We start from the raw sequence: 72,089 nt of genomic DNA, 5'->3' as shown, positions 1-72,089 counted from the left end.
TTGTGTAACCTGACTAACTACAAAGCTGCTTGAGCGTCACCGACGCTCAAGTGAACACTTAAAACTATAGGAAATACACAGATACTGGTTTAGGGTCCAAAGCCTATTATCTGTATTATAACTATTATACTTGCAAAAAGAATCACAGTACAAATGATACACTACAATATAACAGAGACTTCCTAACCGCATAACTATACAAGAAATACAATACAATACTATGCTGATCTAATACCATACAATACTAGTCAATGGGAGATACGAGAGAAAGAGAAGGGAGAGAGAGAGAGAGAGAGAGAGACGGAGAGAGAGAGATTGGCTCACAGTAAGACAATATGATTACGGAGAAAAACTTACGCACAAAGGGTATGATCGCATGCGCCTCTGGACATCCAGCTTCCCGATTATCAGCAATGAGAACCGTTTGATGAGAAGTGAAAGCTGGATGCCACAGGCCCGTCTTTTATGCTACTCACACAATGCAATCTAATGGTCCCTACAACCTCATTGTCCATTGGACGCAGGAATTCGGCTTCGCATTATAACAAAAGGTCATAGGGTGATTCATACAGGTGGGCTGTGACGATTTCAAACAGCTCAGGTGGGTGGGAAACTAGGTTTCCCGCCGCATACCTGAGTATGCGTAAATAATAGAAATGGACATAAACTTCTTATGTCCATAACTATCCGCACGAGCGATTAATACGCTCCAAACCAACACCGGAATATTGTTAATTAAATACTCTTCCGATGGGTACCAAACACTGCTGTATGATTCCTGTTAGACCCTTCGCACAATACAAAGAGGGATTCCTCCGTTCAGGGACATTCTATATTAACCAAACTTTCAGAATCTATCAAAGGGACCATGGTCTACAAACTACATTAATTGTGAAAATATGTAACGATTGGGTCGCACGCTACGATTACATACTCCTTACCGTAAATACGCATACCGATGCGAGCGGGTGCACGCATCAGCGGGTATGCGCTATCACGGGAAAGCGCACGCATGCGCAGCGCGGACCAGCGTGAGGTGCAAATATGGCAGCGTGTATGGGGATATTTTTCTGACTTTGACAGTCCACCCTTTGGCAGTCAATAATAACTGCCACCTTCAAAACATTTCAAAAAGGAGAAAAATATAAGTCAGGGGTTAATTCATTTCCATGGTTGGGTAAGGAAGAAGAGAGGAGTAGGTGTGAAGAGGGTATGACCTAGTGAGATAGCAGAAGTATGTGTGTATGAGTCCATGTTTGGAGGGTCATGTATCATCGTGCCGTACGTGTGGTAAATCAAGCTTCGAGGTATTGCGAAGTATACATTTGAATTCCTTCTTATCCCGTGGTACAGGTCTGTGGATGGGCTGTCAAACTTTACCGAGCTCTTTTCGGCTTTTGAACAAAAATGGGGAGCACATTTTAGTTGATGATACATGAATGGGGGAATATGTGATTGCTGATATCTGTGCCTGTATTTCCTATACTATGTGTGTTATTACCTGAGGGTTGTAGAGATGAAGATAAAGAACACTTATGGAAAATGCAATGATATTCTATGTCAGGGAAATGTACATCTGTTGTTGAAGTTTTGTTCGGTATCTGTTGAGAGTCGTCTTCTTTGCGCTGTATTGCTCCTTGGGCATGAGCAAATAGCTTTGTCAGTGCCATCAGATTTACAAAAATGTTGGGCTAGCGTGAGTTTAAAAATACTAGGGAAACTGGGGATCCATGGCAAAGTTCATCAAGTGTCCATATCATAGGTTGTCAAAACTTCATCTTTGGTGCTTGTCCGTTGTCTGTATAGCGTCTCGTCAACTTCCTCGTCCAAGGGGGTCTTTGTATCTTGGAGAAAAGCAGAAAAACAGGTGAAAGAAACGGACCGTATAATCGCATTTTTCATCACATCCGGGTTTCTATCATTGGGTCATAAATCAAATCCAGGTTAATTACAGTTTCCTCACTCCTCAAGCTCATCACTTTTGTACTTTGTTTGCACCTCATTAAAGCCTGCCCGCATCTAAATATCAATCCAATAGATATAACAACACCTAAGATACATAGGAGAAACTTTCCAACATCCATTATGACTCCTTGAGCCCAGTCTCCTAAACCGGAGAACCAATTTCGCGGGTTCAACCATGACACCCAACTAGTCAGCTCATTACCTACAGCGGCAAGGGTGAGATTGTGTTTTCGGCGAAATTCCCATTTTAATTGGAGAATATCGTCCATCTTTTGGTCTATGACCTCTACCGGATCCTCGGTGCTATTTGTGATATACGTGCAACACTTTATGCCGTACTGTGTTGCCAATGTAACACAATATCCGCCTGTTACTGCTGTAAGATAATTAAGAACCATCCTATGCTGAACTAGTTCTGTTTTATAAGCTTGAAGTTCTCTTCCAGTGTATCTGAACGTGTCATCATACATTTCAGTGATATTATCTAACAAATTGGCGAGTGCGGAAATGTATCTATAATTCATCACTCCTCGAGCGGTGCGAGTGAAATCTAACGCTACCAGAACCTGAATCCCGGTGGATTCATGGATAAGATCAGAGGCCGGATGCTCTAACCTTTCTGACAGTTGTCTTTTAACTCGGTGCTCGTAATGAGTGTGAGTATAAGGAGCTTGGGCACCACGGTGTATGTCCTTCATTTTGTCATGTGTTATAGTCATCACTTCAGGCAATACTTTTCCAATATAACACAATCCTTCAGAGTTTGGGGCAAGCCACTTGTACGCCTTTCTCCCACATATGAAATATGCATCATCGGGGAGAACATATGGGACAGAGAAGGACATTACCATATTACACACCTTCCAGGTGAACTCTCCTGACCCTAATTCTTCCATCTGCTTAATGCATGTATCAGTTTGTACGATATGTGCACAGTATCCTGGTGATACTTCTCCAACTCTCGTAATCCTATTTCCTAAGGTATATCGGTACCGGAAAGATTTTCCTCTACTGGCTATGTGGCGTACAAGCTCTGTATCTGTAGGCATTCTATCTGCTCTGTGTGAAAAGGTCATGGTAAGGTTGCTCCATGACACTTCCCAATTTCCCGGCTTACGGGGATTGGAGATATTGAAACATAAGAGGGACCTATCCACATGGTATTGGTGGAGCTTCAAACTAGGAGGGCTGGAGATGTTAAACCTCCGGTCCACCGGTCTCCCACCACTTAGCTCAAGTACCTCCCCTAACGTTAAAGGAAATGGTACTAGCCCTGATTTGCTATGACCCTGAGGTACTTGAGAGCATACCCAACAATCTGTTTGGTTTAATACGTTACCCACTAAGGAGTGATAGTCACTCAATGGATGCCGGTCCATATGGATATTAAAACTGGATTGGCATTTCTTTATGCACCCATCCTCAATCAAATTGTCACAGAGCCTACAGATACAGTTTTCTTCAGCTAACAATCCATCACAATTTCTTCTATCGGATCGTTTTCTGATACTCGCCTTTGCTTGTTGGTTTGGTTGATCTTGGAAAACTACGCCTCCATCATCATAATCGGAACCCATTCCAGAACCTCTCTCGACCTCTATGGTACTCTCGCCGGAACAGACTGCTCTGGTCAACATCATGGTTAACATCAAAATCCGGATCACAGTCTCTTGGGGCAAGTCCATCTTTGAGGAAGAAATAGAGAAGAATGAGAAGGGGGAAAAAGAAATTTTAAGGGAGAGGGGATGGGAAGTGGAGAAAAACAATAAAAGGGGGAAGGGAGTCAACAACTGCTTTCGGTCTTCAAGGCTCAGGTGCCGCCTCAGTCCTCCTGGAACAGACACTCCAGTGATACAACCTCTACCGTCTGTTCCTTATCACGGGACTTCTCTGGATCAGCAACCTTTTTGCAGTGGGATGAATGGACCCAAGTCTCTCTCTCAGCAACCTTCAATGCTGTGGTGCTAGTCAATAAGACCTGGTATGGTCCTTCCCATCTATCAATAAGACAACCTGAGCGTAGAAAATTTCGTATCATTACGTAATCCCCAGGTTCAATGTCATGACAATTACTATCTGGTAAATCAGGAATCACCAACTTCAGATTATCATTTTGATTCCTCAACTGCTTACTCATGTTAATCAAGTATTTTACAGTTACTTCATTGTTACATTTCAAATCATCCTGAGGGTTAATCATGACATGCGGTTGTCGACCAAACAGAATTTCAAAAGGGGACAGGTTAAGAGGGGACCTGGGAGTGGTTCTGATGCTATACAAAACAATGGGTAAAGCTTCTGGCCACGTCAATCCTGTCTCTGCCATTACTTTACTCAATTTATTTTTAATAGTGCTGTTCACTCTTTCGACCTTCGCACTCGCCTGTGGACGGTACGGAGTGTGCAGCTTGCTATCAATACCCATTAATTTATACATTCCTTGAAAGACATCACCGGTAAAATGGGTACCCCTATCACTTTCAATGAATCTAGGGATACCATATCTACATACAAATTCCTGTACAATTTTTTTAGCTGTAAACATAGCGGTATTTGTAGCTGCTGGAAATGCTTCGACCCAATTCGAGAAAACATCTATACAAACAAGTACATATTTCAAATTTCGACATGGGGGTAATTGAATGAAGTCAATTTGTATTACCTGGAAAGGGCCGCCGGCAGGTGGGATATGGGATGGTTCTGTAGGTATTGCTTTTCCAATATTCTTTCTCAGACAGGTAAGGCATGACATTGCTCTTTTACCCGCATGAGAGGAGAATCCTGGGGCGCACCAGTATGCTCTTACCAATTTGCACATCCCCTCCCTGCCTAGATGAGTCAACCCATGAGCTGCTTCAGCCAGACATGGAAGATATGCTCTGGGGGCCACTGGTTTACCATGTCCATCCGTCCAGAGCCCTGAGGACTCCTGGCCATATCCCTTTGCCTTCCAGACTGCTCTTTCCTGTGTGGAACACAAATTCTGCATCTCACACAACTTCTGTGTGTTGATGGTATTAAATACCATCAGTTGTGTGGTGTCTGTCTGTATGGGGGTAGCAGCTGCAAGCTTAGCTGCTTCGTCTGCTCGGCTGTTACCAAGTGACACTGGGTCTTGACTATATGTATGTGCTTTACATTTGATAACAGCCACTCTGTCGGGTTCCTGTATCGCTGTTAGAAGCCTTTTTATATAAGCTGCATGCGCTATCGGTGTACCAGCTGCCGTCATGAAATTTCTGAGGCGCCATAGGGCTCCGAAATCATGTACTACCCCGAAGGCGTATCTAGAATCGGTGTAGATATTGGCTGACTTACCCTTAGCCAATTCACATGCTCTGGTTAGGGCGACCAGTTCAGCAACCTGGGCTGAGTGAGGTGGACCTAGCGGTTCCGCTTCTATGGTGTCTTGGTCATCTACGACTGCGTATCCAGTACACAAGTCTCCCGAGTCTGACTGTCTATGACAACTACCGTCAGTGTAGAACGTGAGTTCTGCATCTTCCAGTGGATTGTCACTGATGTCAGGCCTTGCGGTAAAATTTTGGGTCAAATATTCCATACAATCATGTGCATCTTCCTTTGTATTAAATCCTCCTTCCCCATCACTCTCACCTTCCACCCTTTGTGTCTGACCAGGCACACCTGGGAGAAATGTTGCAGGATTTAATGCGCTGCATCTCCTTATGGTGATGTTTACTGGGGCCATTAATGCCAATTCCCATCTTGTAAACCTTGCTGATGAGACGTGTCTGGTTTGGGCAGAATTCAATAAGGCAGATACTGCATGTGGTGTATGGATTGTGAGGTTGTGGCCTAGCACGACATCTTCGCTTTTTGTCACTAGCAATGCTATCGCCGCAACGCTACGCAAGCATGTGGGAAGGGATCGCGCTACCGTGTCTAGCTGAGCGCTGTAGTATGCAACTGGCCTGCTGGCATCACCGTGTTTTTGGGTTAGTACACCTGCTGCGCAACCAGCACTTTCTGTTCCGTATAGTTCAAAGGGTTTCCCATAGTCTGGCATACCTAGTGCTGGCGCCTGCGTTAGGCACTGTTTGAGTCTCTCAAATGCTGTTTCGGATTCGTCTGTATGCGAGATCCTATCAGGTTTGTTTGAGGAGACCATTTCCTGCAAAGGTAACGCCAATATGGAAAACCCTGGGATCCAATTACGGCAATACCCACACATTCCTAAAAACGTCCTGATCTGTTGCTGGGTTTGTGGCAGTGTCATGTCTCTAATGGCTTGGATTCTATCAGCGGTCAGGTGTCTCAGTCCTTGTGTTAGACAGTGTCCCAAATATTTTACCTTAGGTTGGCATAATTGCAACTTGTCTTTGGAAACCTTATGTCCTGTGTCTGAAAGATGAAACAGGAGCTGTTTCGTATCCTTCAGGGAAGCTTCCAGCGAATCTGAACACAGTAGTAAATCATCTACATACTGTATCAATACTGATCCACTCTCCGGTTGGAAAGACTGTAAACAATCATGCAAAGCCTGAGAAAATATACTTGGACTATCTATGAAACCTTGGGGTAACCGAGTCCACGTGTATTGGACTCCTCTGTATGTGAATGCAAACAAATATTGGCTGTCAGGGTGCAGAGGTACCGAAAAGAATGCGGAGCAGAGGTCAATAACAGTGAAAAATTTGGCAGTGGGAGGAATTTGCATTAGGATGACAGCTGGATTAGGCACTACGGGGAACTGACTCTCAACTATTTTATTAATCCCCCTTAGATCCTGCACTAGCCTGTAACCCCTCCCCCCACTCTTTTTAACAGGGAAGATGGGACTATTTGCTGTGCTGGACGTTCTTACTAGAATGCCCTGTTGTAGCAAGCGCTCTATTACTGGGAAAACTCCTAACTCCACCTCTGGCTTCAGAGGATACTGTGGGATTTTTTTGGAGCTATCCTACCATCTTTTACTTGTACAACTACTGGAGCTACGTTTGCCATTAATCCAGTGTCCTGTCCATCTTTTGTCCAAAGTGACTCTGGTATCTGAGATGTCATCTCTTCTATTTGGGATGGATTCCTATTTGTCATAATGGGATGTGACATTCATTTTGATGGGGAGTCTAACATGTCTCGTACTTCCTGAGCGTGATTCTCAGGAATGTCCAAGAATACACCTTCAGGAGTACAATAAATGACGCAACCCATTTTACATAGTAAGTCTCTTCCCAGGAGATTGGTTGGTGCCGATGCAGCTAGCAAAAACGAATGCTTGGTATGCAAAGGCCCTATTGTAATCTCGGCTGGTTTGCTAACAGGGTAGTGCTGGACTACTCCTGTTACTCCCATGGCTGGAACTGTCCTACCAGTGGTTCTCATGCCCACTGTCGAATTTATCACTGACTTGGCCGCCCCTGTGTCTACAAGAAAGTTTAAGGTTTTACCAGCTACATCGATTGCAATCTCTGGTTCATTTCCAAGACTGGCAATCAATTTCACTGGCTGCAGATTACAGGTATGGCCACACCCCTATTGGGTATGCTGACCTCCCTGAATCCCGTTGGCAGCAACTACTTGTGGGGGAGTTAGCTGGGAACTACCAGAGGCATGCCAATCTCTGTTCGGGGGGTATCTTTTTGTTTCCCCTGTATGTGGCTCAAAACTCCGCCTCTGTGGACCCTGCTCCCAATGTCGTGTGTCGTGTCGTTGTCTAGGGGGTTGAAAAGATCTTTGTACACTCTTTGTTCTACAGTCTCGTGCATAGTGTCCCTGTTTGTTACAAGAAAAACATGTTATTACACTTGACTTACCCACAGGATTCGGTGGTACATACGCAGGCTGCCTTGTGGTCAGCGCCTGTATACTTACTGACATCAACTTATCACTTTGCGACTCCCTGTGTCTAGTGATGTTTCTGTCGTGATCAATAGCAGCCTCTCTTAATGTGGACACCGACAGACCTCGCCAACATGGTTGCGTGGTCTGAACCCTAGTCTTTAATGTTTCCTTTAAACCATCCATCAGTACAGATACTGCTACTTCTTGGTGGTTTGGGTTGGTCCTAATGTCTTCTATTCCAGTGTACTTTGCCATTTCTAATAGTGCCCGATGAAAATATTCTGTTGCCGTTTCGGACTCTTTTTGTCTAATGGAGAATATTTTGTTCCATTTAACAACGGCTGGGAAATACTCCTTTAGCTGTAAATTTATCCTTTTTACATTATCCTTGTTGTACACGTCTGTAAGCGGTACATCTTTATCTAGTCCACAATCGGCTAAGAATTGAACTGAGACGACATTTGAAGGTAAACAAGCTCTTAGCAGTATCTGCCAATCCTTGTTGTTGGGTTCTACAGTGTTACCTAGATCCCTGATGTATTTTTGGCTAGCAACTAAGTCTTTCCTGGGGTCAGGAAATTCGGACACTATTGTTCTTAATTCCATTCGGGAAAATGGAGTGTACATGGCAATGTTCCTTATGGGAGTGGCTCCTGATACATCTGTTTTCCCATTGGGAACTGCTATTACTCTAACAGGGTTAACTCTAACAACCTCATTCTGTGTAGATTCTACAACTTGTGGTGAAATTGTTTCAGTATAATGCATGGTGCCGTACTTACCCGTTGACACGACCTCACCTATCCCTCCGCTAGGGGCTTTCGCTAATCTCGTGGGTGTTGCTGTGCCTACTGTGGTCTCTGCTATGGTGGCCGCTAGAGAGAGAGCTGAAATTGTTGCTGGATCGTCTTCTTGATCACACTCCTGAGGAAAGTTCAAAACAGGGTACAACTTGCACGGGTTAATACTTGCATGAGTTACTTGGTTAACATCATTAACATTTACAGGGTTACTAAGTGTTTGTGTTTTACAACCCAGTGCGTTTCTCTCCGTAATCAACTTCTCTCCTGCTATGTATGGTGGAGGAGGGGCTGTGGCTATCAGCTTACTGACTGCCCCAGATCCTGCCGCCAGAGCCAAACCTCTCTGTATCTCACCTTCCTGGTGCCATAACTGTAAATAATCATGATGCTGAATTCGTCTCTTTGTTGATTTTATGAGACATATCCTCCTCCTTAAATTTTGTAACACGTCTGGACTGAAGCTACCTATTCTTGGGAATTTCTCCCTGTCTTGTACAGTCATTCTCTCCCATTCATCACATAAAACCTCTGTGTGACTTCCGTATTTTTCACACATGATGTACCTTGCCGACCCGACTGGTCGGTTCTCTGAATCAACCCGAACCGAGGTTGATCGCCCCCTACCTGAACAATTGGCCCCCATAATCTGCAGGTGTTGCTTACTACTCCTTTGATCTTTATATCACGGTCTTCAGCGAACCCTTACAGCAAACCAAATTATTCAAAATAGGCCGGCGGTGGCGGTTTACCGAGTACCCCACTCACTCGCCCACCTCGACCAATACGACCTGATCACACCGATATGGTGCTGGCGTACTCGATACAGGGCCCTACCAGAAACCTTCTGTTTACTGGAACATATGAGGGTTACCCGCAGGACACTTACTCTTTCCAGTAAAGGTGGGGTTGTTAGATAGTTCCTGAGTGACCAGCGAACTTCCCTTTAAAAATAAAAAATTACACAAATCACGTCAGAATGTACAAATAGCGTTTGTGACCACTTTACTCTAATGGTATTAGGTCAGATTACTAACTACTGCACACAATTACGTGCGGTACAATCGTTCAGTACATAAGCACTACCTGTTAGGTACTGAGAGATCAATGGAATCGAAAATTGCGGCTGCGAATTCCTTCAGCCAGAGCTTCCAATGGCCTATATGGGTTTTAGCACCAACCCCCGGGGTTGTGCTTCTTGTACCTTTATAGCGGACCTTCTTTGTCTCCTTATGACCTCCTGGTCTTGTTCTGTACGACCTCCTGGTCTGACCTCCTGGTCTTGTATACTGGTCCGCTATACTCTAATGCTCATATTTTATTTAACCAAGGATGCCTCCTTAGCCACCGTATATGTCACTTACACGTATGTCCTACCCGATTTCTTTTTGGTTCAACCTCTAAGTTATATAAACTTATGTAATAAAAACACACTCACTCAACACATGTACACTTTCGTTTCTATATCTATTTCTGCGCAGAAATTTTCTTTAGCCCAGCTGTGTTACCAATTAGGAGCAGGATCTGTTAAACTAAATTTCAAATTTTCCAAAAATAGATTTGCGTTATTTACCGCGTCGCGTTACTTATCGCCTTTTCACAACTTGAGCTACGTGGGCGTAACCGGACGCTACGTTGCGTAATGTACGCTGCGTGCGTCTGCCTTTGGATTGCGTACGCTAGTCTTTGTTAGAGACACGTGTACGCAAAACAAAAGATCCACCGTAACACAATTTCTTTTATCAATGTAAACGATCCCTGATCATCTACCGCGTACCCCACTGGCTTTGCCTTATCTCCCAGGCAAACCTGTGTGTTTGTCTACACTTTTAACTATTACCTCTATTCTTAAACTATGAAATAACAGCAAGTCTCTTTTAGTACTTTCTATCAACTATAAAAATTGGCAAACAGGAATAGTGATATACGAAATTGAAAAAGAAATGCAGATATATATGTATGCGTGCGTGTATACGCAAGACAGAAGAGAAATAAACAGTTTTAAAAGACACAAGCGTTTTGTTCTTACTTCCGGTTCCCGGATTCCTTCAGCACTCTTTATCTAAGTGAAGCAGACGCTTATCCCGTCAGCACTGCGAGACAACCTCCCACCCTTTGCTGGGGGATAATGTCTGCTAATCTACCTAGTGCAGATATGAGAAGGACAGGACGAGTCCCCCAATTGACAATTCTAGATTCCTTTGTCGTATAAACAACCCTTAATGAAGTCTAAGAACACAGTACGCTGTTTACTTAAGAAGTACCGTAAGGGTACGCTAGTTGTGTAACGATCGCTTAGCCGTAGGCGAGACGCTCAAGCGTCACGTTCGCTCACGGCCCAGTGATCACAGGACAGCACGTTATTGGTGATGACTAGAGTAATGATTCGCTATGGCGTAGCGGACGCTCGAGACCACGAGGAGATCACCAGCGGCGCAGACGCTCACAACGCTATACCTTTATGTCTAAACCTTTTATCAATGAAATACACAGAATACCTTAATGTGAATACAGGGTGTAAGTGCAACCTTGTGTAACCTGACTAACTACAAAGCTGCTTGAGCGTCACCGACGCTCAAGTGAACACTTAAAACTATAGGAAATACACAGATACTGGTTTAGGGTCCAAAGCCTATTATCTGTATTATAACTATTATACTTGCAAAAAGAATCACAGTACAAATGATACACTACAATATAACAGAGACTTCCTAACCGCATAACTATACAAGAAATACAATACAATACTATGCTGATCTAATACCATACAATACTAGTCAATGGGAGATACGAGAGAAAGAGAAGGGAGAGAGAGAGAGAGAGAGAGACGGAGAGAGAGAGATTGGCTCACAGTAAGACAATATGATTACGGAGAAAAACTTACGCACAAAGGGTATGATCGCATGCGCCTCTGGACATCCAGCTTCCCGATTATCAGCAATGAGAACCGTTTGATGAGAAGTGAAAGCTGGATGCCACAGGCCCGTCTTTTATGCTACTCACACAATGCAATCTAATGGTCCCTACAACCTCATTGTCCATTGGACGCAGGAATTCGGCTTCGCATTATAACAAAAGGTCATAGGGTGATTCATACAGGTGGGCTGTGACGATTTCAAACAGCTCAGGTGGGTGGGAAACTAGGTTTCCCGCCGCATACCTGAGTATGCGTAAATAATAGAAATGGACATAAACTTCTTATGTCCATAACTATCCGCACGAGCGATTAATACGCTCCAAACCAACACCGGAATATTGTTAATTAAATACTCTTCCGATGGGTACCAAACACTGCTGTATGATTCCTGTTAGACCCTTCGCACAATACAAAGAGGGATTCCTCCGTTCAGGGACATTCTATATTAACCAAACTTTCAGAATCTATCAAAGGGACCATGGTCTACAAACTACATTAATTGTGAAAATATGTAACGATTGAGTCGCACGCTACGACTACATACTCCTTACCGTAAATACGCATACCGATGCGAGCGGGTGCACGCATCAGCGGGTATGCGCTATCACGGGAAAGCGCACGCATGCGCAGCGCGGACCAGCGTGAGGTGCAAATATGGCAGCGTGTATGGGGATATTTTTCTGACTTTGACACCGAGAATGTACACGGACGTCAGAAAAAGACTCACCAGTCTCCTAAAAAATGCAGTTGTACCCAATGTCCACTTAACCACGGACATGTGGACAAGTGGAGCAGGGCAGGGTCAGGACTATATGACTGTGACAGCCCACTGGGTAGATGTATGGACTCCCGCCGCAAGAACAGCAGCGGCGGCACCAGTAGCAGCATCTCGCAAACGCCAACTCTTTCCTAGGCAGGCTACGCTTTGTATCACCGCTTTCCAGAATACGCACACAGCTGAAAACCTCTTACGGCAACTGAGGAAGATCATCGCGGAATGGCTTACCCCAATTGGACTCTCCTGTGGATTTGTGGCATCGGACAACGCCAGCAATATTGTGTGTGCATTAAATATGGGCAAATTCCAGCACGTCCCATGTTTTGCACATACCTTGAATTTGGTGGTGCAGAATTTTTTAAAAAACGACAGGGGCGTGCAAGAGATGCTGTCGGTGGCCAGAAAAATTGCGGGACACTTTCGGCGTACAGGCACCACGTACAGAAGACTGGAGCACCACCAAAAACTACTGAACCTGCCCTGCCATCATCTGAAGCAAGAAGTGGTAACGAGGTGGAATTCAACCCTCTATATGCTTCAGAGGTTGGAGGAGCAGCAAAAGGCCATTCAAGCCTATACAATTGAGCACGATATAGGAGATGGAATGCACCTGTCTCAAGTGCAGTGGAGAATGATTTCAACGTTGTGCAAGGTTCTGATGCCCTTTGAACTTGCCACACGTGAAGTCAGTTCAGACACTGCCAGCCTGAGTCAGGTCATTCCCCTCATCAGGCTTTTGCAGAAGAAGCTGGAGGCATTGAAGAAGGAGCTAAAAGGGAGCGATTCCGCTAGGCATGTGGGACTTGTGGATGCAGCCCTTAATTCGCTTAACAAGGATTCACGGGTGGTCAATCTGTTGAAATCAGAGCACTACATTTTGGCCACCGTGCTCGATCCTAGATTTAAAGCCTACCTTGGATCTCTCTTTCCGGCAGACACAGGTCTGCTGGGGTTGAAAGACCTGCTGGTGACAAAATTGTCAAGTCAAGCGGAACGCGACCTGTCAACATCTCCTCCTTCACATTCTCCCGCAACTGGGGGTGCGAGGAAAAGGCTCAGAATTCCGAGCCCACCCGCTGGCGGTGATGCAGGGCAGTCTGGAGCGACTGCTGATGCTGACATCTGGTCCGGACTGAAGGACCTGACAACGATTACGGACATGTCGTCTACTGTCACTGCATATGATTCTCTCAACATTGATAGAATGGTGGAGGATTATATGAGTGACCGCATCCAAGTAGGCACGTCACACAGTCCGTACTTATACTGGCAGGAAAAAGAGGCAATTTGGAGGCCCTTGCACAAACTGGCTTTATTCTACCTAAGTTGCCCTCCCACAAGTGTGTACTCCGAAAGAGTGTTTAGTGCCGCCGCTCACCTTGTCAGCAATCGGCGTACGAGGTTACATCCAGAAAATGTGGAGAAGATGATGTTCATTAAAATGAATTATAATCAATTCCTCCGCGGAGACATTGACCAGCAGCAATTGCCTCCACAAAGTACACAGGGAGCTGAGATGGTGGATTCCAGTGGGGACGAATTGATAATCTGTGAGGAGGGGGATGTACACGGTGATATATCGGAGGGTGAAGATGAGGTGGACATCTTGCCTCTGTAGAGCCAGTTTGTGCAAGGAGAGATTAATTGCTTCTTTTTTGGGGGGGGGTCCAAACCAACCCGTCATATCAGTCACAGTCGTGTGGCAGACCCTGTCACTGAAATGATGGGTTGGTTAAAGTGTGCATGTCCTGTTTTGTTTATACAACATAAGGGTGGGTGGGAGGGCCCAAGGACAATTCCATCTTGCACCTCTTTTTTCTTTTCTTTTTCTTTGCATCATGTGCTGATTGGGGAGGTTTTTTTTGGAAGGGACATCCTGCGTGACACTGCAGTGCCACTCCTAGATGGGCCCGGTGTTTGTGTCGGCCACTAGGGTCGCTAATCTTACTCACACAGTCAGCTACCTCATTGCGCCTCTTTTTTTCTTTGCGTCATGTGCTGTTTGGGGAGGGTTTTTTGGAAGGGACATCCTGCGTGACACTGCAGTGCCACTCCTAGATGGGCCCGGTGTTTGTGTCGGCCACTAGGGTCGCTAATCTTACTCACACAGCTACCTCATTGCGCCTCATTTTTTCTTTGCGTCATGTGCTGTTTGGGGAGGGTTTTTTGGAAGGGACATCCTGCGTGACACTGCAGTGCCACTCCTAGATGGGCCCGGTGTTTGTGTCGGCCACTAGGGTCGCTAATCTTACTCACACAGCTACCTCATTGCGCCTCTTTTTTTCTTTGCGTCATGTGCTGTTTGGGGAGGGTTTTTTGGAAGGGACATCCTGCGTGACACTGCAGTGCCACTCCTAGATGGGCCCGGTGTTTGTGTCGGCCACTAGGGTCGCTAATCTTACTCACACAGCTACCTCATTGCGCCTCTTTTTTTCTTTGCGTCATGTGCTGTTTGGGGAGGGTTTTTTGGAAGGGCCATCCTGCGTGACACTGCAGTGCCACTCCTAGATGGGCCCGGTGTTTGTGTCGGCCACTAGGGTCGCTAATCTTACTCACACAGCTACCTCATTGCGCCTCTTTTTTTCTTTGCGTCATGTGCTGTTTGGGGAGGGTTTTTTGGAAGGGACATCCTGCGTGACACTGCAGTGCCACTCCTAGATGGGCCCGGTGTTTGTGTCGGCCACTAGGGTCGCTTATCTTACTCACACAGCGACCTCGGTGCAAATTTTAGGACTAAAAATAATATTGTGAGGTGTGAGGTATTCAGAATAGACTGAAAATGAGTGTATATTATGGTTTTTGAGGTTAATAATACTTTGGGATCAAAATGACCCCCAAATTCTATGATTTAAGCTGTTTTTTAGTGTTTTTTGAAAAAAACACCCGAATCCAAAACACACCCGAATCCGACAAAAAAAATTCGGTGAGGTTTTGCCAAAACGCGTTCGAACCCAAAACACGGCCGCGGAACCGAACCCAAGACCAAAACACAAAACCCGAAAAATTTCAGGCGCTCATCTCTATAGTATACTTGACGACACAGAGGTAGGTAGAGAAGTGGCCTACTGTACCGTACTGCTATATATTATATACTGGTGGTCACAGCAATATTATGCACTGTCCTCCTACTATATATACTGCGCACAACTTAAATGCACCACAGGTATGGATGGATAGTATACTTGATGACACAGAGGTAGGTAGAGCAGTGGACTACTGTACCGTACTGCTATATATTATATACTGGTGGTCAGCAAAATTATGCACTGTCCTCCTACTATATATACTGCGCACAACTTAAATGCACCACAGGTATGGATGGATAGTATACTTGACGACACAGAGGTAGGTAGAGCAGTGGCCTACTGTACCGTACTGCTATATATTATATACTGGTGGTCACAGCAAAATTATGCACTGTCCTCCTACTATATATACTGCGCACAACTTAAATGCACCACAGGTATGGATGGATAGTATACTTGACGACACAAAGATAGGTAGAGCAGTGGACTACTGTACCGTACTGCTATATATTATATACTGGTGGATTCTGCACTGTCCTCCTACTATATATACTGCGCACAACTAAAATGCACCACAGGTATGGATGCATAGTATACTTGACGACACAGAGGTAGAGCAGTGGACTACTGTGCCGTACTGCTATATATATACTGGTGGTCACAGCAAAAATTCTGCACTGTCGGGGTAATTCCAAGTTGATCGCAGCAGGATTTTTGTTAGCAATTGGGCAAAACCATGGTGGTCATTCCGAGTTGTTTGCTCGGTAAATTTTTTCGCATCGCAGCGATTTTCCGCTTAGTGCGCATGCGCAATGTCCGCACTGCAACTGCGCCAAGTAAATTTACTATGCAGTTAGGAATTTTACTCACGGTTTTTTCTTCGTTCTGGTGATCGTAATGTGATTGACAGGAAGTGGGTGTTTCTGGGCGGAAACAGGCCGTTTTATGGGTGTGTGCGAAAAAACGCTACCGTTTCTGGGAAAAACGCGGGAGTGGCTGAAGAAACGGAGGAGTGTCTGGGCGAACGCTGGGTGTGTTTGTGACGTCAAACCAGGAACGACAAGCACTGAACTGATCGCAGATGCCGAGTAAGTCTGGAGCTACTCAGAAACTGCTAAGAGGTGTGTGGTCGCAATTTTGAGAATCTTTCGTTCGCAATTTTAAGAAGCTAAGATTCACTCCCAGTAGGCGGCGGCTTAGCGTGTGTAAAGCTGCTAAAAGCAGCTTGCGAGCGAACAACTCGGAATGAGGGCCCATGTGCACTGCAGGGGAGGCAGATATAACATGTGCAGAGAGAGTTATATTTGGGTGGGGTGTGTTCAATCTGCAATCTAATTTGCAGTGTAAAAATAAAGCAGCCAGTATTTACCCTGCACAGAAATAAAATAACCAACCCAAATCTAACTCTTTCTGCACATGTTATATCGTCCTCCCCTGCAGTGCACATGGTTTTGCCCAATTGCTATCAAAAATCCTGCTGCAATCAACTTGGAATTACCCCCTGTCCTCCTACTATATACTACAATGCAGCACAGACATGGAGCGTTTTTCAAGCAGAGAACTTATAATACTGGTGGTCACTGGTCAGCAAAACTCTGCACTGTCCTCCTCCTATATAATACTGGTGGTCCCCAGTCCCCATAATAAAGCACACTGAGCACAGATATTTGCAGCACACTGAGCACAGATATGGAGCGTTTTTCAGGCAGAGAACGTAGATATTTGCAGCACACTGAGCACAGATATTTGCAGCACACTGAGCACAGATATTTGCAGCACACTGAACACAACTGAGAGAACGCTGCACGTCCTCTCCCTATCATCTCCAATGCACGAGTGAAAATGGCGGTGACGCGCGGCTCCTTATATAGAATACGAATCTCGCGAGAATCCGACAGCGGGATGATGACATTCAGGCGCGCTCGGGTTAACCAAGCAAGGCGGGAAGATCCGAGGTTGCCTCGGAACCGTGTAAAATAAGTGAAGTTCGGGGGGGTTCGGATCTCGAGGAACCGAACCCGCTCATCTCTACTTTTAATGTATCGTATATATATCTATGCAAAAGTTTATTCTTATATGGAAAGAATTCCGCTTAATTCTTAATTATTATTGGCCTGTATGAGGGTTATTCCGAGTAGTTAAGCAAACCAAAAAAGTAAGCAATTGGGCAAAACCATGTTGCACTGCAGGTGGGGCAGATGTAACATGTGCAGAGAGAGTTAGATTTGGGTGGGTTATATTGTTTCTGTGCAGGGTAAATACTGTCCGCTTAATTTTCACTCTGCAATTTAGATTTCAGTTTGAACACACCACACCCAAATCTAACTCTCTCTGCACATGTTACATCTGCCCCACCTGCACTGCACATGGTTGCTAACAAGCCTGTATAAGGCCCTATATAGTATTTATATATAACCAAAATATTACACAGCGCTGTACAGTAGAGAAGTTCCTGATTTAGTGGAGTTTATAATATAATTTCCCACCCAAACAAGGAGCAGTGGAGTAATGTACCTGTATGTTCTCAGGAAACCAGACCCTACAAACCGTGCAGAGGGGACCTTGGTGACACCCAGTACTGCAGTGTTAGCAATGCTAGCCACTGTGCACTGTCCTCCTCAGCTGTGATCACATGAAATAAACCTCCTAACATTTATACACAGAAAATCATCACAAAATAAGGGTCCATTCCCGATTCGCCGCTGATCTAACCAAACTGTGCGCCAATTCAGCAAGAAAAACGGGCAAGGTCGGTGTTACTACCAGGCAAACCTAGACGTCACCTCGGACAGCTGGGTTCAGGGGGCACCTATGGTTGACAGGTCAGTGTATTTATTTTACTAATAGTTCTGCCACATTGATGCGCCAGCTGCTAATATGGCGGAGTAACAGCGGGCGGCTGCTCGCCTGTGAAGCTGCTGGTTGTTACCTCTCATTGCTGGCTGGGAGTGAGATGCTGGGCTGTGACATCACTGGAAGAGGAGCAATGCTAATAACTACCCCATGGTAAGATCCCGGAGGGCAGCCCCTGAAGGGGGAGGATGGTGCAAGAGAAGGGTGTCTGCGTTGACCCGGTAAGCAAAATACAGTCCCTTCTACCAGCGTGCCACAATGGAATAATGGGGGTGGTAAGAGACTATTCTAGTCTGGCTTATTAAGTACAGTGAGCATCCTCGCCATCAATTTACAATACACAGGATAATCTAGTGACTGATGTACAATGCAGAGAGCGTCATAATACCATCTACACAAAACACTGTACTGTATATCAGTCACTAGTATGCTCTCTGTATAGTATATCTGTTATTACAATATGCTTTCTGTCATGTAGTGGACATTAGAGTGCTCTCTGTAAAGTACAGAGGGGAGTTCCATGCTCTTTGTATTGTATACTGTAGAACTAAGGCTATCTGTATTATGCAGATGTTACTATAATGCTCACTGTATTGTAACTCAGTCACTAGGATGCTCTCTGTATAGTATATCTGTTATTACAATATGCTTTATGTCATGTAGTGGACATTAGAGTGCTCTCTGTAAATTACAGAGGGGAGTTCCATACTCTCTGTATTGTATAGAACAAATGCTATCTGTATTGTAACTCAGTCACTAGGATGCTCTCTGTATAGTATATATGTTATTACAATATGCTTTATGTCATTCAGTGGACATTAGAGTGCTCTCTGTAAAGTACAGAGGGGAGTTCCATGTTCTCTGTATTGTATAGAACTAATGCTATCTGTATTGTAACTCAGTCACTAGGATGCTCTCTGTATAGTATATATGTTATTACAATATGCTTTATGTCATGCAGTGGACATTAGAGTGCTCTCTGTAAAGTACAGATGGGAGTTCCATGCTCTCTGTATTGTATAGAACTAATGCTATCTGTATTGTAACTCAGTCACTAGGATGCTCTCTGTATAGTATATATGTTATTACAATATGCTTTATGTCATGCAGTGGACATTAGAGTGCTCTCTGTAAAGTACAGATGGGAGTTCCATGCTCTCTGTATTGTATAGAACTAATGCTATCTGTATTGTAACTCAGTCACTAGGATGCTCTCTGTATAGTATATATGTTATTACAATATGCTTTATGTCATGTAGTGGACATTAGAGTGCTCTCTGTAAATTACAGAGGGGAGTTCCATGCTCTCTGTATTGTATAGAACTAATGCTATCTGTATTGTAACTCAGTCACTAGGATGCTCTCTGTATAGTATATATGTAATTACAATATGCTTTATGTCATGCAGTGGACATTAGAGTGCTCTCTGTAAAGTACAGAGGGGAGTACCATGCTCTCTGTATTGTATAGAACTAATGCTATCTGTATTGTAACTCAGTCACTAGGATGCTCTCTGTATAGTATATATGTTATTACAATATGCTTTATGTCATGCAGTGGACATTAGAGTGCTCTCTGTAAAGTACAGAGGGGAGTTCCATGCTCTCTGTATTGTATAGAACTAATGCTATCTGTATTGTAACTCAGTCACTAGGATGCTCTCTGTATAGTATATATGTTATTACAATATGCTTTATGTCATGCAGTGGACATTAGTGTGCTCTCTGTAAAGTACAGAGGGGAGTTCCATGCTCTCTGTATTGTATAGAACTAATGCTATCTGTATTGTAACTCAGTCACTAGGATGCTCTCTGTATAGTATATATGTAATTACAATATGCTTTATGTCATGCAGTGGACATTAGAGTGCTCTCTGTAAAGTACAGAGGGGAGTACCATGCTCTCTGTATTGTATAGAACTAATGCTATCTGTATTGTAACTCAGTCACTAGGATGCTCTCTGTATAGTATATATGTTATTACAATATGCTTTATGTCATGCAGTGGACATTAGAGTGCTCTCTGTAAAGTACAGAGGGGAGTTCCATGCTCTCTGTATTGTATAGAACTAATGCTATCTGTATTGTAACTCGGTCACTAGGATGCTCTCTGTATAGTATATATGTTATTACAATATGCTTTATGTCATGCAGTGGACATTAGTGTGCTCTCTGTAAAGTACAGAGGGGAGTTCCATGCTCTCTGTATTGTATAGAACTAATGCTATCTGTATTGTAACTCAGTCACTAGGATGCTCTCTGTATAGTATATATGTTATTACAATATGCTTTATGTCATGCAGTGGACATTAGAGTGCTCTCTGTAAAGTACAGAGGGGAGTTCCATGCTCTCTATATTGTATAGAACTAATGCTATCTGTATTGTAGATGTTTCTAGAATGCTCACTGTACTGTATACCAGTCACTATACCTTTTTAGGTGTTGTGAAGAGGTTACTGGGAGTCTCTCGATGTGAGACGGAACTCTGCCTAGCCTGCAATGCCACCTACATGCCCATGACCAGCCCTCTGAACACTTAGCAGATATGCAAATGCCCAGTTGCCAGTTGCGCCCCCATTCAGTCACAAGTAAAGATGCAATTTACATGCCTACGACTGAGATGCATTTGGACTGGTCGCATATACTCAGCTCGGACACATTAAGATCCCTCCACAGAACTTTGCAACTCAATTGGGCCCCATGCGTTCACCAGTTCTCAGTTGCCCCCAAGTCTGGTGTGCTAGAGTGTAGGTATATAGGGCGGGATGTATTAAAATGTATCACTGCCCTTCGCTGCCCACCGCAGCCATGCTAATCGCATATGTACTAACATATGTAACTAACATCACAATACGGTGACAGAGGCCCCCAGTGATACCTGACAGATGATGTGTGGGGGGTCTCTGTGGGGTCCGTCACCTTCCTGCCTCAGGAGGTGACGTGTGCAGGGAGTCCCTGGGCTCCTCCTCCTTCCCCTGCAGCCGGAAGGAGAAATAGCCGTGCTATGGGGGATCGTGCAGCGGCACCTGGACACAGGTGAGGGGGGTCGGTGGGTGTGGCGCTGGGTGGCGCTCTGCGGCGGCAGGTGTGAAAGAAGCCCATAGGCTTCTATAGGGTATCGCCATAAAAAGATGGCGATACCCTTGGCGACGAAAACCCAGCGGCCGGGTCTTAATACATATAAAAATGCTGTAAAACCCCTGAAAACTGAGGTTTTACCGCATTTTCCCTTTAGTACATCCCGCCCATAGACTGGTGCATGCAAACAGAATAGTAGAGACTAGGAGGTTTATTTTCCAAGTGTTGGGTTCTAAAATCCGTCTCTTCCAGTCATGTTTCTGCACAAAGGGGGTGATTCCGAGTTGATCGTATCCCTGCAAAATTTTGCAGGGCTACAATCATGACCATAGACATGCGGGGGGACGCCCAGCACAGGGCTAGTCCGCCGCGCATGTCAGTGCCGGTTCCCCCGCAGAAGTGTAAAAGCATCGCACAGCGGCGATGCTTTTGCACCTTAGGAGTAGCTCCCGGCCAGTGCAGCTTTTTAGCATGCTGGCTGGGAGCTACTTGTCGCTCCCCGGCCCGCAGCGGCTGCATGTGACATCACGCAACCGCTGCGGCTCGCCTCCCACACGGTCCGGCCACGCCTGCGTTGGCCGGACCGCGCCCACAAAACAGCGGCAAAACGCCGCCGTTCCACGCCCCCCGCCCAGCGACCGCCTCTGTCTGTCAATCAGGCAGAAGTGACCGTAGCGCAGCGATGGCCTTTGGTCATCTGGCATGCGCCGGAGCACTGCGGCGCTGGCGCATGCGCAGTTCTGACCCGATCGCACCACTGCAATAAACTGCAGCATGCGATTGGGTCACAATGAACCCCAAAATGCTTTTTCTCGCCGAGTGTTGCTGGTAAAATCATCGCCCTTTTAAATTTCGGGCATAAACACGATTGGAAACACCAGGTTTTAGAACCAGACTATTAGTAAATAATCCCCTAGATCTCTGTGCAGAGACCAGATAAATACTAGGTATGCAAAAACAGAAGAACATAAACTAAACAGAATAAACAGCTGCAATCCAGGCAGTGTCACAGACTGTGGTCAGGGCAGGAAGCAGACAAGGCTACTCACAATAAACCAATATTCATACAGGTGGCAGACAGAGCAGGCGGAGGTCAGGGCAGGAAGCAGACAAGGCTACTCACAATAAACCAATATTCATACAGGTGGCAGACAGAGCAGGCGGAGGTCAGGGCAGGAAGCAGACAAGGCTACTCACAATAATAAACCAATATTCATACAGGTGGCAGACAGAGCAGGCGGAGGTCAGGGCAGGAAGCAGACAAGGCTACTCACAATAATAAACCAATATTCATACAGGTGGCAGACAGAGCAGGCAGAGGTCAGGGCAATTAGCAGACAAGGCTACTCTGAATAATAAACCAATATTCATACAGGTGGCAGACAGAGCAGGCGGAGGTAAGGGCAGGTAGCAGACAAGGCTACTCACAATAATAAACCAATATTCATACAGGTGGCAGACAGAGCAGGCGGAGGTCAGGGCAGGAAGCAGACAAGGCTACTCACAATAATAAACCAATATTCATACAGGTGGCAGACAGAGCAGGCGGAGGTCAGGGCAGGTAGCAGACAAGGCTACTCACAATAATAAACCAATATTCATACAGGTGGCAGACAGAGCAGGCGGAGGTCAGGGCAGGAAGCAGACAAGACTACTCACAATAATAAACCAATATTCATACAGGTAGCAGACAGAGCAGGCGGAGGTCAGGGCAGGAAGCAGATAAGACTACTCACAATTATAAACCAATATTCATACAGGTGGCAGACAGAGCAGGCGGAGGTCAGGGCAGTTAGTAGACAAGGCTACTCTCAATAATAAACCAATATTTATACAGGTGGCAGACAGAGCAGGCGGAGGTCAGGGCAGGTAGCAGACAAGGCTACTCACAATAATAAACCAATATTCATACAGGTGGCAGACAGAGAAGGCGGAGGTCAGGGCAGGAAGCAGACAAGGCTACTCACAATAATAAACCAATATTCATACAGGTGGCAGACAGAGCAGGCGGAGGTCAGGGCAGGTAGCAGACAAGGCTACTCACAATAATAAACCAATATTCATACAGGTGGCAGACAGAGCAGACGGAGGTCAGGGCAGAAAGCAGACAAGGCTACTCACAATAATAAACCAATATTCATACAGGTAGCAGACAGAGCAGGCGGAGGTCAGGGCAGGAAGCAGACAAGACTACTCACAATAATAAACCAATATTCATACAGGTAGCAGACAGAGCAGGCGGAGGTCAGGGCAGGAAGCAGACAAGGCTACTCACCATAAACCAATATTCATACAGGTGGCAGACAGAGCAGGCGGAGGTCAGGGCAGTTAGTAGACAAGGCTACTCTCAATAATAAACCAATATTCATACAGGTGGCAGACAGAGCAGGCGGAGGCCAGGGCAGGTAGCAGACAAGGCTACTCACAATAATAAACCAATATTCATACAGGTGGCAGACAGAGCAGGCGGAGGTCAGGGCAGGAAGCAGACAAGGCTACTCACAATAATAAACCAATATTCATACAGGTGGCAGACAGAGCAGGCGGAGGTCAGGGCAGGTAGCAGACAAGGCTACTCACAATAATAAACCAATATTCATACAGGTGGCAGACAGAGCAGGCGGAGGTCGGGTGTATTGCAGGAAAGAATAGTCAATAAAAGCAAGGTCACACAAGCAGCTGACACTTCCCACCTCACTTACCATATGCGCCCAGGGAGGCAGTATCAGTGCCCGCCGGGAGATCATGGTGGGTGCATGTACGTCTCATATAGTCAGCTTTAGCTTTCCCCCATTACATGTATGCCTCTAGTAACGGTATGTACATTGCTTACGCCAGGGGGCATACTGCGCAAATCACCAACTTTCATTCAGAAGGATCACGCTTGGTGCAGCCAATGGTTCTACCAGGCGAGATACGACTGCGCCAGCCGCTCGTCCTCTCTATTCCGATGGCAGCGAGCTATGCTGCAGGCTTCCATTGTACAATTTCTTTATTCCAAATATGTTCCCTCCGTATCTATAGATCTATCCTCGTGTCCTAACAGATGGTCCCGAGGACGCTTGGCGAAGAGGGGGACATTGAGGAAGCTTCGGATATTATTCTTTAGCACTTTATTAAAATGTCACAAGAAGTGGCCACTTAAGACGACAATAAGATCTCTTCTTTGCCCCACATGTCCAGGATCTGAGCTGTGCCTCTCAGCAAGCGGCCTCCTGTGAGCCATTCATGGGCGGATAATCGGAAGGCTTGTGCATCCTCTGTCCCGCAGGCACGGACACAACAAGCCGCACTGGGACGCCATTGTCACCATGTCTGTGTCTGATTTGACAAAGTCATTTTAACATAATTTAGCAGTCACAGTGCGGAGCGCGACTCAACTGGAAAATGGGATAAATTGCTTCTAAAAGGCTCAGGGGCAAGAAAACAAGAGATAATATCTGAACAATAATCGTAAACTAGTTTTTTCTGGGCTCTTCTAAGTCCAGCACACGCCTGTTATACCATATATGAATGGTGAAAGGCAAGCGAGAGACAGAGACATTATTTATCATCGCTATAGTATCACTTTAGTCACGGATCGGAAGTGCTTTACTGACCACAGTGTAATGTACACTGCAGAACATGCTCCATGTGGATTTCAGTAGCTCACTAGTACCTTGTCCTCTAATTACTGGAATGGCAGATTATTTATTTATTACCAGTTATTTATATAGCGCACACATATGCCACAGCGCTTTAGAGAGAATAGTCATTCACATCAGTCCCTGCCCCAGTGGAGCTTACACTCTATATTCCCTATCACATGTACACACACACACGCACACACACACACACACACACACACACACACACACACACACACACACACACACACACACACACACACACACACACACACACACACACACACACACACACACACACATTCACACTAGGGTAATTTTGTAGGGAGCCGGTTAACCTACCAGTATATTTGGAGTGTGGGAGGAAACCGGAGTACCCAGAGGAAACCCACGCAAGCACGAGAATATACAAACTCCACACAGTTAGAGCCATGGTGGGAATAGAACCCATGACCTCAGTACTGTGACGCAGTAATGCTAACCACTACACCATCTGTGCTGCCCATGCAACCCTGATGAAATGCAGGTTACTGAAACGCGCTACAGTCAAGGTGACCGAGGCTCATTCATGGAGACACATGTTGTGGGTGGAGGGCAGTCTGTCCTCAGATACAGCTATGTATCTGAGACTACAGAATGAGGCCTGTATTGTAAACTAGCCACCAAAGAATGGAATACACGCTGTAAACAGACCGAGAATACAGGAGATATAGAATGCTGCTGGATTTAAAGGGACGACTCACAGAGGGGGGGGGGGAAAAACCCTTACGGAAAAGAAACCTTTATGTGCTTTCTATCCTCCATTTTGAAGTAAGCATACACGTAAGGATCTATTACCGTATCTTCACGGCATCACTTTGGGTGACCCTATAAGAAGGTGGACGGCTCATTTCTCTTTTGGGACCATCTTCATCACCTAGTTCTCCCTTAACACAGTGGAAATAACTTTTCTGCTCATACAGGATTACACTATTATATTTTTTTTGTCTTTTTTTCATGAACAATATGACATCGCTGTGAGGATCGTTCAAAAACAAGGGGACATTTGGAGCGCAGAAAGTGAGACTGTATTTTTCTGTTTTATATTGTCTTTGTAGGTTGGTGACCTATCCATACTGTCTACTGCTGCTCCAATTTGCAGCGCCTTAGGAAGAATTTTTTCTACTATAAAATACACTGGGTTTAATAAAATTGCTCCGTTAAGTCCCATCGCAAATACCTAAAACAAGAAATAACAGTACATTACGGCCCTCATTCCGAGTTGTTCGCTCTGTATTTTTCATCGCATCGCAGTGAAAATCCGCTTAGTACGCATGCGCAATGTTCGCACTGCGACTGCGCCAAGTAACTTTACTATGAAGAAAGTATTTTTACTCACGGCTTTTTCTTCGCTCCGGCGATCGTAATGTGATTGACAGGAAATGGGTGTTACTGGGCGGAAACACGGCGTTTCAGGGGCGTGTGGCTGAAAACGCTACCGTTTCCGGAAAAAACGCAGGAGTGGCCGGAGAAACGGTGGGAGTGCCTGGGCGAACGCTGGGTGTGTTTGTGACGTCAACCAGGAACGACAAGCACTGAACTGATCGCACAGGCAGAGTAAGTCTGGAGCTACTCTGAAACTGCTAAGTAGTTAGTAATCGCAATATTGCGAATACATCGGTCGCAATTTTAAGAAGCTAAGATTCACTCCCAGTAGGCGGCGGCTTAGCGTGTGTAACTCTGCTAAATTCGCCTTGCGACCGATCAACTCGGAATGAGGGCCTACATTTCTCCCAGTGTTGTGTACTAGGCACTAGGGAGGCCAATCCCAGCCATTTTATTTATCCTGAGTATCGGGATTGAAAGATTGGCTTTTTTCCTGTATGTTCACCCCTCTCACCCCGCCCCGACCTGCACACATACCTCACCCTACTACGGGGCCGGGAGGGTGGGACACATCCTTCGGGGTCGGCGGCGGTCGGTGACGTCGGACGACTGACTGCACATCATGACCTGTAACTTCACATCACGATGAGCAGGGGGAGCTGGGAGGAGGGAGACACTATCTATCTATCTATCTATCTATCTATCTATCTATCTATCTCTCTCTCTATCTATCTATCTATCATCTGTCGATCGATCTATCTATCGATCGATCTATCTATCTATCTATCTATCTATCTATCTATCATCTGTCGATCGATCTATCTATCGATCGATCTATCTATCCATCTATCTATCTATCTATCTATCATCTGTCGATCGATCTATCGATCGATCGATCGATCTATCTATCTATCTATCTATCTATCTATCTATCTATCTATCTATCTATCTATCATCTATCGATTGATCTATCTATCTATCTATCTATCTATCTATCTATCTATCTATCTATCTATCTATCATCTATCTATCGATCGATCGGTCTATCTATCTATCTATCTATCTATCTATCTATCTATCTATTTATATCGATACATACAATTGTGCAAGTTGCAATTTGCTTTGTTTCCTGAGACGCATCTCCTGCAAATAGGAAACTCCTAAATGCAGAACAGGTGCACATTGCACCATTACCCCTACCCAGCAGCCTGGAGAAACTACCCCCTACACACACCCTACCCAATCATTACCCCTACCCAGCAGCCTCCAGTAACTGCCCCTACACACACCCTACCCAATCATTACCCCTACCCAGCAGCCTCAAGTAACTGCCCCTACACACACCCTACCCAATCATTACCCCTACCCAGCAGCCTCAAGTAACTGCCCCTACACACACCCTACCAAATCATTACCCCTACCCAGCAGCCTCCAGTAACTGCCCCTACACACACCCTACCCAATCATTACCCCTACCCAGCAGCCTCAAGTAACTGCCCCTACACACACCCTACCCAATCATTACCCCTACCCAGCAGCCTCCAGTAACTGCCCCTACACACACCCTACCCAATCATTACCCCTACCCAGCAGCCTCCAGTAACTGCCCCTACACACACCCTACCCAATCATTACCCCTACCCAGCAGCCTGGAGAAACTACCCCCTACACAGTGCACCCTACCCAATCATTACCCCTACCCAGCAGCCTCAAGTAACTGCCCCTACACACACCCTACCCAATCATTACCCCTACCCAGCAGCCTCCAGTAACTGCCCCTACACACACCCTACCCAATCATTACCCCTACCCAGCAGCCTCCAGTAACTGCCCCTACACACACCCTACCCAATCATTACCCCTACCCAGCAGCCTCCAGTAACTGCCCCTACACACACCCTACCCAATCATTACCCCTACCCAGCAGCCTCCAGTAACTGCCCCTACACACACCCTACCCAATCATTACCCCTACCCAGCAGCCTCAAGTAACTGCCCCTACACACACCCTACCCAATCATTACCCCTACCCAGCAGCCTCAAGTAACTGCCCCTACAATCACCCTACCAAATCATTACCCCTACCCAGCAGCCTCCAGTAACTGCCCCTACACACACCCTACCCAATCATTACCCCTACCCAGCAGCCTCAAGTAACTGCCCCTACACACACCCTACCCAATCATTACCCCTACCCAGCAGCCTCCAGTAACTGCCCCTACACACACCCTACCCAATCATTACCCCTACCCAGCAGCCTCCAGTAACTGCCCCTACACACACCCTACCCAATCATTACCCCTACCCAGCAGCCTGGAGAAACTACCCCCTACACAGTGCACCCTACCCAATCATTACCCCTACCCAGCAGCCTCAAGTAACTGCCCCTACACACACCCTACCCAATCATTACCCCTACCCAGCAGCCTCCAGTAACTGCCCCTACACACACCCTACCCAATCATTACCCCTACCCAGCAGCCTCCAGTAACTGCCCCTACACACACCCTACCCAATCATTACCCCTACCCAGCAGCCTCCAGTAACTGCCCCTACACACACCCTACCCAATCATTACCCCTACCCAGCAGCCTCCAGTAACTGCCCCTACACACACCCTACCCAATCATTACCCCTACCCAGCAGCCTCCAGTAACTGCCCCTACACACACCCTACCCAATCATTACCCCTACCCAGCAGCCTCAAGTAACTGCCCCTACACACACCCTACCCAATCATTACCCCTACCCAGCAGCCTCAAGTAACTGCCCCTACACACACCCTACCCAATCATTACCCCTACCCAGCAGCCTCCAGTAACTGCCCCTACACACACCCTACCCAATCATTACCCCTACCCAGCAGCCTCAAGTAACTGCCCCTACACACACCCTACCCAATCATTACCCCTACCCAGCAGCCTCCAGTAACTGCCCCTGCACACACCCTACCCAATCATTACCCCTACCCAGCAGCCTCCAGTAACTGCCCCTACACACACCCTACCCAATCATTACCCCTACCCAGCAGCCTGGAGAAACTACCCCCTACACAGTGCACCCTACCCAATCATTACCCCTACCCAGCAGCCTCCAGTAACTGCCCCTACACACACCCTACCCAATCATTACCCCTACCCAGCAGCCTCAAGTAACTGCCCCTACACACACCCTACCCAATCATTACCCCTACCCAGCAGCCTCAAGTAACTGCCCCTACACACACCCTACCCAATCATTACCCCTACCCAGCAGCCTCCAGTAACTGCCCCTACACACACCCTACCCAATCATTACCCCTACCCAGCAGCCTCAAGTAACTGCCCCTACACACACCCTACCCAATCATTACCCCTACCCAGCAGCCTCCAGTAACTGCCCCTGCACACACCCTACCCAATCATTACCCCTACCCAGCAGCCTCCAGTAACTGCCCCTACACACACCCTACCCAATCATTACCCCTACCCAGCAGCCTGGAGAAACTACCCCCTACACAGTGCACCCTACCCAATCATTACCCCTACCCAGCAGCCTCAAGTAACTGCCCCTACACACACCCTACCCAATCATTACCCCTACCCAGCAGCCTCCAGTAACTGCCCCTACACACACCCTACCCAATCATTACCCCTACCCACCAGCCTCCAGTAACTGCCCCTACACACACCCTACCCAATCATTACCCCTACCCAGCAGCCTCAAGTAACTACCCCTACACACACCCTACCCAATCATTACCCCTACCCAACAACCTGGAGTAACTACCCCCTACACACACCCTACCCAATCATTACTCCTACCCAGCAGCCTGGAGTACCTACCCCCTACACACACCCTACCCAATCATTACTCCTACCCAGCAGCCTGGAGTACCTACCCCCTACACACACTCTACCCAATCATTACCCCTACCCTACAGCCTGGAGAAACTACCCCCTACACACACCCTACCCAATCATTTCCCCTACCCAGCAGCCTCAAGTAACTGCCCCTACACACACCCTACCCAATCATTACCCCTACCCAGCAGCCTCAAGTAACTACCCCTACACACACCCTACCCAATCATTACCCCTACCCAGCAGCCTCAAGTAACTGCCCCTACACACACCCTAACCAATCATTACCCCTACCCAGCAGCCTGGAGAAACTACCCCCTACACACACACTAACCAATCATTACCCCTACCCAACAGCCTCGAGTAACTACCCCCTACACACACACTACTCAATCTTTACCCCTACCCAGCAGCCTGGAGTAACTACCCCCTACACACACCCTACCCAATCATTACCCCTACCCAGCAGCCTGGAGTACCTACCCCCTACACACACCCTACCCAATCATTACCCCTACCCAGCAGCCTGGAGTAACTACCCCCAACACACACACCCTACCCAATCATTACCCCTACCCAGCAGCCTGGAGTACCTACCCCCTACACACACCCTACCCAATCATTACTCCTACCCAGCAGCCTGGAGTACCTACCCCCTACACACACTCTACCCAATCATTACCCCTACCCAACAGCCTCGAGTAACTACCCCCTACACACACCCTACCCAATCATTACCCCTACCCAGCAGCCTGAAGAAACTACCCCCTACACACACCCTACCCAATCATTACCCCTACCCAACAACCTGGAGTAACTACCCCCTACACACACCCTACCCAATCATTACCCCTACCCAGCAGCCTGGAGTAACTACCCCCAACACACACACCCTACCCAATCATTACCCCTACCCAGCAGCCTGGAGTACCTACCCCCTACACACACCCTACCCAATCATTACTCCTACCCAGCAGCCTGGAGTACCTACCCCCTACACACACTCTACCAAATCATTACCCCTACCCAACAGCCTGGAGAAACTACCCCCTACACACACCCTACCCAATCATTACCCCTACCCAGCAGCCTCAAGTAACTGCCCCTACACACACCCTACCCAATCATTACCCCTACCCAGCAGCCTCAAGTAACTACCCCTACACACACCCTACCCAATCATTACCCCTACCCAGCAGCCTCAAGTAACTGCCCCTACACACACCCTAACCAATCATTACCCCTACCCAGCAGCCTGGAGAAACTACCCCTACACACACCCTAACCAATCATTACCCCTACCCAGCAGCCTGGAGTAACTACCCCCAACACACACACCCTACCCAATCATTACCCCTACCCAGCAGCCTGGAGTACCTACCCCCTACACACACCCTACCCAATCATTACCCCTACCCAGCAGCCTGGAGTAACTACCCCCAACACACACACCCTACCCAATCATTACCCCTACCCAGCAGCCTGGAGTACCTACCCCCTACACACACCCTACCCAATCATTACCCCTACCCAGCAGCCTCAAGTAACTGCCCCTACACACACCCTAACCAATCATTACCCCTACCCAGCAGCCTGGAGAAACTACCCCCTACACACACCCTAACCAATCATTACCCCTACCCAACAGCCTCGAGTAACTACCCCCTACACACACCCTACTCAATCATTACCCCTACCCAGCAGCCTGGAGTAACTACCCCCTACACACACCCTACCCAATCATTACCCCTACCCAGCAGCCTGGAGTACCTACCCCCTACACACACCCTACCCAATCATTACCCCTACCCAGCAGCCTGGAGTAACTACCCCCAACACACACACCCTACCCAATCATTACCCCTACCCAGCAGCCTGGAGTACCTACCCCCTACACACACCCTACCCAATCATTACTCCTACCCAGCAGCCTGGAGTACCTACCCCCTACACACACTCTACCCAATCATTACCCCTACCCAACAGCCTCGAGTAACTACCCCCTACACACACCCTACCCAATCATTACCCCTACCCAGCAGCCTGAAGAAACTACCCCCTACACACACCCTACCCAATCATTACCCCTACCCAACAACCTGGAGTAACTACCCCCTACACACACCCTACCCAATCATTACCCCTACCCAGCAGCCTGGAGTAACTACCCCCAACACACACACCCTACCCAATCATTACCCCTACCCAGCAGCCTGGAGTACCTACCCCCTACACACACCCTACCCAATCATTACTCCTACCCAGCAGCCTGGAGTACCTACCCCCTACACACACTCTACCCAATCATTACCCCTACCCAACAGCCTGGAGAAACTACCCCCTACACACACCCTACCCAATCATTACCCCTACCCAGCAGCCTCAAGTAATTGCCCCTACACACACCCTACCCAATCATTACCCCTACCCAGCAGCCTCAAGTAACTACCCCTACACACACCCTACCCAATCATTACCCCTACCCAGCAGCCTCAAGTAACTGCCCCTACACACACCCTAACCAATCATTACCCCTACCCAGCAGCCTGGAGAAACTACCCCTACACACACCCTAACCAATCATTACCCCTACCCAGCAGCCTGGAGTAACTACCCCCAACACACACACCCTACCCAATCATTACCCCTACCCAGCAGCCTGGAGTACCTACCCCCTACACACACCCTACCCAATCATTACCCCTACCCAGCAGCCTGGAGTAACTACCCCCAACACACACACCCTACCCAATCATTACCCCTACCCAGCAGCCTGGAGTACCTACCCCCTACACACACCCTACCCAATCATTACTCCTACCCAGCAGCCTGGAGTACCTACCCCCTACACACACTCTACCCAATCATTACCCCTACCCAACAGCCTCGAGTAACTACCCCCTACACACACCCTACCCAATCATTACCCCTACCCAGCAGCCTGAAGAAACTACCCCCTACACACACCCTACCCAATCATTACCCCTACCCAACAACCTGGAGTAACTACCCCCTACACACACCCTACCCAATCATTACCCCTACCCAGCAGCCTGGAGTAACTACCCCCAACACACACACCCTACCCAATCATTACCCCTACCCAGCACCCTGGAGTACCTACCCCCTACACACACCCTACCCAATCATTACCCCTACCCAGCAGCCTGGAGTAACTACCCCCAACACACACACCCTACCCAATCATTACCCCTACCCAGCACCCTGGAGTACCTACCCCCTACACACACCCTACCCAATCATTACTCCTACCCAGCAGCCTGGAGTACCTACCCCCTACACACACTCTACCCAATCATTACCCCTACCCAACAGCCTCGAGTAACTACCCCCTACACACACCCTACCCAATCATTACCCCTACCCAGCAGCCTGAAGAAACTACCCCCTACACACACCCTACCCAATCATTACCCCTACCCAACAACCTGGAGTAACTACCCCCTACACACACCCTACCCAATCATTACCCCTACCCAGCAGCCTGGAGTAACTACCCCCAACACACACACCCTACCCAATCATTACCCCTACCCAGCACCCTGGAGTACCTACCCCCTACACACACCCTACCCAATCATTACCCCTACCCAGCAGCCTGGAGTAACTACCCCCAACACACACACCCTACCCAATCATTACCCCTACCCAGCACCCTGGAGTACCTACCCCCTACACACACCCTACCCAATCATTACCCCTACCCAGCAGCCTGGAGTAACTACCCCCAACACACACACCCTACCCAATCATTACCCCTACCCAGCAGCCTGGAGTACCTACCCCCTACACACACCCTACCTAATCATTACCCCTACCCAGCAGCCTGGAGTACCTACCTCCTACACACACCCACCCCAATCAGCCACGTCCTGCCTCTTTTTCTTCCCATGCAATATTTGGGTAGTTGCGGAAAGTTCTGGTGGCACTGGCAAGACCGCTGCCGCTGCGTCTCCCATTCGCCATTGACACTATCTCTGTAAGCACGTGTATTGCTGTGGTCTTCATGTTTATGTACACTCCTTCTTCAGGCGTATGTCACGGGTTAGGGGGTCTGGCTCTGTGCACCTATCTCCCCTCTCATATATACAGTAATTACACTACCCTCTGATAAACAACACCCGGCTGCTTTTTGTGAGGCTGGTGACATTTGAGGGCTGCTAAATGTCTCGGTGATCTGCATGTAACCCACCCTTGTATTCATATGTATCATACGCTTCAAGGACAGCATTGTGTGACGTGTGTCAGCCTGGCTGTAAACAAGGTATAGGATCTCACACTTTGGGTGATTGGAGCCCGAGTGCTGGAAAACGCTGAGAAGTATTGCCAATCAGGCCGGTTTTGGGGGGAGGGGGGGAGTCGCCTTCTGTCACGGCCAATCATGCAAATCCTGGACATTCTAACATCTGCAGAGCCTCCTATGGACCACGGACCATCCGCGCCGAGCGCAGGCCTGGAAAATTCAGAGCCTTCGTTTGAACAGTTTTCTGGCAGGAACATGTACAGCAATTACAGGCTTGCACTTAGCGGATGTGTGGGCCTGGAGTTTGTCCCAGTAAAGAGAAGCAGAGCCCCTCAATTCCACGGTTTGTACACTGGGCTGTGGATATATTACACAAACTGACATGGGATCCGCTGGGATTTCCCTTTGACAATCCCCAAAAATCTGAAGGCTTTGGTCCTGTTGTGGAGATGATAGAGCGCAGGGAGGAAGAAGATGGTGTCTTACGCTTTCTCCTGACTTCTCTCTCCTTCACATTTAACCCCTGCCCAGCCAGAGCTGTCCGGCCGCATTGGCTGCTTTGTGCGGGGAGAGGTGAGTAGGGGTTTCCCTTGTTGCAGCGAGGAGAGCACGTGGCTTTACTGACATTTTCCCGTCTCGTGGCCTTGCGTAAAAATGTGGCGCATGGATTATTGACATCCTGTTGGTATTGCAATACATCCTTTTCTTCCAGGCAAATAAAGAATTGCTACATTTTTGTGTTATTTTTATTCCAAGTTGTAAAAGTGTTTCTTAGGCGCAATTCTCTTTCCATTTTGCTTTTTGTGAATCTTTCACATGGGTGAAGTTCACAAAGATTGCTGGCGAAATGACGGAACACGTACGGTTCCTAATGCTGGGTACTCACTATGTGACATATAAATAATATATGTGACATATAAATAATATGTGACATATAAATAATATATGTGACATATAAATAATATATGTGATATATAAATAATATATGTGACATATAAATAATATATGTGACATATAAATAATATATGTGACATATAAATAATATGTGACATATAAATAATATATGTGACATATAAATAATATATGTGATATATAAATAATATATGTGACATATAAATAATATATGTGACATATAAATAATATATGTGACATATAAATAATATATGTGACATATAAATAATATGTGACATATAAATAATATATGTGACATATAAATAATATGTGACATATAAATAATATATGTGATATATAAATAATATGTGACATATAAATAATATATGTGATATATAAATAATATATGTGACATATAAATAATATATGTGACATATAAATAAAATATGTGAAATATAAATAATAAGATGAAAAAGGATCCATCTGTATATCTTAATGACATCGGCGGGTGTGTACACCCGATATATGTCTGTGAGCAATATAATTCAGAGACATATTGCGTCAGCCTAGCAGCACAGCCAGTGGCGATATATCTTGTATATATATTGGTACATCTGGCTGTATACGGCTGACCCGCTGACCGGCCCATTAAGTGGCTGCGGGAACCACCGGCAATGACATCACAAGTGGGCGGACAAATGTAAATCTGGGCAGACATACTGAGTGGTAAGTGTGTCTGACTTTACTAATACTATGAACGTTTCTCCCCTCAGTGTAAATGTTTATAATCTGTATTAAAATACCTGGGACCATTTTATTACTTATCAGTTTTTTCACTAACAATTAATGTCACAATCTTTAGCTCTGATTTATTGGAGCTGATTAGGAATACTCACTTCCGTGGACAGCATCACAAAACCACGCACTTTCCTACGGAGAAATCTTACAGTGCGAGAAGCCTGCAGTTCCCAGAGACGGATTTGATGAGCCCTACCCAGCCACAAGGCCGCACTGCGATGGGTTACTCACACCATAATCCCCATTTAAAGAAAAAGGGGGGACTGCGGTCCATTGCATTAGATTGTCACCCTCCTCCCATTCTCTTCCCCACTTGTCTCCCGCATCTTGGCTTTCCATCACGACCAGGTACCACTTACCTGTCTTGTACAGCTCTTGGTGCACCTAGTGATTTATCTCCCCGCGCCCCTCCTCTTCCTCCTGACTAATGCTTTCTCTGGAAGACTGCAGACTCATGGTAAAGACAGGGTTAGTTCCTCACATATCCCTGCACACACGCACAACTGCACAGGTGCATCACATGGGTGTGACTGGGAGACATAAATAGCTGTTCTTGTGTTTGTCATGGCGGCATATGCAGTTAGTGTTGCGAAGGGCAGCTGTTGCGATAAGGGCTGTCCTTTGCGATTCGCTGCAGCTGCTGGAGTTCCATATCTATGACCCAAGAGTCCATCTGCACATGCTCAGACCAGCGTCAGCTGTGGGGGATGCTGGGAGGGTTCTGTGACGGAACCCTCTCCACATCGCATTGCGGAAGAAGCCCCATAGATTTCTATAGGGTAACACCAGCAAAAGCTGGCAATACCCTGTGCGCCAAGGACCCGGCGGACTGAGGTACGTACATACGATAATGCGGTAAAAACCCATCTCGCCCTATGAGGGAACACCAAGCTCACCCCCAAGCTGGAGAGTTACCCGGAGACCGCAGACGTCTCTGATGTCACCCGCACACATCACCCCTCTGGGCCTTAGCTAAGTGAATATAGAAGTTTGTACAAGAAATGAAGCCTGTTCTGTAAACCAAGGTCAGCGTTTCTGCTCGGGGCAGGTCTCCCAGAGGCGGGATGGTCCGCAACGCCACAGGCCTGACGCAGCATCACAAATCAGACCAATGTGATGCGCACAGAAATATTAAATCAACCTATTAAGAGGCACAGGAATGGCTTTTATCCCCAAAAAGATGAAAAAGCCTGTGGTGGGCGAGGGGGGGATCTGTCCATGAGGCGACAAGGCATGTGACTGCAATATCTGATCTCGCACAGAAAGGAGGCCTCTAAACTGGAGGCTAATTACATTATGTTTAATTGGACACTGCAAGCTTGGAGCCGCTACGGCCTATCTCTGTGTGTGTCTATTACATTACCTGCCATGTGTAACGCTGCTTTACAAACGCACTAAATAGAAAGCACCGCTCTAGTGACGTCGCCGAGCCCGCTTTCTGGGGCACGCTGACGATGCCATATCATGCCCATCCCTATCCGATTGAGAGGTCAGCTGGTGTGCACAGTGTTTATGGCTCATTGTGCACAAACACACTCATGTTATACAACTCTTTTCTGTTACTGTCTAGGAAACAACGGTGCGCGCACCTATGGGAGGACTTCATATACAGAGAAACGCAGCACTATGGCCGTGCTCCAAACGCACCGCTGCATGACTGACTGTATCACGGAATGGGTAGAAATTGTTATATGTATACATTACTTTATCACCCCATTATATAGGGTGAATCAAAAGTTGCAGTACACCTTTGTCAATGTCGCAGTACACCATTTTGTTTCAAAACCTGTGCAGGAAATGGGACAACTGACTTAGATTCAAGATGGCGCCCATGTTCGGTACATATGCTAAAAGATAGTCCACCTCAGCCACACCTTACTGGAGTATTCAGTTTTCCCATTTCCTGCACAGGGTGTACTGCAACGTTTGAATGGCCCTGTATACTGTATATCTTTACAGATGGGATTAGTGCGTCTGTAAGGAAAAAATGAAATCGGCATAACAGCGCTGGATGCTACTGGTACAATTCCTTTCCTATACGCGGCTTAGTGTTCCTCAGTATATTGTATTCTCAGTCAGTACATAGTCGGACACGGTAGCAATGTAACGGGAAGATTTGTGCTAGGGGCACAGGACTGAGGGCATGATTCAGCGCTGGATGCAGTGTTGATGTTGGACGCTGTGAAGTAATCTTTTTTCACTGCACATGTATAAAAGTCACACTGCATATGCATAAAAGTCACACTGCATATGTATAAAAGTCACACTGCATATGTATAAAAGTCACACTGCATATGTGTAAAAGTCGCACTGCATATGTATAAAATTTGCACTGCATATGTGTAAAAGTCGCACTGCATATGTATAAAAGTCACACTGCATATGTATAAAAGTCACACTGCATATGTGTAAAAGTCGCACTGCATATGTATAAAATTTGCACTGCATATGTGTAAAAGTCGCACTGCATATGTATAAAAGTCACACTGCATATGTGTAAAAGTCGCACTGCATATGTATAAAATTCGCACTGCGTATGTGTAAAAGTCACACTGCATATGTATAAAATTCGCACTGCATATGTGTAAAAGTCCCACTGCATATGTGTAAAAGTCGTACTGCACATGTATAAAATTTGCACTGCATATGTGTAAAAGTCGCACTGCATATGTGTAAAAGTCACACTACACATGTATAAAATTCGCACTGCACATGTATAAAATGTGCACTGCACATGTATAAAATATGCACTGCATATTTGTAAAAGTCACACTGCATATGTGTAAAAGTCGCACTGCATATGTATAAAAGTCACACTGCATATGTATAAAATTCACACTGCATATGTGTAATAGTCCCACTGCATATGTATAAAATTCGCACTGCATATGTGTAAAAGTCCCACTGCATATGTATAAAAGTCACACTGCATATGTGTAAAAGTCATACTCCATATGTATAAAATTTGCACTGCATATGTGTAAAAGTCGCACTGCACATGTATAAAATTCGCACTGCATATGTGTAAAAGTCACACTGCATGTGTATAAAATTCGCACTGCATATGTGTAAAAGTCACACTGCATATGTAAAAAAGTCACACTGCATATGTGTAAAAGTCACACTGCATATGTATAAAATTTGCACTGCATATGTGTAAAAGACGCACTGCACATGTATAAAATTCGCACTGCATATGTGTAAAAGTCACACTGCATATGTATAAAATTCGCACTGCATATGTGTAAAAGTCGCACTGCACATGTATAAAATTCGCACTGCATATGTGTAAAAGTCACACTGCACATGTATAAAATTCGCACTGCATATGTGTAAAAGTCACACTGCACATGTATAAAATTCGCACTGCATATGTGTAAAAGTCGCACTGCACATGTATAAAATTCGCACTGCATATGTGTAAAAGTCACACTGCACATGTATAAAATTTGCACTGCATATGGGTAAAAGTCACACTGCACATGTATAAAATTCGCACTGCATATGTGTAAAAGTCGCACTGTGCATGTGCCGCAACATAGTAGCCTATCTTGCTGCCCCCTCATCCGGGAGGTGGCAGCGTGGTAGGCGCATGGGGGCATAGCCGCCAGCAACGTGGGCTATCTGGAGGCGTGGTGTCACAATCGCGTCATTGTGGCTCCATTCCTGCTATATAGTGCAGACAAAACAGGCACTGTATAGTAGGGGCGGAGCTATGATGACTGAATTCAGCGCGAATCGCGTCATCGGATCCCCTTGGACCGCCCACTTGTTCTCTGCTGTGGGTGGCCAAGGGGAGGGGGGTGAGGGGGGCTGCTTTGAAAAGCGGGAAACTTGCCCACTTTTATGGGGGGCCAGGAGGGACACCTAATTTTCGGGAGCTGGGAGAGTAGGCATGTATGTACTGCGGTGGACGGCGGATGCCATGAGGAATTTTTCGCAAAATGAATGGCAGGAGGGGGGGGAGGTAAATGGAGGTGTGTCTCAAAGGCAGAAGTGTCGCAATCATTTGAGAGTCGTGTCGCAGTTTACGTCTGCAATCTCATACGCAGCAGCAGTGCCTCCAGCATTTCACTTCCTGCGGCCATGCTCTGTGACCATAGGGGTACTTAGAAAGGAATGTGCGTCTGATGCCTGCATCTTCGTACACAAGTGGCGAATCTGAGACACCGCCAGTGGGTGCTTCAATACGAATCCTGGCAGATACGAGATTTTCATATTGTCACACGGTTGCTGCCTCCGCAGTTGCCGGTGTGATGGCATTTGTATACATTTCTGAATCACGCCCTGCGCTATATGAAGTGGTGGTAAGAGGCAGTAACTTTACATTTTCTGGAATAGTTCTGTATGTCACAGCAAGGGTGCGGGCAGTGGTGCAAGTAGAAATCATTTTTCAGTGGCACTGTGTGTGTGCTGAAAGCGTGTATAAAAAAAACAGGCGTGGTCACATGCCACAAGGGGCGTGGTCACTGAAAATGGGGGCATGTCAACATGACACGCCCACATTTCTCACCACTCTGGGAACATTCTTTTCCATTCCATATGCACCTTACCTATGTGGTGGTTTCTCACAATGAGGAGGAACCTTTGAAGAAATGTTCTCCCTGGGCAGACAGCGTCCTCATTCGGTATTCACTAGTCATGTAGTAAATCACATGGTCCAGAAAATTCCTGTTTGTGTTGGAATATAACCAAGATCATCTTTATACAACAGAGGTTCAACCAGATTCATGTCACCTGTGTCACCTTCTACCCCCTGCGTCTCCCAGCTACACCGCCATCTTCTACCCTGCATCTCCCAGCCACGCCATCAACTCCCTCCTGCGTCTCTCAACCACAGCATCATCTTCCCACCTACATCTCTCAGCCACACCATCATCTTCCCCGTGTCTCTCATCCACACCATCATCTTTCCTCTGCGTCTCTCAGCCACACCATCGTCTTCCCCCTGCATCTCCCAGCTACACCATCATCTTCCACGTGTCTCTCAGCCACACCATCATCTTCCCCCTGTGTCTCTCAGCCACATCATCTCCCTCCTGCGTCTGCCAGCCACACCGTCATCTTTCATCTGCTTTGCTCAGCCACACCATTATTTCCCCCCTGCATCTCTCAGCCACACCATCATCTTCCCCCTGCATCTCCCAGCTACACCATCATCTTCCCCCTGTGTCTCTCAGCCACATCATCATCTCCCTCCTGCGTCTCCCAGCCACACCATCATCTTTCCCCTGCTTCTCTCAGCCACACCATCATCTCCCCCCTGCATCTCTCAGCCACACCATCATCTTCCCCCTGCATCTCCCAGCCACACCATCATCTTCCCCCTGCATCTCTCAGCCAATCCATCATCTTCCCCCTGCATCTCCCAGCCACACCATCATCTTCCCCCGCGTCTCTCAGCCACACCATCATCTTCCCCAGCATCTCTCAGCCACATCATCTTCCCCCTGCATCTCTCAGCCACACCATCATCTTCCCCCTGTGTCTCTCAGCCACACCATCATCTTCCCCCTGCATCTCCAAGCCACACCATCATCTTCCCCAGCATCTCTCAGCCACATCATCATCTTCCCTCTGTATTTCCCAGCCACACCATCATCTTCCCCCTGTGTCTCTCAGCCATGCCATCATCTCCCCCTGCATCTCTCAGCCCCACCATCATCTTCCCCCTGTGTCTCTCAGCCATGCCATCATCTTCCCCCTGTGTCTCTCAGCCATGCCATCATCTTCCCCCTGTGTCTCTCAGCCATGCCATCATCTCCCCCTGCTACTCTCAGCCACACCATAATTTTCCCCCTACATCTCTCAGCCACACCATTATATTCTCCCTGCTACTCTCAGCCACACTATCATCTTCTCCTGCTACTCTCAGCCATTCTATTATCATCTTCTCCTGCTACTCTCAGCCACATCATTATCTTACCCCTGCTACTCTCAGCCATTCTATCATCTTCCCCTGCTACTCTCAGCCACATCATTATCTTACCCCTGCTACTCTCAGCCATTCTATCATCTTCCCCTGCTACTCTCAGCCACATCATTATCTTACCCCTGCTACTCTCAGCCATTCTATCATCTTCCACGGCTACTCTCACCACAACCACACAACACTGGTAACACTCATGTTGCTCTGACCACACCCACACAGTACTGGCCACACCCATGTGGCTCTGACCACACCCACACAGTACTGGTCACACTCACATGGCTCTCACCACAACCACACAGCACTGGTCATGTGATCTAGCTCTGGTCTGTCCCTTAACCCCCGCTGTGCAAGCCACAAAAATCATCAGGTAGCAAACACTGTCTTTTGTATTTTAAATTGGCATATACAACTGTCTCCGGGGTGCCACTGGAGCTAAGTGGAAGACTACTGTCTCTCACTGTGACACTCTAATATAGTTCCAAGATGGTTCCCACATGCTCTCTAGTGGCCATCTTGGTACAGGGTATGAAGCTTCCTTAGAGGAGTGGCAACATGGAATCTACATAGTAGCGCTCTTCCACTCAACACAAATAATTGCCCGTTAACAGACGTGTGGGGCCTCCGACATTCAGGGAGGCAATGGGTCATATGCTGTTACCTTATTATGTTTATAACCAGCAGTGGCGGCTGCCATCCAGGAAGTGCAGGGGAAGCTGGCCAGGACATATGGACATACATGTGTAGTTGTATGTAACATATGTCCTGGCTTCCTTCCCCGGGTATCTGCCGCTGCCACAGTATGGAGCACAGTGCTCAGGCTGTCAATCACCATTTAGCCCGCCCCCGGACTCTCCATTGGCTGATTTCACAGGAGTCCGTATCCGGATGGAGAAGCTGCATCTGCCGTAGGGCTGGCGTGAGTGATGGTGGCATCTAATGACGCACCAATCGGTATATCAGCGTGTACGGGCGCTGACAGGGGGCGTCTCACTCCTTGTACAGACATACGCAGAGATGTAGACTACGGGAGGACTGAGTAGCCACATTTGGGGCAGCATGGATGGTGTAGTGGTTAGCATTACTGCCTCGTAGCATTAAGGTCATGGGTTCAATTCCCACCATGACTCTTCCTGTGTGGAAAAAATATACTGGTAGGTTAATTGGTTCCAACAACATTAACCCTAGTGTGACTGTGTATGCGTGTATTATAGAAAATAGAGTGTAAGCTCCACTGGGGCAGGGTCTGATGGGAATGCCAAATACTCTCTGTACAGCGCTGCGGAATATGTGTGCGCTATATACATAACTGGTAATAAGGAACTTTGTGTAAAAGTCGCAGACACGGAAGTGGCAGAGTCCCAATCGGAATCAGGCCCAATCTAATCAAGAACTTCTGTTGCCGCATTTTAATCTCCACAGTGGGAGGGGCCATATTGCTGGCTGCGTACTAGAATTCTGCTGATCTGTTGCCTTCCTCTCTTTTGCGCAGTGTTTGCGTAGAATACCAGCGTCTTTGTAGAGGGATTGTGTGGGTTTTGCTATAGGTGCTGCTGAATTTCCAGCCATGTAAAGAAGTAATTGCATCCGCTTGTTTCCCCCATCCTGTGTCTGTGTTTTGAGAACCTCTCAGATTCTGACGTAGGGCGAAGACATCTGATGCGTAGATACAGTCGCCCGTTCTGGCGCCCCGCCCTCTTCCCAGAACAGTCGTCCATGACACATGCCATTAGGATGATGAAGCGCGTCTCAGACAATTCCCAGAATCCTTGTGGTCCAGGCCTGATTCCCCGAGGTAGAGAAAGTTTTTGCAGAGCAATGCTCTGCAATGTGTCAGCAGCTATGCTGCACCGCCTGAGTATTACCTAATGTAAGGCTGGCTCTGCGCATTCACATCCCATGTAAGACACCGGTAACATTAACCAGTAACTATGTACATGTATACACAACAGTTTACCCACATTGGGTCTGATTCACAGTTGAATGCAAGTCCGAATGTGGCCGGCATGCGCAACTTTCGAGTGATGCTGATTGGGGTGTTTTTGTGTCGCTTCTCACTGATGGCTGGAATGGGCGTTACTGGTCGGTCCGCGCGTAGGAGGAGTGTCTCATGTCATGTAGCTAGAGCTGTGACTGGATATCGATATGAGCGTAAGGATGCGGCCGCAATGTGATTGACAACAGAGGGCTTTTGCGGGGCGGCGACGTGGTTGGGAGGGCATGGTGGGCCAAATGGGGGCGTGCCAGCAGAGTTTTCAGGGCAGCTGCGTGATGTCAGAAGCTGACGCTCTAATTAAAAAAATGACAGCCGACCACCCGACAGAGGTCTACCGAGTGGCGGCCATTTTCCCAGTGATTTTTTGACTGTGCATGCGCGAAACACCGGAAAAATGGTGCTGTGCCATATTCCCAGTGATTTGTGCAGCAACGCTTCTGCGCCGCAGGACTCCGGAGGGTAAGTATTAAAAATAATGGGTTTAGAGTTGCGGTGTGGACCCCCCTGTAAGACATTAGAAAAGGAGGTGGGGCTTGGAGGCGGTGGGGCCGCCGGGGGTCCCCCCTGTGCCCCTGATGGGCAGCCCGCCTGGGCAAGTGGTTAGGCAGCACTGGGGTAAAAATAAATAAATAAATGTGAAAGCTGATAAAAGAATAATTTACACTGGCCCCGGGGCCTAATTTACAGGTGCACGCTACTGTCGCTGCAGCTGGATTTGTACTGAGACGCCACCGGCGGCTTTGCGAGTCCCAGCGGCTGCGTACTAAGCCGTCGGTCTCAGATCAGCCGCTTATTGACCTCATTATCCCTGTGATCACTCAGCATGGCCGCAGGTAGTTAGACGCCGGAGCCACTGTTACGGTACACGGGATCGCAGTCGCGGGCTGAAACATGCCCTGAGAACGGTCACAACACGCCAGTGATTTTACCGCCACTGCCCATTTCCGCTCCCAAATGATCCCTAATTGTCAGTCACTTTGCAAATAAATCCTCGATACGACGGCCTTTGTGAGACCATAACGACACCTGCGCTGTGCGACTTAGATGCAAACGCAGTCGGAGACAAACGCTCAGCTGCGCAATAATGGTGCTTGTGTTTGTGTTCACCTCTGAATCCGCTTATCTGGATGAAGTGCAGACTGACACTAAAGATGCAGAATGTTCTAGACTATCGGAACATAGGTTACAGATGCCGCAAGTGTCAGATTGGCGCCTTTGGCTCTCCGCGCATCGCTCCCTTTATGTCTGACATTGGAAGATAACAAGGTAAACAGTAATGGACGACAGGAAATTGGCTCTTATCCGCCGTCACCACGCGCTGTTTGTAGTGCGGAGCAACGTGGCGGCTGGTTAGTGTCGCAGAAAATCCTTCTTAGCTACAGGTGAAAACTTTAATTCATGCCATTCATTGGGAAAGCACTGTCGGAGCTATTATGTAACAGCTAATTGCTCCACGTCTCGGCTAATTAGTTAAGTGTTCTGATGACGGATCATTTAGGGAAACCAGAGGAACAGCATCAGCTTTCAGAGGTCCCAGCCAGCGACTGTGATCCTAACTGGTTATTGTAACCTCTGCAAGCCACGGGGAGATAAATGCTTCCAGTGACGGCCGCGCAGGCGAAGGGTTAAGGAACCGGCCTCGTCTCGGACGGTCCTTGGAAAGTCATTGTGACGTTTAGGCAACACATGGGACACATGGACGTGAAAGCACTCAGACGCACAGCGCAGTCTCACCATGTTGTTATCATTTCTGTTTCAGATGTATGAGGGAAGCACGGTGGCGTAGTGGCCTCACAGCACTGGGGTAGGGTGTGATTCCTGAGCTGGATCTCTCTGTGTGGAGTTTGTATGTTCTCTCTGTGTTTTTATATGTTGCCTCCGGAATGCTCCAGTCCACTGGAGACGTTACTTCAGTGGACAATACATGACAGCTCGCAAAGACCATACTAAGGTTAGAGATGAGGGGTTCCGTCTTTATGGAATCCAAATCTACTTGGGTGTTCCCACCAGACTTTGATTCCGGATTTAGGCCGAACTTCATCCTCCCAGCGTCGGATTCCCGTGGGTTTTGGATTCCATATAAGGCGCTATAGCCAGGACGCCATTTTACTCCAGTCACGCTGCTGTATGCTGCGCACTGCTCTGCGGTGTCCAGCCAACTGGCTGTGCGGAATACAAGTGTTGTCACTGTGTCCATCTAAGACGGGGTGGGGAACGTCCGACCTGCAGCTACATTAGGCTTGACAATCATTTGGTCTGGCGCTGCCAAGGCAACCACAGGCAGGACATGAAATTCAGCAGACCGATTATGTGTAATTATTAAATGGAGCAGAGCGCAGACATAATGCACTAGAGTGCAGCTGCCCCCTTATAGTTACAGTATTCTGCGAGGCTGCGGCAGCGTGCAGCTCCTCTCACGCATTGTCACTTCCCATGGGGACAGAGCCGGGTTGGCCGGGCGAGACAGTGTCTGGTGACTGACTCTGCAGGTGTGTGTCTGTGGTGGGGGAGCAGGAGCGGATCTTGCTACGGGCACGCAGGATTTTTGCCCGGGGCGCCGCCGTCCGGACGGTGCCGCCGCCGTTGCAAGATCCGCTACTGGTGGTGCCCCCCCGGTGCTGTGCACGGCATTGTGGGACCAGCACATAGACGCTAGGGGTCATAATTGAGTTTAAAAAGTCAAAAGTGCTATGGGAGAGTCGTTATGACGTCTCTCCCATAGATCCGAGGAGCGGCGCCGGCGGCCGGAGACGGAGGACAGCAGCTGTCGGGAAACAGTAGCGGGGGTGGTGAGTATTTATTTATTCATTTATTATTTTTTTTGGGGTGATCGGCGCTACTGGGGGCACAGTACAGGGGGCACAGTACAGGGGGCACAGTACTGGGAGCACAGCTACAGGGGACATTACTGACCATGCCCCTCTCCGAAGCCACGCCCCTATTTTTTCACCCTGGGCGCCACAAGGCCTAGATCCGGCTCTGTGGGGGAGGTGTTAATAAACGAAGTTGGCTGGGCACCCCCTGACGCGGCAGCTGGGGAGGGGATGGTGGGAGGCTGTGTGTATGTAGTACGGATAATGTAGTGAGCGTTACTGCCTCACAGCACTGAGGTCGTGGGTTCAATTCCCACCATGGCTCTACCTGTGTGGAGTTTGTATATTCTCCCCGTACTTGCGTGGGTTTCCTCCGGGTGCTCCAGTTTCCTCCCACACTCCAAAAATATACTGTTAGGTTAATTGTCTCCCCAAAAAATGTACCCTAGCGGGAATGTGTGTGTGTGTACATGTGAATATTGGTCTTTATTCAGAGATAAACTGCGGGTGTGCATCAGCCACATCCTGGAAGGATGCAGCCACAATGAGAGTAACAGCAGTGGGCATTTGCGGGGCAGCGTCGCGGTGTTGGGAGGGTGTGACGGGCTGAACGGGGCATGCTGGGAGCGCTTTTGGGGCAGCAATGAAAATTGTATTTGTTTGCACGGTGCGCCTGTGGAAAAGCGGTCTGACGCCACACAGTGTGAGCCGAGCTGCCAGTTCAAAATATATATATTGTTGCATAATTTGTTTGTACTGTTCTGTTCACTGTTCCCCACTATGCTGTACCACAGTCTGCTGCACCCCACTATGCTGTACCACAGTCTGCTGCACCCCACTATGCTGTACCACAGTCTGCTGCACCCCACTATGCTGTACCACAGTCTGCTGCACCCCACTATGCTGTACTAGTCTGCTGCACCCCACTATGCTGTACCACAGTCTGCTGCACCCCACTATGCTGTACCACAGTCTGCTGCACCCCACTATGCTGTACCACAGTCTGCTGCACCCCACTATGCTGTACCACAGTCTGCTGCACCCCACTATGCTGTACCACAGTCTGCTGCACCCCACTATGCTGTACCACAGTCTGCTGCACCCCACTATGCTGTACCACAGTCTGCTGCACCCCACTATGCTGTACCACAGTCTGCTGCACCCCACTATGCTGTACCACAGGCTGCTGCACCCCACTATGCTGTACCACAGTCTGCTGCACCCCACTATGCTGTACCACAGGCTGCTGCACCCCACTATGCTGTGCCACAGGCTGCTGCACCCCAGTGCGACTTTGTTCAAGGACTATTGCATCACTTTTGCATTTCTGTTACTGCTGTGTAGCAATGTGCTATACACTGCCGCGTGTTTGTGCCGCTGCTCTGTCGCCTAGTGACCGCTGCTCTGTCGCCTAGTGACCAACCAGCTCACTGCAGCCTTTGGCCTATAGCAGATGAAAACAATATCATACGTCCCAACTTTGCCCCCTTCCAAAGAGGGACACACGCTCCCGAAAGGGGCGTGGTCTATGAAAATGGGCGTGGCTTTGCGGAGGACCCGCGATCGCGAGCCACGCCCCCATTTTCATCACTGAGGGGTCATGCCCAGCGATCTGTGAGCCGCTGGCATGCCCCCTCTCCCCCTGTCTGCACTGAATAGACGCTGTGCGCATGCGCACAGTGTCTATTCACCGCTGTTCTGCTAAGCAGGGCAGAGACAGACAGAGCCTACCAACTGTCCCCCCCACCGCGGGACACTGCGGCCCGCGGGTGGGACAGCGGGACAGTCCCCAAAAAATGGGACTGTCCCGCGAAAAATCGAGACAGTTGGGAGGTATGCAATATTGTTATTTTTTACTTTCAATACAGGAGCTCAGATTGTTCTGTAGAGAGGTGGGAAAGAACAGTTCATGGTGTAAAATAATGTTCATGAGGTATACCCCCTTTTCTATGGGCGGAGGGGTTATGGGTGGAGCTCTGGGGTGTATTGCAGTTGGGTGGGCATGTGAGGTTATGTGGGGGGTCCTCCAGCTCCAATCACTAACAGGTGTGTTTCCCACCTCTGTCCCCCACTACCAGGGCCGGATTAAGGTCCACATTGGCCTGGAGCTGAAAATGATCAACGGCCTATTGTGAGAAGTTGAGGAGGTGTGGCTAATGCTGTGTGGGTGTGGCCAGTGCCATGTGAACATGTACACTCCCACCTACACTATAAGCCCCAATGTCTCCCAAAATACATAAAAGTAGACAAATGGCATCACTTTGTGTGGAAATTAGAAATATCATTTTTATTCTTATGATTTATTGCAGCCATGTGACCATCTGGGCAGTTATTCATCATAATCCTGTCATAGTGGTGGGCCTATTTTTATCTGGGGCCTGGAGCTGGAGCTCCATCCGCCCCATTGTTAATCTGGCCCTGCCAACTACATACCGATGATATCTGCAAAATACTTGCCTACTTTTGGAAATTAGTTTCAGGGAGATTGTAAGTAGTATGAGAAGTCGCACAGGGCGTCGCTGAGCTGATATGTCATGCTACGCCTAAGAAGTGTGTCTGTCTCCACCTATGGTCGTGTGAATTGCAGCTCAGGGTGATATTATGCAGTGGCAGGTGGAAACTAAGGGTGCAATGTATTATAGCAAAATGGATCTTGCTGCTATAATACTTCCTGTTTCGCCTCATTACCGAGGCGAAGCAGGAAGCTACATTGACAGGATGTATGAATATCTTGTCTGGCGACGCAGGGGAATGAAAACTTCCGCTCCGGTGATCCCCGCCTTAGGACACAGCACATCAGCTTAGCGCTGTGTCTTCCTGCCCGGCCGGCTCCACTACGCATGTGCGAGATCTTCCTACTCTCACTATCTCCTATGCAGCCCGGAGCCGACCCCCGCCACAGCCAGGGACAGCTCTGTCCTCGCTGTGGTATGTGGGGATCGCCGCCATGCAGCTGTTGAATTCGATAGCTACAGGTGTCGGAACAGTCAGTGCTATGGACCGTTCATACATTGCCTGCACGTCATCATGCTATCTTTTATATAGTTAGTAATACATGGAGGGGAGGGGAGGGCGGTATCAGTGCAGACTAGATGGGCCAAGTGGTTCTCATCTGTTGTCAAATTCTATTTCCAGATGATACATCTACCCCTAAATTGAGCGCGCGCACACACACACACACACACACACACACACACACACACACACACACACACACACACACACACACAGATCAATGCCAGCCAACAAATACCCCACAGCACAGTAGCAGCCTACACACCGTGGCCCTCATTCCGAGTTGTTCGCTCGGTAAAAATCTTCGCATCGCAGCGATTTTCCGCTTAATGCGCATGCGCAATGTCCGCACTGCGACTGCGCCAAGTAAATTTGCTATGCACTTAGTAATTTTACTCAAGGCTTTTTCATCGGTCTGGCGATCGTAATGTGATTGACAGGAAATGGGTGTTACTGGGCGGAAACAGGCCGTTTTATGGGCGTGTGGGAAAAAACGCTACCGTTTCCGGAAAAAACGCAGGAGTGGCCGGAGAAACGGAGGAGTGTCTGGGCGAACGCTGGGTGTGTTTGTGACGTCAAACCAGGAACGACAAGCACTGAACTGATCGCAGATGCCGAGTAAGTCTGAAGCTACTCTGAAACTGCTAAGTAGTTTGTAATCGCAATATTGCGAATACATCGTTCGCAATTTTAAGAAGCTAAGATTCACTCCCAGTAGGCGGCGGCTTAGCGTGTGTAACTCTGCTAAAATCGCCTTGCGAGCGATCAACTCGGAATGAGGGCCCATATACACTGACCTTCGGAACGGCCACTCCTCCTACAGCCTCTCCTATGAGCTCCCAGCCAACCCGGACTGTCAAACTATCCCAGCTGACCAAAGCTGCTTTCCGTGCCAGCTCCCCATCACACCCCCTCCTGGATGTCAGTCTGCAGCTCCCCATCACACCCCCTCCTGGATGTCAGTCTGCAGCTCCCCATCACACCCCCTCCTGGATGTCAGTCTGCAGCTCCCCATCACACCCCCTCCTGGATGTCAGTCTGCAGCTCCCAACATGCGAGGGGGGAGGGATCCGCTGCTTCTGCCACGGCCAGTGTAGAGGGAGCAGCGCTGTAACCTCTCCATAGTAGCCGGCTGTTTACAGACTCTGCTGGCCTGGGAGGCTCTGACGTTCCCCAGCGGTGCCAATGTTACAAGCTCCTACTTAAGCTCCGCCCACACCTCGCCCGGGCTCATGCATGCGCTGTCCGGATTTTTTCAGACGGGGCTGGGGGAATCCGGGGGACTGGGAGAACTTGGCGGGGGACCGGGGGACGGAGGGGTAATACGGGAGCCTCCCGCAGCATGATCTGCAATGACATCACCCATCTCCCTTTCCACTAGACCGGGTAACACTTTCCTCTAGGTGTATTCTATGGTGTCACCAGCACCACATGTACAGAGCAATAGGTGGCTAGTGACCCTGTCAGTGTCGTCTCCATCCTCCCTCGTGTGAGGCCAGTTCTCTCAGGTAAGGCTGATCATTTGGAGTCTGCAGATCAAGATATGCATCAGAACTTTGTGGTTATCTGACTGTGGGTTTATTCCCACTAGAGGTCCAGGTTCCACTAGGTATGCAGGCCATGATGGCACTCTCTGGTTTGGAGTAGGGATGGCGATCGGCCATCAATGTTTCCTATTCATTGATGGTTTATGGCCAATGTCGGATGCTTTTGCCATCGATGGGAGAGAACCAGATGGCTTCCCTCCATCGATGGCACAGGATAAACAAATATTTTTTCTTTTTTGCTAGGTCCCGGGACACGGAGCATAGCTGCGCCCCTGACACCCACTAAGCCCCACCCCATTTTTTTATTGGCCCCCTGTCCAGCCAGCACTTTTTAGCGGTAGCCATCGAGTGGTGTAAACCATCAATGATTCGCTATAGATGGTTATGTTGATGGTTGTACCGATGGTGTCATTGATGGCAACCATCGATGAACAGCCCACTGATGGCCATTCCTAATTTAGAGCGGGTCCAGCACACTGAAAAGGCCTCCTCTGTGAGGAAGGAGGAGGAGGATCAGGAGAAGAGGAGCAATGCATTGTGGGAGATGGATTGATCCCATGGGTGCCACCTGAAGGGTTAAAACATGCTTTATGAACTCTTATGTGTTTGCAATGGATGCGTGCTGCCCTGTGTTAGATGCCTTTGTCTCTCATACAGATACCAGGCTTGTGTGGGTCTGGCATCCAAGGTCAGCTCTATACTAGATGAAACCTGCTTTTTCTACTTCTGTGTGTTACTAAAAGATCTTGTGTTAAGTTCCATCTGATGCAACGTATATAACATCTGCCTAGCAACTGCTATATCCAATTATGTTATGTCAAGTATTAACCACCCCTACGTACCCCACTAGGGCACCACCCCTAAGCCAATGAGCCCTGTTACACTTATCAGTTACACCCTTATGTGTTCTCTTTTTATACCAATGTTAAACATTCAATAAAACAGTGTGAATTCTTACTGCTTGTGTTGTGCATGTACCTTGTGGCTAAGAGTTTACACTCCAGACGTCTAAGAGGCCATCACATCGAGGGTTAAGGTATAAGGGCAAATCCTTTCAGCTGGGGGCTATGTCCGGAATTCAGTGATCGTCCCTGAATGGTAAAAATAGAGAATTTATTGTCTGTCTTTGCCATACAGGATTGCGGTCATACACTGAAGCTGAATCCGTGTCAGTGTTCCGGGAACACGTGACAAGGTAATATTTAAGTCCGGGACTTAATATTACGAAGTTTTATGTAAAAGCATAAAACAGGTATCAGGGATACCATAGAATCTTTAATGTCTGGGACTTAAAGAATACGTCTGAGAAAGGACCCGGGGTCCAAGCGCAATTCTCCAAAGACGTCAGTATCTGGGATACTTAAAAAAACATAGACCTGGGGTCTATACGTAACGTAGAGAATACCCCGATTTGATCGCCTATATATTCTTGTATGTTTGTAGTGAGATAAGTTCTTATATTTGGTCCAGACGGCTGGTAAGTTTTCGTCTGCCAGATATCTTTACTCAAACACTTTTCTTGCTTCCTGTTTAAAACGCTGTATTTTTCTGACATCTTGTACGAATGGTAAGCGTACCCGTCAAAAGATTTCATGTTCTCATTATACAGATAATATTGTGATATTGTCAATGACTAATTAACTGGTTAAGCTGATGCATGTATAAGTAAGTAGAGTGTTGTATATTTTAGATAATTTTCTTTTAAAAGTTGTATTGTTGATTTATATTACTGTCTGACAATGGGCTCTAGTCAGAGTAAAAAACTGCATATCCCCCGCCCCTCCCTGGTGAGACATGCAAGATGTATGTCGCCCGCAACTCTACCTCAGAGTATTATTTAGTTAACCCATGGGTGGATAATTTAGCGGGATGGACAGAGAAAGCAGGACAGGACCCATTCCTACGGGAAGGCAGTAATTACCCTTTCTATATGGAGATTTAAGAAAAAATGTCAGTTCCCAACAGCACAGAAGCGAGGCTGCAAAAAAAAACCCTCTCCCTCCCCCCTTTGCATTCCAATGTATCCTGCGCTCAGAGACACAAATCTCTTGGCAGCAGTAACCCTTTCACACTAAATGGGATTGCCTCCAGCTCCACTGCTGGAGGGTGCGTCCACTAGCTCTATCCCTAGCACCAATAACCCAGAGTTTAGATAATAGTAAAACACTGCCCCAAGCCCACCATTACCCTCGATGGCTGTATATCTTATTTGCGCAAAGCTTGCAAAGGACGCAGCTATACACATATGAAGGAAGTCTTTAAAGCCTGTGCTTTTTGCCTGTCGCTGTAGCTTGTAAACAGAAACCTTCATAGTCTGTTACTGCGTTTTGGAAAAGGTTTAAGGACTGCTGGACAGATGACGCTGGCTTACCTTTGCTTAACTCAGAAAGCTTACTCATTTCCCCACCCACTCATGCCTATCAGAACTCCAGACGCTTTGACAGACAGAACCAACCCCGCAGTCAGGGAAGATTCCAAAGACCCCGCGCACTGACGGGGCCCGGAGGAGGGTATCCCAGCCTTTATTCAACTCTCCCGTCATAGTAAAGATTCACCTCTGCTGCCACTTATTATAAATGGAAGTAAAATTCCCTTTTTAGTGGACAGCGGTGCAACAACCAGTGTTTTGTGTTCTGACCTATGCAGTATCCCCTCTCACCAGAAAAGATAGAAGGTCTCCGCCCCGTGATACAGCAATTCTTACAACAGGGTATTCTCAGACATATTGTATCACCATACTGTACTCCTGTGAACCCTGTTGCCAAAGCTGATGGCAGTATAAGATTTGTACAGAATCTCAGAGCGATCAATCAGTTAATTGTCCCAATTGCACCAATTGTTCCAGATGTAAACTCACTCATTTCTGCAATCCCTGCAGATGCTAGTTCTTCTCTGTAATTGATTTGAAGAATGCCTTTTTTTCAGCATACCTGTAGATTCACAGACACAATTACTTTTTGCCTTTTCTTTTGAGGGTAAACAACTTACCTGGTGCAGATTATTGACGCACCTGTTGTCTCCAGGCCACATTGAGGCCCTGGCAACCTCACCATGGTTCAGTCCTGCTACAGTATGCAGATGATCTGCTGCTCTGTAGTAAAACTGAGGAGGCCTGCCGAGAGGATGGTGTTTCATTACTAAACTGGCTTTGTGAATGTGGACACAAGGTGTCCAAAATAAAAATGCAATGGTGTAAAAAGCATGTTGATTACTTAGGTTTTGTGCTCACTCAGGGAGAGAGGAAAGTCAGTCCACAACGCATACAGTCTGTATTGGGCCTGGTCACCCCAACTACCCAGAAGGAACTATTGTCCTTCCTGGGTATGGTAAATTACTGCAGACAGTGGATATCTGATTGCTCTTATTATGATAACATTTTGAGACAAGCCACACTGAAGGACAAACCTAAAACTGTACAATGGTCACAAGAAATGTTAACTGCATATGAAAGTTTAAAATGTATGTTGATGAAAAGTCCGGCACTTGGCCTCCCCAATTATGTACTACCTTTCCATCTATATGCAAGGGACAATTGTAAAACCATGGCGGGGGTGCTCACACAGTTTCATGGAGGGAAGTTGCGCCCCGTGGCATTTTTTTCCAAAGTCATGCCAGTGTCTGTGCAAGGTATGCCTGCCTGCCTCAGGGCTTTGGCAGCCTGTGCAATGGTTGCAGAAATGGCCACTACCCTCACTTTAGGCCACATCACAGTACTCCACACCACACATGATGTCCTGGCAATACTTAAAGGCTTGCACACACAGCACATGTCAGCACAACGCCTTAGTGGATATGAAGTACTCCTTTTGAGTAACCCTACCCTTACCATCAAGTACACTGCTAGTTCTTCTGGCCCTGCACCCATTCTCAATGCCCTTTTAGGCTTGAAAGGTCCCGAGGATGAACCACCCGACCTACATGACTGTGCTGCTTCCATTGACGCTGAAACTTCTCCCAGACTTGACATGTCTCCCGTTCCCATACCAGGCGCAGACATAGTTTTTGTTGACGGCTCCTGTAGTAGGCCCAATGACAATACATACCAGGCTGGCTATGCCATTGTCACCCTCCCTGACACTGTGTTGGAAACCCTGCCAATACCTTATCAGTCCGCGCAAGCTGCAGAACTCATTGCACTCACTAGAGCATGTCCCTCCCTTTACAACGTCCATCTGCTCACTCAACTTCAAGCTGCTGCGACTAATACTGATCTCTCCGACTGGACTTACCCAATTCTGCAGAAAAAATCCTAAATCAGGATTAATCTGCAAAGAGGGGAAACCCTGTATGCCCCAGTCCAGTGCCCCTTTGCTCATTGCCCAGTGCCGTGGTGTTGGTCACCGTGGTGAAGCCACAACACTCCTCCTACTAACCAATGATTTTTGTGTGTTGCTAGTGCCAAATCACTTGTGGACCAGTATGTTAGCAGATGCATCACTTGCCTCAGGAACAACCCTAATAAAGCTAAACACCAGCATCTTGAATACCCCACAGAAAACTCTAGGATACTCACCCTTTGAAATACTAATGGGTAGACCCTTTTCCTACACCCTGGGCTAAGAAACCACTAGTAATACAGGAAGGAGATCTAGAACTCATCAGAAAAGAGTATGTCAGGTCCCTGATAACAAAACTGAATGAAATTGAACATGAGGTTGTTTGTAAAAACCCTTTTGAATCCACAGGAACCTACACACCCCTTTAAAGTCAGAGACAGAGTCGTGGTGAAGGTGCTCCCCAGGAACAAGAGCCCAGGAGACTTCACCTATGGTCCAGAGACAGAGGTCGTAGCAGTTACCCGAACAGCAGTCCTGACAGAGGAAAGTCCTACCTGGATCCATGCATCCCGAGTAAAAAAGGTTCCTAGACCAGACCTAGAGAGGGAAGCAAGTGATTCCAGTGAGGTACGAACCGGGGCAGACAGCCCTGACCTCCCACCTAGCGAAGAAAGAAGAACAGAAGAAGATGAAGAACCTGTCCCCTATCTCTATCCTGGGGACTATCTCGATAGCCCTACTGGCCCTCATTCACCTCACAATATGTGAAGTCGACATCACACAAACAGATGGGGTCCCCACCTTGTGGTACAATTCCTCCAATACACACGTAGCCACATACATCCTTGATTATTTCATGTTCCCTAAACTTGCTGACAACAAACATTTCATACAGCAGAAAAGGAAATCAGGAATGTCTGAGACAGTATATATTTGTGTTACTGACGAATGGTACTATGACATTAGATATTATGGATCTAATTGTAATTCCTGGGAAGCTGTGGGGTGGAATACAGGAGCAGATTGGAAATATGGCCCATCATTTGCAAAAAATAGATATAGCAAATATCCCCAAAACAAACCTTTAAAGCCCCATATTGCCACTTCTAAAGATATGGTGGCTATTACTAACCCTACCTTTGAAGACACCCTAGCTATTGAAACTGGTTTCTCTGACATTAATTTTGGTTGGAATGGATGAAGTATAGTGCTAACAAACACAATAAAAGCAACTGTTATGTCTGTGGCAAATCTAGGCCCCACCTAGGTACAGTGCCCCTTAATATACCCCTAGAACAGGAAAATTGTTTTTTCAGCCTTTTTAATGACACCAAAACAAATGACAGTCAGTGCGAAATGTGGAAAAGGGAATATCCCATATTGTCAAAAAATCCCAACCCAGGAAATACCATAACCATATATCCTGGAAACTATACCTGTTATACATCTAACATCACCACAGGGAGAAATTTAAAAACCTTCCCACCAGGGTATTGTGCAAATAAAAGAACAACTGTTTTAGTCAACCAAACTAGATCATTAGGCGACATTTATTACATATGTGGGGATATGAAACTTAGAAGTAAATTAGACACACCATGGTATGGTGAGTGTGCCCTGGCCAAAGTCATAATGCCACTCCTAATGATCACCGATGACCCCACTCCTCCCTCTAATACTCCTGCTAATCGAAAGAAAAGAGCACTCCCAGGAGGTAGCTTTGACCCCCACGTATACATTGATACTATAGGGGTCCCAAGAGGTGTTCCAAATGAGTTCAAAGCTAGAGATGAGGTGGCTGCGGGTTTTGAATCATTGTTTCCTATAGTAACTGTAAATAAAAACGTAGCCTGGATTAATTATATATATTATAATCAACAAAGATTTGTTAATGATACCAAAGATGCTCTTAAAGGTATAGCTGAACAGCTAGAAGCCACTTCCCAAATGACATTCCAAAATAGAATGGCCCTTGACATGATTCTAGCAGAAAAAGGTGGTACATGTGTTTACATTAGTAAGGTGGAAGGCTGTTGTACATATATTCCTGACAACACTGGTCCCAATGGTAAGGTTACTTTAGCCATAAACAAGTTAGAAACCTTATCCATAGAACTTAAGAAAAATTCAGGTATTGATAACCCATGGAGCCAATATTTTGGGTGGTTTGAAAATTGGAAACAGGCTCTTGTGCAAATAAGCATATTCATACTTGTAACTTTAATTCTTGTAGGCATTATAGTTTATTGTGTAATTCCCTGTGGAAAGAAACTTACCTCCAAAGGCATTGATAAGGCCCTGATGTATTATGACATAACCACCAGTCCTGTCACCTCCTCTGATAGTGAGGGACCCGACGATTATGTCCAATATCTCAAGAACTGGAGAAACAAGAAAGGAGCCTCACTCAAGAATCATGTCATATAATAATCATGATTCTAAGAGGGGATTGAAGGGTTAAAACATGCTTTATGAACTCTTATGTGTTTGCAATGGATGCGTGCTGCCCTGTGTTAGATGCCTTTGTCTCTCATACAGATACCAGGCTTGTGTGGGTCTGGCATCCAAGGTCAGCTCTATACTAGATGAAACCTGCTTTTTCTACTTCTGTGTGTTACTAAAAGATCTTGTGTTAAGTTCCATCTGATGCAACGTATATAACATCTGCCTAGCAACTGCTATATCCAATTATGTTATGTCAAGTATTAACCACCCCTACGTACCCCACTAGGGCACCACCCCTAAGCCAATGAGCCCTGTTACACTTATCAGTTACACCCTTATGTGTTCTCTTTTTATACCAATGTTAAACATTCAATAAAACAGTGTGAATTCTTACTGCTTGTGTTGTGCATGTACCTTGTGGCTAAGAGTTTACACTCCAGACGTCTAAGAGGCCATCACATCGAGGGTTAAGGTATAAGGGCAAATCCTTTCACCACCCAAAACTTCCTCTAGTGCCACCGTGTGGCACTTGTGCCAAGGGTTGCTTACCCATACTCTAGACCAGGCATTCCCAACCACGGTCCTCAAGGCACACTAACAGTGCAGATATTAGTGATATCCAGGCTTCAGCACAGATGGTTAAATCAAAATAACTGAGGTACTAATTAAGTCACCTGCGCTGAAGCCTGGATATCACTAAAACCTGCACTGTTAGTGTGCCTTGAGGACCGTGGTTGGGAAACACTGCTCTAGACCACAGGTTCTCAAACACGGTCCTCGGGACCCCACACGGTGCATGTTTTGCAGGTCTCCTCACAGAATCGCAAGTGAAATAATTAGCTCCACCTGTGGACCTTTTAAAAAGTGTCAGTGAGTAATAATGAATACACCTGTGCACCTGCTGGGTTACCTGCAAAACATGCACTGTGTGGGGTCCTGAGGACCGAGTTTGAGAACCCCTGCTCTAGACCATGCCACTAAGACAATGGTTCCCAAACATTTTTGAATCACGGCGCCTTAGAGCATCAGAATTTATTTGATGGCGCCCCGAGGCCAAAGTTTTCCTATTGAGAAATTCAGACAGAAATATTAAATGAAGTGAATTGTGTTTCTGTGTCATTTTCAGGGTCAGGTATGGGGTGAGGGACAGGAATGGCTTCTGTATGTCCACATAGTTTATGATTGTCAGCCACCAGCTCTGGTCTAGCCAGTTACATTGACCATAAATAATTTGTACTGGTCCTGGACCACCAACCCCAGGCACCCCTGCAAGTGTCCTGAGGCACCCCTGCAAGTGTCCCAAGGCACCCCTGCAAGTGTCCCGAGGCGCCCCTACAAGGGTCCCGAGGCACCCCTGCAAGTGTCCTGAGGCATCCCTGTAAGTGTCCCGAGTCACCCCAGGGAGCCACAGCACAAGGTATGAGAACCGCTGCACTAAGCTATCGCATAACTCCCAACTTCTGGAAGAGGCAAAGCGGGACTGTCTAGCGCAACTGAAAAGGGGGCTTGCCATAAGGAAAAGGGGGTGTGGCTTCGCTGGAGTGCCGCCATCACTAGTCACGCCCTGTTTTCATCACTGAGGGGGCATGTCCAGCGCACTGTGAGCTGATAGCATGCCCCCAGTCCTTCTGTGTCCTGTGACTAGACGCTGTGTGCGTGCGCACAGCGTCTGTATCACCGCTGCTCGTCTATATTGGTGCCCTGGGTGTATGGGATCCTTTGTCATGCTGCAGCCAAAGGTTAGAGGGGAGTCGCTCCCACATACATACAGAATAGAGCAGGAAGAGGCTGCGCTGTATATGAAAAACAATCGCTAATTCCAAATGAATACATGTAAAATAAACAATTTAATACAAAATCACAAATGCATACTAAACATGTGTCATGAATTCATGTGCAAAGTTAAGAAAGGTATATATCACCATGGGTAACGGGTCAGGAGGTATATAACTGAATCAATGAAGGCGTCCGTTCCAAAGAGTTCCCTCCTTAGAAATACAGTGCAATGCAGCAGGAGTCTCTTGGCAGTGTGCAGAGTCCGGTCAATGTTGCAACCTCCAGTGCCCCGTTACAGGGAATGGCAGCTGGAAGAGTCCTGTTTAGTTGGTGGGTTTCTCGTGCAATACGGTGTTGGCAGTGTGTCGGTATCCTCTCTGAGACCCTCCCGGTAGATGGATGAATGTCAAGGGCTGGTTCGGATCCAGATGAATAAAACGTCCTGACCTAGTCAATAAGACCTAACGCGTTTCGCTGCGTATAGCCTGCAGATTTTTCAAAGGTAGCTTCCCAACTACCTCCCCACCGCGGGACAATGTGCCCCACGGGTTGGACAACGGGGCAGTCCCCAAAAAATGGGACAGTCCCATGAAATTTGGGACAGTTGGGAAGTATGCGATTGTGTTGTGAGCAGATAATCACAGTAGAGACTCTGTTTATCATTACATATAGTAGCTGGCGACATATTTAATTTACTATTGCCACATCTCATAGACTTCCAGATTTACTTATCTCCAGTGCTATATGTCAGCAGGAACTCACTTCCCAAAACTCTAAATACTACAATAAGAAACTGTCCTCAGCCAAAATTTATTTTCCATAAGTTTTATTTTAAAGTCTTCTTTTCTAAAATCTATCTATCTATCTATCTATCTATCTATCTATCTATCGATCTATCTATCTATCTATCTATCTATCTATCTATCAACTATCTATTATCTATCTATCTATCTATCTATCTATCTCTCTCTCTATCTATCTATCTATCTATCTATCTATCTATCTGTCTATAAATCAATCAATCAATCAATCAGATATCATCTATCTATCTATCTATCTATCGTATATCTATCTCTCTATCTATCTATCTATCTATCTATCTATCTATCTATCTATCAATCAATCATATATTTATTTATCTATCTATCTATTAACTATCAGCTATTTATCTATATATTGTCACAACTGAGGGCCTGAGCTGACGGGAGGCAGCCTCAGTTGTAGGGGCTGAGATGTACCGGAACCTGGGAGACAATCACAGGAGAGAGACAAACAGGAACTAGGTTTGACAACCAAAGCACTGACGCCTTCCTTGCTCAGGCACAGTGTATTTATACCTGCAGCAAGGAAGGGATTGGCTAGGCAATTATGCAGATTAACAATACTGACAACAGATTGGAGGAAATGATCAGCTGACAGAATCCAAGATGGCTGCGCCCATGCAGACACTTGGAGGGAAGTTTGGTTTGTAATCCATGTGGTAATGAAAACAGTAATGGCGGCGCCGGCCACTGGAGACAGGAGACGCCAGGCTGACAAGTGCACATCCAACCACGCGGACACAGCGGAGGCCGCGGCTGACGTAATCGCCACTCTGACACTCTGCATGCAGAAGCTCAGGGACGGCGGCGGAGGCCGCGGGAGACGCCATGCCAGATGTAATAAGGCGTTACTGTGACAGCGTCTCAGAGAGACAGGAGAGGATGCAGGAATGTGAACATTAGGATAACAGATGGGATCCGGTCCTGGAGCGCTGAGCCAGCCTTAGGAGGCATCTGATGGGTAAGAAATGGCGTCCAGATACCCGGATCGTGACAGCACCCCCCCCTTTAGGAGTGGCCCCAGGACACTTCTTTGGCTTTTGAGGAAACTTGGAATGGAATCTCCGGACCAAGGCAGGAGCATGGACATCAGAAGCATTGGTCCATGAACGTTCCTCAGGGCCGTAACCCTTCCAGTCAATAAGATACTGTAGTTGACCGTAACGGTGACGTGAGTCCAGGATCTTGGCCACTTCATACTCAACGCCTCGTTGAGTTTGGACTTTCGGAGTTGGAGGAAGTGAGGAATGAAACTGATTCAAGATCAGCGGTTTCAACAGGGAAACATGGAATGTCCTGGGTATTTTTAAGAAGGGAGGCAACTGGAGTCTGTAAGCAACAGGATTGATGACTTGTTCAATCTTGAAAGGACCGATATAGCGAGGTGCAAACTTCATACTGGGAACTCTTAACCTCAAATTCTTCGTGGATAACCATACCCGATCACCCACCTTGAGAGCAGGAACTGCTCGACGCTTCTTATCCGCAAACTTCTTGTACCTGAACGATGCCTTGAGCAGAGCTGATCGTACGCTCTTCCAGATATTGGCAAACTGATGCAAGGTGATATCCACTGCGGGAACAGAAGTTGCTGGAAGCGGTTGGAACTCAGGAACTTTAGGGTGGAATCCAAAGTTAGTGAAGAATGGTGTTGAAGCAGATGAAGAATGATACTGGTTGTTATGACAGAACTCGGCCCAGGGAAGTAATTGAACCCAGTCATCTTGAGAGGAGGACACATAGATGCGGAGGAAGGCCTCCAAGTCCTGATTCACCCTCTATGTTTGACCATTGGTCTGAGGATGGTAAACCGTGGAAAACTTTAGCTTGACTTGGAGGACTTGACATAAACTTCGCCAGAATTTGGCTGTGAATTGAACTCCTCGATCTGAGATAATTTCTTCAGGAAGACCGTGGAGTCGGAAGATCTCTTGTATGAATACTTGAGCCAACTTGGAAGCTGACGGAAGACCGGTGAGAGGAATGAAGTGTGCCATCTTGGTGAACCGGTCAACTACCACCCAGATGGTATTGAACTTGTTGCACATGGGTAAGTCTGTAATGAAATCCATCGACAAGTGGGTCCATGGTCGACGGGGAACGGATAGTGGAACCAGTTGCCCCGCAGGCGACTGGCGGGATACTTTATGTTGGGCACACTTTGGGCAAGATGCGATAAACTCCAAGACGTCCTTTTTCAGAGTTGGCCACCAATAGGACCTAGAGATAAACTCCAGGGTTTTTTGGATACCTGTATGTCCGGCAAAACGGGAAGCATGGGCCCAATGCATGAGCTTCTTCCTTAGCATCGGCTTCACAAAACTTTTCCCTGATGGGGGCGTAGAGTCCATCCCTACCGTGGAGAATGCCAACGGATTTATAATAGGATGCTTGTCTGAAGACTCTGACTCATTTTCTTGCTCCCATGAGCGGGAAAGGGCATCGGCCTTGCGATTCTGAGAGCCCGGACAGAACTGGAGTTTAAAGTCGAACCTGGAAAAGAAAAGTGCCCATCTGGCCTGACGAGGGTTGAGACACTGTGCGCCCTTCAGGTATAAAAGGTTCTTGTGGTCTGTAAGTATGGTGATTGAATGAGAAGCTCCCTCCAACAGATACCTCCACTCTTCTAGAGCGAGCTTGATGGCTAGCAACTCCTGGTCGCCAATGGCATAGTTGCGCTCAGCTGGGGAGAACTTCCGGGAGAAGAAACTGCAAGGGTGTAAATGGCCATCTTTAGCCCTCTGAGATAACACCGCTCCTACTCCAACGGAGGAGGCATCCACCTCTAAGATGAAAGGAGAGTCGATGTCAGGCTGTTTCAGAACAGGCGCAGAGATGAACCTTTGTTTTAAAAGATGAAATGCTTGCATGGCTTCTTCAGACCACTTGGACGGGTTAGCACCCTTCTTAGTGAAAGCAGTAATAGGCGCCACAATGGTGGAAAAGTCTCGTATAAACTTTCGGTAATAGTTGGCGAACCCTAAGAACCTCTGGACCCCTTTGAGGGTTAAGGGTACCGGACAATTTTGGATTGCTTGTAGTTTCTCAGGATCCATCTCTAGTCCGGAACCGGACACAATGTACCCTAGAAACGGAATGGACTTGACTTCAAAGACGCATTTTTCTAATTTGCAATAGAGATGATTGACACGGAGACGGGACAGAACCTCTTTAACCCAAAAACGATGTTCCTCTAAATCGTTGGCAAAAATGAGGATATCGTCTAGATAGACCACGACATGACGGTATAGAATGTCTCTGAAGATCTCATTGACAAAATGCTGGAAGACAGCTGGAGCATTGCTCAATCCGAAGGGCATGACGAGGTACTCATAATGTCCGTCACGGGTGTTAAAGGCGGTCTTCCACTCGTCACCCTCACGGATCCGGATGAGATTGTATGCACCTCGCAAGTCCAGCTTTGTAAAGATGGTAGCTCCGCTAACTCTGTCAAAGAGCTCAGTAATCAGGGGTAAAGGATAACGGTTCTTGATGGTAATGTCGTTCAAACCTCTGTAGTCGATGCACGGCCGCAGACCACCATCTTTCTTTTTTACAAAAAAGAAGCCTGCGCCGGCTGGAGAAGAAGAAGGTCGAATGAACCCCTTTGCTAGGTTCTCTTTAATATATTCCTCCATAGAATGCGTCTCAGGCAGAGACAACGGATAAGTTCGGCCTCGAGGTGGAACCTTCCCTGGAACGAGATCAATCGGACAGTCCCATTCTCTATGAGGAGGAAGGATATCAGCAGAAGCTTTACTGAACACATCCGTGAAATCTTGATATGGAGGAGGTGGAACATCAGACGACCTGGGGGAGGAAGAACAGACAGGCAATACTTTAAACAAACATGTCTCAGCACAGGAGGAACCCCATGCCAGGATTTGCGTAGTCGTCCAATCAATTGTAGGATTGTGAAGACGGAGCCATGGAAGGCCCAGGACCACAGGATGTGTGGCTCTTGGAATCACTAAAAAAGAAATAAGTTCGGAATGAAGAACTCCCACTCTCAGACGAACTGGTAGAGTCCTTAAAGAAATGACTGCATCAAAAATTTTGCTGCCATCCACGGCAGTTAAAGAAATGGACGAAGGAAGTCTCTCGGTGGGTAGGGACCACCGTTTAACATAGGCTTCGGTAATAAAGTTCCCAGCTGCTCCGGAATCAAGGAGGGCAATGACGTTCCGATAACGTTGAGCAACTTGAAGCGAGACTGGGAGATTACAATCTTGAGGAGATGGAGAGGAGATCATTACTCCTTGCCGGCCCTCTCCTTGGCGAGCTAGGATTTGGAGTTTCCCGGACGTTTGGGACAGGCATTAATGGTGTGAGACGGAGCTGCACAATAGAGACAGAGAAACTCGGAGAGACGTCTTCGGCGCTCAGCAGGAGTTAAACGGGAACGGCCAAGTTGCATGGGCTCATCTTTAGATGGTGACAGTTGACGAGGAGGAGGAGCAGAAGATTTTGGAGCAGATGATCTTTCACGCTCAGTTGCTCTCTCTCTGAAACGTAAATCAACTTTCGTGCAGAGTGAGATTAGCTCATCTAACTTAGAAGGTAAGTCTCTGGTAGCTAACTCATCTTTAATACGCTCAGATAAGCCATGCCAGAATGCAGCATACAGGGCCTCGTCGTTCCATGCCAGTTCGGATGCCAGGATCTGGAACTGTATCAGATATTGTCCTACAGTATGTGACCCCTGGCGTAAACGGAGAATCTCGGATGAAGCTGAGGTTACCCGGCCTGGCTCGTCGAAGATGCGCCTGAATGTTGACACGAAGACAGTGTAGGAAGATAGCAGGGTGTCGGACCTCTCCCATAACGGTGATGCCCAATCAAGGGCTGAGCCACTGAGAAGAGAAATAATGTAGGCAATTTTTGTACGGTCACTGGGAAAATTGCCAGGTTGTAGCTCAAACTGAATCTCACACTGGTTGCGAAATCCCCTGCAGAATCTTGGAGATCCGTCAAATTTTGCTGGCGTTGGAAGATGAAGACGTGGAGCAGAAATGGGTAAGGTGGGTGGGGTTATAGCTGGAGTCACTGTGGTTGACGCACCAGACGCGCCTGATCCACGGAGAGTTGTCTGAATCCCATCCAGCCGAGTAGAGAGATCCTGGAGACAGCGGATGATGTGGCCCTGTGCAGCCTCCTGATGTTCTAGTCGGGCTGCCAGTTCTTGCATCGGCCTGGCCGCTTGATCCTGGTCTCCGGCTGGATTCATTAGGTCAGTGCTTACTGTCACAACTGAGGGCCTGAGCTGACGGGAGGCAGCCTCAGTTGTAGGGGCTGAGATGTACCGGAACCTGGGAGACAATCACAGGAGAGAGACAAACAGGAACTAGGTTTGACAACCAAAGCACTGACGCCTTCCTTGCTCAGGCACAGTGTATTTATACCTGCAGCAAGGAAGGGATTGGCTAGGCAATTATGCAGATTAACAATACTGACAACAGATTGGAGGAAATGATCAGCTGACAGAATCCAAGATGGCTGCGCCCATGCAGACACTTGGAGGGAAGTTTGGTTTGTAATCCATGTGGTAATGAAAACAGTAATGGCGGCGCCGGCCACTGGAGACAGGAGACGCCAGGCTGACAAGTGCACATCCAACCACGCGGACACAGCGGAGGCCGCGGCTGACGTAATCGCCACTCTGACACTCTGCATGCAGAAGCTCAGGGACGGCGGCGGAGGCCGCGGGAGACGCCATGCCAGATGTAATAAGGCGTTTACTGTGACAGCGTCCCAGAGTGACAGGAGAGGATGCAGGAATGTGAACATTAGGATAACAGATGGGATCCGGTCCTGGAGCGCTGAGCCAGCCTTAGGAGGCATCTGATGGGTAAGAAATGGCGTCCAGATACCCGGATCGTGACATATATATATCTATTATCTATCTATCTATCAATTATTTATCTATCTATCTATCTATCTATCTATCTATCTATCTATCTATCTATCTATCTATCTATCTTCTATCTCTCATCTATTATCTATCTATCTATCTATCTATCTATCTATCTATCTATCTATCTATCTATCTATCATTTATCTATATATCTTCTATCTATCTATCTATCTATCTATCTCTCATCTATTATCTATCTATCTATCTATCTATCTATCTATCTATCTATCTATCTATCTATCAATCAATCAATCAAATATCATCTATCTATATACCGTTCACACCAAAGATTAAAAGACCTCCAAGACGAGTGGCATCATGTTGGAGGGTACCTACATTCCGTATAATCCTGTCATATTAGCACATGCACATTTTGGAGAAGCAATAGGAGCAAGAAGCCTGCTCAAAAGAGCTTACAATCTAACAGAACACAATCGCCTTGTAAAATAAATATAAACGCTAAATTTTACTTAAGCCATATTTCTGCAGCGGGGTACACTGGTATTCCACAGGGAATATCATCGGGGTGTAGAGTAGGATCTTGATCTGAGGAACCAACAGACTAAAAGCTTTGACTGTTTCCAAGATGCTCAGCGCCGCCCCCTCTATAACCCCGCCTCCGTGCACAGGAGTCAGGACACTAACAGGCAACGTTGCTCCAGCTGCCCCTGAAAAGAGCTTTTTTAAAGAAGATAGAAGACTTCAAGGGCTGCAGCAGAGGCACTCTAGTGCTAGATATCATTCTGATATCTCCTGCTGCAGATCCATCACCTCCCCAGCGGCGCTGTATACTCCCACGCCCTGGTTGCCGGGTACTTACAGCGGAGGCTCCGGTTCTTCACCCAGGGCACACACTAACTGAAGTTCTCCAGGATCGCATGGCCGCACTCAGGGAGGAGGTTAGAGGGTCCGCCAGGCGGGACCCGCTGTAGATCGCTTTCCACCGTGGCGGGCCGCGCGCGCTGGCGTGGACACTGTGGCAGTACAGGTACCCCACTAGACCACCAGGGCAAGGGCACAGGTCGGATTAGGCTATAATCCATTTTATTAAGGCCCGCAGCACCTGGTGGTGAAGTCCAGCAAGGGGATAAGACTCTGGCCTGTAGCCCCTCCCCCAGACCCTGTGCGCCATTTAGAGTAAATGTTCCTGCCCTGGAGCTGCATCTCTCTGTCTCGCTCGCTCCCTGTCAGCGTTTGGGCGCCATTACACACAACTGCGCTGATCCTGGGAGGCTATGTCTCCTCTGTAATGCCGACTGCATCATCAGCACTGTGCATTTACAGGACACATAAGTATTCTACATGTCGTTTAGACAGTGTTAGTTAAGAACAAGTGCATAACTATAGTGATATTTAGTAGAGATGAGCGGGTTCGGTTCCTCTGAATCCGAACCCGCCCGAACTTCAGGTTTTTTACACGGGTCCGAGCAGGCTCGGATCTTCCCGCCTTGCTCGGCTAACCCGAGCGCGCCCGAACGTCATCATCACGCTGTCGGATTCTCGCGAGGCTCGGATTCTATCGCGAGACTCGGATTCTATATAAGGAGCCGCGCGTCGCCGCCATTTTCACACGTGCATTGAGAGTCATAGGGAGAGGACATGGCTGGCGTCCTCTCCGTTTAGAGAAGAGAGAGACACAGTATTTTCGGGGAGCATTATTAGGAGGAGTACTACTGTATACTACTATACTACTTGCTGAAGTGATATTTATAGATTAGATAGTGTGACTGTAAGTGTATTATCTGACTTGTGGGGGAGACACTGACAGTGGGGAGCAGTTAGAGTCTGAGAGCAGGACTCAGGAGTACATATAACGTACAGTGCACACTTTTGCTGCCAGAGTCAGTGCCACACTGCCATTGTTGTGACCACACTGACCACCAGTATAATAATATATTTTGTGATTGTCTGCTTAGGCCTCGGAGTACTAGTTGCAAGTTGCAACGTGACCTGTCCTGAAGTGACCACCAGTTTAATAATCAATCACCACCAGTTTAATATATATATATATATATATATATATATATAATTGCGCAAGAGTCCAAACAAATGGAGGTGCACTCATCCAATCAATGATTTGTAGCAACTTTTCATATTTCACATAAGTTTTATTGATAGAAATTCGGCTTATTCAGTCGACGTTTCGATCCTCAATTCGGGATCTTTCTCAAGACAAGCTTCAAAATATAATTCATGCTCACAAGGCATCAAATATTGATTTCTACAATACAATAAAAAATAAACAATACATACATAGATTTACAAAATGTTACAAAAATTACACAAACTTAAAACACAAAAAGCACATTGTCGTGTGCCACCGTGTCATTAAAGATCACCACGCACCCAGTGAGAGGCAAAAAGGGACACCGGAGATGAAATAGGTGAATACCCTCACCATCAATGCACACTATCAGTAAATCTGTGGTGCTCTATGGAACACAGGGGCCAGAAGTGTGAAAATAATTAGAGCAAACTTACTCTGATGAATCAATATATCCAGTTTGGACAATACCGTAGCTGCACGGCTTCAATGATCATATGAGATGTGGTTTCTAAAAAATTATAGTAGCATCTACATCAATATCACTGAAAGGAATATAGCTAATCACCACCCCTATTGTGCTTGTACAGTTTAGAATACTCACACGTGTGGTTAACAAACTCCTGTAGACAACTTAGACAACTCCATAAGTCTCTATAAAGCAAGTGTGGAATATATAATCAAACTTTCAGTCAGTGAAACATTCACTGGAAAAGCATTACTGAAAAGGTCTTATTACCACTCATCTGATGCATCAAGGTACTCACCCAGTCTTAATCGTCATACCAGCCTCAGCAGCCACACTACTGTACCCCTACTCACCATTCCTTATATACCCACTAACCGGAAGTGGGTCGTGCATCTCAGAAAGAACACCCATTACTCTCAAAATCACGGGTACAAGCGGGCTTACAGCCCAACATAATCACACCACCGGCTCCAGACGTCTGACCTACTCAGACGTTCAAAAAACCTCCCATGAGTGTACATAATCTATATGAAATTCAGCTAAGTGCCGTCCGTGGAACGCAATGCGCTCCACGACCACGCGACCGGAAGTGCCGGGCGTCCAAGACAAATACTCAGTCACACAACTCGGTGCGCTCCCCGTCCCAGGAAACGATGATGTCAGATGTCCTTCCAGTCCATAGATGACCTGCGCACCAATCACCATAGTAACTCTGGAACGCAATTGCGTTCCACAGCCGGGTGCAGGGACTCGCTCCTATTCAGAACGTCCACTGGTACAGGACACTCGTGGGTATTACTCTAATCACAAAAATAAGGATATACCAACTTATTGTGTGCTTGAATACAAATGCAGGCATACAGAATGTATAGTACTGAGCTGAAATATGTAGATACACTGGTTTAACCAGATCTCAAAGTTCTCCACTGTGTGTGTTGTAGTGATCAAGATGACGCGGTGTCTCACACAAAAATATATTCACAAAAAAATTATTACACAAAAAAGAAATAAACAACATATTAAAATAGGACATATTAGGTCTGACACAACCTAACCTCTGCTCGACCCTGGTAATAACAATAACCTTTAACACGTATAATCTAATGCTGATGTTAAGAACTAGGAAAAATTAAATACTAATACAGAAATAGGTCTCAAGAACATCAAGGGTAAATAAGGCCTGGCAGTATATAGGCGGTGTCGTTCTGATATGTCCATAACAGATTGAGCATTCCATATTCACCGAGTCCCTAGCCTATTGTATTCCCAACTCTAGCATACTAATGAACTATTACTAGGGGGTGGATTAACCCTGGTATATTATCATGGGAATTTTTAAATTTAATAAACGGATAAGGGGCTGCTGGAAACCAGACGGCAGAGATGACTCACAGAAAGACATTCATGGCAGAATGTTCATTAAGGCCTTTTGGTGAGACTGTATTAAGGTGGGAGATCCAGAAACTCTCCCGTTGTCGTAAAACAAGCGTGCGGTCCCCACCATGAGACAATGGTGGGACCCAGTCAATAAGTCTGCATTTAATATTAGCCACCTGGTGTCCTCTCTGTAGGTAATGTCTAGCAACAGGTTTGTCGGTAGTACCCGTTTGAATAGCCGTGCGAATGGACAACCGATGATTGGCCATTCTTTCTCTAAAGCAGCGGGTGGTCAGGCCTACGTAATGTAATCCACATGGACACGTTAGTGTGTAAACCACAAAGTCTAACCTGCAGTGAAGATGATATTTGATTTTAATGTTTCTCCCCGAGTGGGGATGTGGAAACGTAGGACCCGTAAGAAGAGATCTACATGTGGTACATTTACCACACGAGAAGCAGCCTGGTTTGCTGCTCATGATCTGAAGAAAATTCAATTTAGTCACAGGTACTGCTGTCGGTCTCATAAGAATCTGTCTCAGATTAGGTCCACGTTTATAGGCCATCATGGGTGGGTTCATATGTGTAAAAGGTAACCCAGGATCAGACTTTACAATTGGCCAATGTTTATGTAGGGTTTTACGTGTAAACTGTGCATAATTATCATACTTGGTCGTAAAGACCATACGATAATCGATGTTCGAGGCTGCAGGTGTGGTCTCGTTGAATTTACGTCTAGCCTTACGTAGACTATTATTGATCACCTTGTTTGAGTAACCTCTCTCAATAAACCTCTCTTTCATTTCTGTCAGTTGTTTCTCTCTATTGTCCGCATCATTATTTATGCGCATAACTCGTAAAAATTGAGAAATAGGTAAATTGTTTTTTAGAGAGGGTGGATGAAAGCTACTGGTTAGTAAAGTAGTGTTTCGATCCGTTGTTTTTCTAAATACTGATGTCACAAATTTTCCATCTTTAATGGACACTTCAACATCCAAAAAATGTATGGTATGATCTGAGCTCTCACTGGTAAATTTAACAGGACTCTGTAGTGTATTGAGATTATTTACCATTTCTAAAAAGGTTTCCTGAGTGTCATTCCATATTAGAAAGACATCATCAATGAATCTTTTGTAAAACAAGATCCTGGAGCCATATGTAGGCATAATATATGTCTCTTCAAAGTTAGACATGTATAAATTCGCGTATGCGGGCGCCAGGTTGGAGCCCATAGCTGTGCCCGATACTTGCAGAAAGTAGCTATCTTTGTACTTGAAATGATTCAAATCTAGTACAAGTTGAATTAACTCAAGGACAAATTCAGTAGGTATATTTTCCACTGGATTAAGAGTGAGTACCCCTTTAATGGCTTCAATCCCTTCCATGTGTGGTATAATCGTGTACAACGATTGTACATCCATAGTACATAGAAGGTATTTGCCCTTGGGTATCTCAGTCTGACCGAGTAGACACAGAAAGTCGCTAGTGTCGCGAATGTAGCTGCGACAGGTGCGGACATGTGGTTGAAGTATAGAGTCAACCCATTTAGCTATGGGCTGTAATAGAGAGCCTTCAGCTGCAATGATCGGTCGTCCCGGCGGTTTGATCAGTGATTTATGTATTTTTGGGAGTGTATAAATAATCGGGCACTTAGGCTCCTCT

Source organism: Pseudophryne corroboree, chromosome 11, assembly GCF_028390025.1.
Source record: "Pseudophryne corroboree isolate aPseCor3 chromosome 11, aPseCor3.hap2, whole genome shotgun sequence".
NCBI lineage: Eukaryota > Metazoa > Chordata > Amphibia > Anura > Myobatrachidae > Pseudophryne > Pseudophryne corroboree.
The sequence above is the reverse complement of the archived record's forward strand: the minus strand, read 5'-3'. Positions refer to the sequence as shown.